This window comes from Mytilus californianus, unplaced genomic scaffold (assembly GCF_021869535.1).
Source record: "Mytilus californianus isolate M0D057914Y unplaced genomic scaffold, xbMytCali1.0.p SCAF_11, whole genome shotgun sequence".
Taxonomy (NCBI): domain Eukaryota; kingdom Metazoa; phylum Mollusca; class Bivalvia; order Mytilida; family Mytilidae; genus Mytilus; species Mytilus californianus.
The window spans coordinates 23,930,907-24,002,995 of NW_026262593.1; the positions used below are offsets into that span (position 1 = coordinate 23,930,907).

The 72,089-nt window shown below is 32.5% G+C and overlaps 1 protein-coding gene across 1 annotated transcript; it reads left to right on the plus strand.

The window, feature by feature from the left end:
* The first annotated feature begins 42,581 nt into the window (after nt 1-42,581).
* LOC127719755 (5-hydroxytryptamine receptor 6-like) lies at nt 42,582-50,143 on the plus strand. Its single transcript, XM_052226003.1, has 2 exons — nt 42,582-42,904; nt 48,862-50,143. The coding sequence occupies exon 2, from the start codon at nt 48,886-48,888 to the stop codon at nt 50,056-50,058; it is 1,173 nt and encodes a 390-aa protein (XP_052081963.1). The 5' UTR covers nt 42,582-42,904; nt 48,862-48,885; the 3' UTR covers nt 50,059-50,143.
* The last annotated feature ends 21,946 nt before the right edge of the window (nt 50,144-72,089 follow it).

Consider the following 72,089-nt stretch of genomic DNA (forward strand, 5'->3'; position numbering starts at 1 on the left):
TGTTGTCTGTCATGATATTTATTTTTCTAATTATTGTTTTGTCGTACATCTGACCGTTGGTTAACATTTTGTCATGTCAGTCTCTTAGAGCTGACTATATTGATCGTATGGGTTTTGCACATTGTTGAAGGCTGAAAGGTGACATATCTGGTGGATCGTTGTCTTATTGGTAATCATGCCAGATCTCCTTATTAATTTAAATATATATATATATATCTAAATGATAAAAAAAACTTACATTTTCATAAAAGAATATAAATAAAATATGAGAAGGCAAATTAATGCAATATTGTTTTTATGCTTGTCTGTAATAAGTACAGAAAATATCTAGTGTTATAATAATTAAGGACCCTTAATGATCGACATAACACTGATATTACAATATGATTGAAATAAAACGTTACACAATGCAACCATAAACACTTTATATATATATTAAATGGGTTACAATAACCGTTATAGCTGTATACTTATTGTCTAACATTTATACATGTACGTATATAATTACATTGAACCTAATATTTCAGTGCGGACAGACGTTTTCATTAGTTGATTGCCATATAAATTTTTCATCATTTGAGATGTATATTATATACAATGTGAAGTTGTAAAAGTAATTGATACATTGTGTACAAAAATAGAGTGTTTTTAGACTATTTCATATAAGATCGTGTCATTTTCCTATCAGTAATATACAAATAAAAATTATTAATCAAAGTACTGAAGTACTGAACATCGGATGACCTCAAGTTATGTTAGATTATGGATAAATGACAGGTGTTTATTTAATAAGCGCTCACTCTTTAAAATTGAGACAGACAGATATTTAAAAAAATATATAGAAAGATCTGAACGTCTTTGTTCAATTCATTTCTAACAATTGTTATAATTCTAAAAATTTAAATAAATCTTCTAAATTTTTATGGCTCTTGACCCAAGAAAATGTAACTCTTATGGAAAAACTGGGCTTTTATATTTGTGACTGTTTTGAATTAAGGAGATCAGGTATGAATATTTACACTAAGTCAAGAAAATGATTTGAGAATGAATGCATATAATGTAATTTTATTCTTTTATTCACAATATATATGTGGTTTTTGGCTCTGATTCTGACCAATGCTAATATACTAAATATATATTTACAAGTGACTATTATTGTTGTTGTTACCAATTATGTAAATCAATTGTATCTGATTTTATGCCCTTTATGGGCCCTGTAATTTGGGAAATAAAAATATTCTATTCTATTCTATTCTATAATACCTGACAGACAGATATGTTCACCTTACAATATAGTACACATACTATAATTTGCTATCATATCTGAGATATGGACTTGAACTAGGAAACTTAACTTTGTGAAATATCCATGAAATGTTGACGAGGTCAAATGAGACTGACTGTTAGACTGGCATTATGACCTTACTAGTTGCACACATACAAAAATCGTTATCTTATTACTTATAATAGAGAATCAACATAGCAAATAATTCTTCTAGTAGTCACTGAACTATGAAAATGAGGTCAAGACAATCATATTAAAAACAGATAAATTTTAATAGTGGGGCGAAATTTTTTGAAGAATGGACAACAATGAGATATTTATTATTCTAATATCAGAAAAAATCTCATAGTATCAAATCAGAATGCAGGTTATTTCTATTGCGATAAACAATTTAATCGCATTATTTACTCTAATAAAAACCTCATGATAATTTCTGAATTTACAGTCATGACTTAGCTTGTCAATCTCTGCGCTTAAAAATTGAAGTTTCCTAGGCCTATATGTCATGAATGTGGTTGAAATGCTGACAATTTTGCTAACTTTTACCAAAAATCTCTTTTTTTATGACGTACATTACAATTTCAGAAAAATAGCTGTATAAAGTTATAAATGTATCACATATCAGAATGCTAGTTTGTAGCATCATGATTATTGCAATAAGTTGTTATTCAATTAATTAAAAAACATCAATTATTTTTGAATTAATAGCCCAAAATATTAGTCTGGATGAGGAAAAAGAGGAATTGTAGCTTTTTAGCTTATGTACATGAGAATATAAGAAATATAATAATATAAATAAGGAAATAAGAGAGACAACATTTAAAGTGTTCCCTTACTAATCCTTAGAGGAGCTGCTGTATACTTAGAAAAAAGAATGTTGAGGACTTGGACACATCAAACAGCATTTTTAGACACATTATGGTCTATTGCAATCTGCCCTATTTGCTCCAACCTATAAGTATTAAAATAAATGCCTAGGGTGGGAATAAAACCCATGTATGTTCATATATACTCTTTTGTTTTCTTTGTACATACATGTATATGAAAAATATCAAATGCAAAAAAATGCTGTAATGTAAATGTGGTAATTTACCTCATTACAACCTCATTTTTTTAATAAGGACCTAGTAAAGGAAGTCCCTGAACCTAGTTAGACCTATTTCTTAGGCAAGGTGTATTATATATGCGGATCTGGGGGGGGGGGGGGGGGGGGGGGGCGCCCCCCTCCTTTTGTGGGAAAAATTTGGTTGATTATATAGGGGATCACTGAAGCATGACTTGGGCGGACCCCCCCCCCCCTTTTTTAGGTCAGTCAGCGCCCCCCCCCCCCCCCCCCTAAATGAAAAGTTCTGGATCCGCCACTAAACTCTTGAAAGTATTAAAATGCAATTGTAAAATTAATTCTATCTGCTGTGAAACGATAATAACACAAAAGTGGTTATTTTTAAGTATTTAGTAACAGCAACTTGCAATTTAGGTAAACAAACATCAATGATCGACCACGTGTTTGTCTGCTGTGCTTGAATTCAAAACGACCCATCAGGTTTATTTGCACGAATTTTTTTGCTAAAGCAGACAGATAAACATGTCTGTTAACCTTAAAAGTTTTATAAATGCATTTGCTGTTATGACTTGTGTATGCATGGAAATATAATGAAGACAACATTATTTTTTTACCGTAAAAATTGAATACACAAACATTCTTCAGCTATACACACAAAACACATCCCATTTTTGTAACGATGGATGGTAACGTATAACCACTCTGTAACAGTAAATCCCATTGGATAAGCTACCCTACACTGTACATAATATGCAAATTAATGATTGGATACGAATTTGTGTCAGCTCTCAAATTGAAGAAAACATGTAAACATTGGAATCCGCCATTTTGACGTAGGAAACAAACTAATTTTCAATCTTTGATTAAAGGACATTGCGCACATTGCCAGCGTATCATGTATAACCAGTCATGTGCAAATATATCTTTTAATTTGTTTTCTACAGTTACTATTCTGTTTTTTTGTTAATTTAATGTTTTAATTTCCTACAGAACGGAACATCATTCTCAAAGATGCCGTAGAAAAAAATTATAGGTAGGCGTAAACATTTTACATACGGGAACTTTTTGTGTCGACAGATTGACCTTTATCTGTCAGATTCAGGCGTTTGCCGTTCAACTGTTACCTTCCTGTGTATCATTTCCTGTATTGATCGCCTCTCCTGTTTCTTTCAAGCTCGCTCTTGGTGAATGCGCATTCGTGGTATTCATCCGCAACAACAAATTTTCGGTACGTCATAGATATTAAAGATTGTTTGACTTATTTATAAATATTTCTAACGACAAAACATTTTAATATTATTAATTTGTGTTTAAAAAAAATATTTCTTGGAGTATCCATTGAAAAAAATGAATTTAAAACAAGCGATAAGGAATTTTATTTTGCACTAGATAATGTCCGCCAGGGATGGAGTAATCGTAATCTGTAATCGTAATCAATTGTAATTGATTACATGTTTCCCAGTAATCGACAGTAATCTGTAATCGAAGACATTTTCGATTACATGTAATCGTAATTTAATCGATTACAGCAAAAATTAGGATGTAATCATCGATTACTTTTGATTACATTTCAATTACTTTTAGTGAAATAGTTTGATGAAATTAAACCTATTTTAAATGAAAATATATATGCATTCATCACTTTATAGTACAGATAAAATAGATAGTATTTAGACTTCAGAGCTTATCAAATGCCTTATTTGTATCTATTGTCTCAAGCTGCATTATGATCAACCAGAACTCCTACCAATTTTACTGTATATCCAGCTTTTTAAACAATTGACTTAACTGTCTTCAATGCTTGTCAATTATTTAAAGACCTTTTATTTTGAAATAAGTAAATAGATAAAAATAAGAAATGAGTCTTATGTTAAGTTCTGTACTACTTTGACATTGAAGTTATTTTTCAATAAGATTTGGAATTTTAGCTAAACTAGATACACAGTGGATTCGTAATAATATTATGATATAAAAATCAGAAAGTACACAACGTACCAATTGATTTGCATTGAAATTCTTGTTCAGAAATAGATACATGTATCCCATATTGACACTAAAATATATCTTGTTAAATATCATGATTTTGAATAGAGTATAGAAAAATCCCAACAAATTCCTGTGTTTGCTAATCAGATGATCAAGGACTTCTAATTAATAAGATGTTTTGATTTCAATTATGTCTAATTAAGAGGAGATTGACATTATATTTCCCCAGGTTATGAAATGTACTCCATTGGCAGTTTTATAACCTGTAATTAGGGAGATTATCCAAACAAAATAATTAATTCATGCATGTATTAGTTATAAATATAATAAATTTACATCTTTGAAATTAGCTGAACTAGTTAATTATTCTTCTTTTTACATTTTAATTGTATTATATACTATATCAGATATAGTTGAAAATTAATAAATACAAAATACCTAACTTAAGTCATTATGACAGCAAAAGTTGAAAAATATAGAGACATGTGGAAAATAAACTAGTTTATAAAGAAGTGACTGAAACCATGTGGTGTCATTGCAAGAACTTTATTACATTTCACTCATGTAGGTAACCAGATTTTATAGAATTTTTGAATATTTCAAATCATCAGTGAGAGCTTCTATCTAGAAACAAACTGTCAACTTAAACTTTGAAAACAATGCTTTCAATGAAGTTTTGATCAAGTTATAAATTTCCCCTATACATAACAAAATGTTTGTGTTTAACTTACTTTATTATTTTTTTGTAATTTTATAGCATGTAATTGACAGTAATCGAAAAGTAATCCAATTACTTTTGATAAAGTAATCGATTGCAATCGATTACATACAAAAATCAGAGTAATCGATTATTAATCGAATACACAAAAATCCCTCAAGTAATCGATTATTAATCGATTACATTTGTCAGTAATCGTGCCCATCCCTGATGTCCGCGGATCTATAATTTTTATAGATCGGTTGAAAACCCAAAACTAATTTGCATAATGGAAATTTAGGCGATAACAATACACCGGAATGACTAGAAAGCCACTCTTTAAATCTGAATTCCGCATATTATCTTCTAAATGCGAGACATACAATTGTTTTGTTTCACCAAAAGCAGCGCATAGAGGGAGTACTACGCCCCCTTTTTGATCGCCAAAACAAATCAAGTGTTATTTACGATTGATATGATTTGTAAGCATAAAATCGTCCAAAAACTTAACTATTATATTCAGTGTGATAAAATCGCGTCCCCTGATAGACAATCATGGATCCGCCTCTGAGAAATAGTATATATACATGTACATGCTGAATGATAATTATCAAGAGAGCAGATCATTAGCTTGATGCCTCGTTCACACGTACATTTAATTCGAGTAGAATTCGAATCGAATGCGAATCGAATTCGCTAATCGCGTTCACACACTCTTCTTTTTTAATTCGAATTGATTCGAATTGGCTAAATCGCATTATCCAATTCGGATTAGAAATGCGTTTTTGTTTATACGAATTAAAAGTTAACGTCGTTCGGACAGTAAAGCGAATTTGACGCGCATTGCAATTCGAATTAGAATTTACGTTTGGACGTAAAACGTTTCGAATGCGAATTAAACTAATTCGAATTAGTTAATGCGAATCGAATTCGAATTACGTGTGAACGCAGCATTAAGAAAAGTACGAAAATGTAACAAAGAAACAAAAGCACTTAGTAACACCTTGCATCGTTAGAGTGTTCTAGACCTCATTGATGATAAGATTCGTTGAAATTCATTTACCTTGAACTATTCCATGACGAGTATGATGTATTAACAAAAATAGAAAAATAGATTAAAAAGTATAAACAAATTTGTGAATGTAAATACATGTATATGCACTATCAAATTGAAACAGATTGCATATTCGATTATTATAATCTATTTTTAATGTCACGATAAGAATTATTCTAATTTAATCTTCTCGGAAAATGTTACATCTTCAATTCAAAATTAATTAAATGATTCTTGCTTTTGAAATAACTTTTTAAGTTATGGACACCCACTTCAGCTTTGAATGATATTAAGGTTACTGTTTTCCTCACTTCTTTATAAGGACATAGTTGAAATGAACGAATGCAATATGTTTCTGATTATATCAAGTGATGTTAAAATTACGAGTGAAATCGATCACACAAGTTAGAGTGAGAAATAAATACGTCACTGAACAGCTTGGATAATAAGCTTTCACACCTGGCCAGATTCTTGTAAATGTACATCAGTTGTAGTATAAGGGATTTGAACGCCTGGTGGTCTGCATAAGGTAGGGTAATATTTTTAACAAAAATCTAGCAATGATACAATGATATTAGTTATTATTTTTTTAAATGTTTTTTTTTTTTATTATTATTATTAGGTACTTATATGTAGGTGAATAGACAAACAAATAGTTTTGGTGGCAGGTATTGTGTCTCATTACAAAATGACTATACCAGTTTTGTTAACAAAGTTTGGAATAACTTCTCACGGGAGGATAGTCTTATAATTCTATTACACTGCTGTAGTAACACAATTTCATAATTCATTACGCAACTGTTTTGGCACTAAAATAACATGCATGTCATAGTTTATTTAAAATTTACTTGTTCATGAAGTTGAATAGATATTAATGTTAAAATTTACAAGGTCGTAATTGCAGTAATAAACACATGTAAATTTAGTCTCAACGTTGCTAAAATGGGTTTTTTTTTTCAAATATTTGGGAAGATTTCCTTCTGAACTCACCTAGTATGTTAATGGAATAAACATAGGCTTTCAAAGGGAAGTCTTTCAAATAGCTTATTTTGTTCCATTTGCGCTGGTTGAGTTATTATTATCATTCGTATCGTTTCATATAGCTTACCTTCTTACTAAGTGCGTTAAGGTAGCTTGGATGAAGAAAAATCATAAACAGCCATGTCAATGACTCTTTCTAACATAAATAATATTATTTTACGGTAGTTCATCTTTAATTGAAAAAAACATAACATATGTGGTATATGTGTAACATATGGTTTGCCATATGTAAGTTTGTACCATAGAACTATACGTTTGTTTTGAAACATAATGCACAATGTGTTTAGAAATCAAAATGTGCATGATACCCTTGTTTGTTTATAACACTTTAACACCACTTATTATACGTTGCACAATAGCATGCTAGTGTCAGTTTTATAAGTAGTAGAAATCACCATGTTCAGGTAAAAATCCCCGACTTTTAGCAAGTGTATATTTTACGTACAGGTAAATCAAATGCAACTCGCAATTTTTTTCTCTCCTAAAGACACGACAAAGACTTTAACCCTTATAGAAGCAGGTACTTACATATACATGGGCAATCTGTCGGATTTTTTATGGAATTACAGCATAATTATTGACTGACATTTTAAAATCGAAAAGTCTTAGATTTTTGATACTGTACGAGATAGAAAAATACAGAAAATAAAATATCCAACAACAGATGTACAAATATACCAAATGCACGTAACAATGTAATGATTGCCCAAAAGCCTGTCCAACATTTTTTTTTACAAAATGATAACTCATTGTCATTGAAATTATCACCCAATCGTTTAGATATAAGTATGATCGTTTTAACATGTGATAAACCGCCAATAAGGCCAACGAGAGTGTAATCTAATGAGGGCATCATGCAATATAATTTCTTGTTTTCTATGTTTTCAGGAACGACATAAATATTTGCATAATTTATACAACAATAACAAAGTCGGTAACCCACCAATTTCAAATCAATAAAAACATATCATTTATATAAAAATTTCGTATGACGGGTTAACTGTAATTGATTTATGTTGTATCTGTTGAAGCCTTCTGACTATTTTTACGTGCGATCATATAATACCTTAATACTCCGTCGTATGGCGTTTACATACTTAAGTTAATAGCGTATCGTGCATTTTCACACTTCTCGGACTTCGTTAACAACGGTGTGCTCCTTACTGGCTTACACACAAATTGCTCCGACAGAAATATGAGAATACCAACAGAGATCGACACTACATTAGCCCAACGGTCACCAGTACTAATTTGTTGCCCAATATGCGTTGCCTGTGTCTTAACTCACTACCGGCATGTTTTCGCGGTCTTATACATTTGAATACGAGTCAAATCATACGATCAGTACTTTTACCGATAGTGTCCTATCTCTAATTGTGATATTTTGACGGAATTTGTATTTATATGGCGAGTGATGCATGTATAGCACGAGACACTTATCCTAGCTCCTTTGACATTTTTGTTTTTCAATTTCGATTAAGAAAGTAGATTTGAACATCGGTAAACTACTGTTGCCTTAAGATATATAAAACTAAAAACATGTGGTATGATTGCCACAACAGACCAAATGACATATATGTATAACAAACGAACAACAAATTTGATATACAACAAACGCCTTCGAGAATAGAACATTTATGATATATCTTTTCTGTATTTAGATTTTTTTTTTATATATATGAATTTTGATACTTGTATAAGTGTTTGGAAATGGTCTAAAATTTGGTTAAAATAATAGTTGGACAGGGTTATGAGAAATGGCTAAATTTACATTTGAACCCGTGCATTCAGAATGATGGTACATGTACCTCTGTTGTCCAATATTTTATTTTGTAATATTTTACATCAATTATGAAGACACATACGTTCTAATTGCTGGCAAAATTTCATGAACATCCGTAAGTGCCCGTCCACGTTCCTTTTACTCCAATAACGTAGTGTTATAATGAGATGATTCGTTCAAGTAATGACCATTATAGTACAAAGGCTCCCCACCAGTAGACTGTATGTTCTGGTATAGAAACGTGTCTAAATGCTATGAGTCATGATTTAGTTTATCTTAATTTAATAATTTGGAATCTTAATTTTTAGATGTAACAAACAAAACTTGGGTTTTATTCTCGGTATTTAGTAATTGTCCGTTTTAGAGGCATCATTATGTAAAGGCCGAAACTAAAAGGATGATAATATAATGTATCGAAAACAATTTATCAGTAACGAAGTATGGTAAATAACACTATATTCGTGGTTTATAAACACAGCAGAGAGGGAACAAGAACAAATATTTGTGTAATGTTTGATATCAAATAAAAAAAGTCAAGTGTAACCTTCTGTGAAAAGAAGAAAAAATAAACAATAAAACCCATTGTGTGGACATGAGGATCCCCCATATTTATCATTTTTAATTTCCTACCTAACTTGAAAAACCAAAATGAGCAAAAAGTTTATAATCAAGTCTACAAGTGTAGCTAAGGCTTTTATTACGTATGTACTGTGTTGCATAAGTTTGCTTATTAACCAATTGCTTTTCGTGTATTCTCTTCGTATCAGATTGAAATGAATGAAAGTCATATTCGAGGGTCTGGATGGGGGTATTTTATTTATTTACTCTTTAATTTTTTAGACCGTTTTTCTCTATTCTTTATCTTGTTGGCCCAGTAGTCTTTTGTCTTTATATTTTGGCCTATTATTCTATATTCTTTAATTTTTTGCCCTTTATTCTGCACCTTTTTCCCATTATTCTCTATTCTGTCAACCCCATCAGGACCCCCAAATACAGCATTGTCATGTGTTAATGTACTTTAAAGAACTATCTGGCATTCTCATTAAAAACCTACATTTCAAAAGTTAGATTGTAATAAGTCACGTTCAACACTTAAATTGTGTGTTTAATCTAGTTGTTAATTGATCAGATCCCAATTACTCAGTGTTTTCAGAACACTTAATCTTGTATACCATTCAACCTAGAGAAAAATTGTATTTCACATATTTTACAGATGAAGGTAAACTCAGAAAAGCGGTTAGGACACACGAAATGTATAAAAAGTTATAATAGCACTGGGAAAATACCTCTACTGGTGAACAGTTAGTCCCAAAAGGTATCATCAGCTCAGTTATCAGTGCTTTGGTACTCCCATGTTTTATAACATACATTTCTAAATTCTCTGTTGATAAATAAAGAAAGTGTTTAGAAATTAACGTTCCAATTCCCTCAGGTAAAGTTTACCTTAGATGAATTTGGCTATTCCTTTTATTGCTTCTACTGCTTAATATAAGAGTAAGAAGATGTAGCATGATTATTGCAAATGACAAAATTCTCCACCAGAGACCAAATGACGTAGAAGTTAGCGACTAAAAGTTAATTTAAAGTAAAGCATTATCACATAATAGCATATAAGATATATTTGATTAAGTATAATAATTTTAAACACTGAGAAATTAACAGAACTAACACCCATCTAAGATTGTATTTATATTAATATTTAATTCAGGGAATATTCAGCTAAGTGTCTAAGACTTTCTCAATGACTAGAATTGTTAACGTCAGTTAGAAATGGTTTACCGTTAAATAGCTCTACCATAGAACTGGACCTAAAAGTTTTATCCTAGAACATATTTGAACAGTTCTACCTAAGAGTATATTCTGACGGTCTACCCAAGAATATTTCTAGAGTATGACTGTTCTATGCTTGTCAGTCATGGTTCAGAAGGTTGAGTACTGCTTATATGGAAATCTATATAGACCGCTACTAAACAAATTTAAAGGCATACATATATTGCGGTCAGTTTTTATTGGACGAGGAAGTCAGAATGCCCGTAGAGAACCACTAACCTTCGGCAGGAAATATGACAAACCTAGTCAGTTAAGATTGGTGTCAAACGCACCAGCCTCGTGCGGGGTTAAAACTCACTACCGCGGTGTTGACAGTCTAGTGATACAGTAGATGAACTACTTCAATAATTCGGCAACTGAGCCCGTTTATTCATACAAGTCCCGCTACTATTCATATCAATAGTTCTAGGTCATTCACCAATTGGTCATGTTTAATCTCTTATGTTTTTTTTTATCCTTTTAAATTCTACCGCACAAAGCAGCAGAAGAGAAACATGTGACGAGTAATGTAGAATTAAGATTATTTTTGTGTCACAAACTTGTCAGTTTGATCTGAGTATTACTACAGCTCAAGCAAGAAAATACATCTTAACTATTAGAAATATGCTTGATGCTGTCATTGTTACTTTCGGTACCATTTTTTTTTTTTCATTTCATATTTAATATTGTTTGGATAATACTCTACAATTAAAATAGTATTACAGTAAAACCTGTATAAACCGGTCGGCTATTGGACCATAAAAAGAGGCCGGTTTATTCAGGTTTCCAGATTTACAGGAAATTATTGCAACAGTTCTGTCTCATAAAAAACGCAAAAAATGTCTTAAAGAAAGGTCAAATCATGGGTTTGTACTAACATGAGCAACACTACATGTGCCACATGTGGAGCAGGATCTACTTACCCTTCAGGAGCACCTGAGTTCACCCCAAGTTTTGGTGGGGTTCGTGTTGCTCAGTCTTTGGTTTTCTATGTTGTTTTGTGTACTGTTGTTTGTCTATTTATCCTTTTCTTTTTTAGCCATGGCGTTGTCAGTTTATTTTCAACTTATGAGTTTGAATGTCCCTTTGGTATCCTTCGCCTCTCTTTTACGATTTAAAACTATTTTTGCATGAACATGTGTTCCCTGCTTTTATATAATTTGACTTCGAACGATAGTGTTTTCATAAAAGGTTTTTATTGGCAATTGAAATCTGAGAAATCGCTTGTTTCTCGAATTCGAAAAATTAATCATCAACTTTTTTTTACATAATCTTAAATGTGAAATTGATCCGTAGCATCAGTTTCCGGTTCGTCAGCTCTTGGTTAGCTTCATTTCCACTCAGAATACTCCCATTGTTTGAATTGTCCAATGAGAGTTTTTGTTTCGACTGTCCATCTTATGTTTCCTCCATTTGTATAGCCGATTCATTAGGAAACATTTCATCAAACTCTTACAATAGAATGTCATCATTCGGGTCCTCATCATTATAAGGGTCATCAGTTTCATCGAAGTTCATAACAGGGAACTCAGCATTCCGAAAACCTGATGTTATTGTCACACTCTACGATTTTAAAATCTTTGTTATAACGCAAGTTCTGTCCGAGATCTTTTTGGCAAAGGTATGTTCAAACAACTATCATAATTCTTTATTTGGCGTATACGTACATTATAGGTCTGTATTGTGTGTTTGAGCTAACGTATTATAATGACAAATTAATAGTGTTTATAAAATAGTTCACAACTTCAGATTCAGGGTTTAGCACCTTGCTAATTGACCATTCTAAAGGACCTTCTAGCGTAAACAACTGTGTTTTTATTGCACATCGACCAATATTGTTATCATGATTTACTGTTAAATTAATTGAACAAACAAGTTCGGACTGGTAATAATTAATATAATTAAAAGAATTGGGACTGTATAATGATACAGAATACGGTTTACAAAGAGTATTTTTGCAAAGGTTCTGAGGTGGAAAAATTAAACTTTAATTTTCAGCCGGAATGGACAGGAATACGGTTTATTCAGGATCCAGTTTACTCAGGTTTGACTGTAGTTCTGTATGATTTGCCCATTGGGACTAATTTGATTTTTTCTTTAAAAAGTTAAGGCAACAGAAGTTTACCGATGTTAAAATCTCATAAATCAATTAAGAAGACAAATCGAGACAACAGACGAAAACTGAAGGATTCACATGAAACCAAAAATAGCGAAATCAAATGCGTCGACAGGGTAAGCGTCTCCTGTTAGGTATGCATCACTCAGCATGCGAATCCACATTCAGTCAAAATCTCACAATCGAGAATAGGACATAATAGGTATATTTTATAGATCAGATGAACATACTAGTACATGTACATAGAAAGCACAAACAGCGAAAACACGTCGCTAGTGAGCTGATACACTGACACATCGTACCAGTCAAGTTAAACGTATATTGTGCCGATTTCAGTAGTTATATCTCATAATTCTGTTGGATCAGATTTTTTGGAAGAAACACACACCTGTTAATGAAGTCCGTGTAGTGTAAAAATGTTCGAGCCGAACGTATTAAATGAGATATGTTAACGCTATACGATGGAGCAGAGAGTATGTTACTGCTGAGAAATGGGAATAGACAATTGGTAAGTTGAAATCATCACGTTCGAAAAGTCAGGAAATCATTTTTTGATATATGACACACACAAGCATGAGCGACGAAGTGCTGCAACACAACCATAAAGAGTCAAGTCATTTCAAGCTTGTTTTACAGTTACCTCTTATGTTGTGTTGTTATACAAGCGTTCACACACTTCATATATATTCTAATACTAGAATGTTAGTTTTTAAAATTTACGTTCATAATTCTCCGGGCACAGAAAATGAATTGAGTAAAATGCTTAAACTTCTGGTTATTTCTCATCTTGACAAAATGTTTCTTTCCATCCTAACTTTTCAAAACAAGATGTTTCTTTAGAAATAAGAGAAAACAAAATAATACTAATCACATAAATAAACCGTGCCCATGCTGTTCCTTCAAATAGGATCGTATATTTTGTCTTTCTCAGTCCTTCTAGGAATTCTCGAATATTAAACTAAATTGTATTGTTTGCCTTTAGTCTTGAACAATGTATAGCTTGTACATTATGTTATTTTATGGAAATTATTTATCCCTTGTGAGATTAGAAAATAACAATATCAGTCTCAAATGGTATATATTACATTCATTTTTAGCACTTCAACGATAATTTGCTAAATTGTCTGTTAATTTCCTTTAGTATCACGAAATTAATATTATTACGATAAAATGAGAATACAGAGAGTTGAACTGTTGATACATTGCTATACAGGAAAGCTGAATCTTCTTTAGAAATGGAGAAAAAGTATATATTAAGGACACACAAAGATATGTTATATCTCAATTACTTTTCTAAACCTGTGGGGATTTGATAGATATATTATAAAGACACGTGTCTCGTATTAAGTACCGTATATTGAACTTGGTTTATTATTTTTTTTGTCTTTGAGTTGCTGTCTCAGTGATGCTGTAAACCCATAATGTCTTTTTATTCATTCACAAAGTTTATCTTACTCTGCTGCAGAAAAATCTGATAGACCAAATATGAAAATAAATAAGATTGTATAAATCTTTGATAGAAACGAAAAAAGAAAAGAAATCAAAACGCTTGTTTATTTGAAGGAAATAAAAAAAAAAACAACATTAAAAGATAATTTGATCGGAGAAAAATAAGAGGTCTTTCCGATAATTTTTCTAATATCGTAATCATATAAGTTTAGCTAATATACTAGTAGTTGGAATCAGTTCTAACCTATCTTTAGAACTGTCAGAATAATCTGTCATTGATTAAGGCGACAGTAATTTACAGATGTTAGAATCTCTTTAATCGATCAAGAAGACTAATCAAGGTAACGAAAATAAAGGGGGAATCGCATGAACTCCAAAAGAAGCGAGATCGGGTGTGTCGACATGGTTAGCGTTTCTTGCTATGCGTGCATCACCCACCATACGTACTAACGCTCAGTTAAAATGTCACAATCGATAAAATTACAAAGCATTACTGGTCTAAAACTACCGCGAAAACATGTCGATACTGAGTCGAGACAACGACACAACGTATCGGTCAACCAATTCATTAGGGTGACCATAAAACTTACTAGTACGTGAAGTCGATTTCAATCATTCTTCCACATAAGTCTTTTGGAGTTTTTGTGTAAGGAACACAAACCTGTTCAGGAAGTCCGCATATTGTGAACATGCACGAGCGTACCGCTATATATGAGATGTAACACTCATGGAAATGTGGGTTATTTTGAATGACAGGACATCATCAATATATCTAAAAGTGAAATTTAAAAACTATGCAAGATGCATTTTCTTTATGTCTTTGAGTTCTAAAGAGTTCTAACTTAGAACTGTTCTAGGGTAGGACTGCCAGAAGCATTTCTAGGATAGAATTCTCAGATGCAGTTCTAGGGTCACATACTACAGAATACTATAAAATAGGTCATTGTTATTCTGAATATCTATAACATGACAAATGCAGATATGTCGACCTCCTTGTCATCAATGCTAATTTAGAGTCTAAAGTTTAATAGAGTACATAAAATCAATACAAGGGCATATTATGAAGTTCCTTTTGCATAAATTAAAACATTGATTTTTTTTAAACTCCATCAGTGTGGATTCATGATTTTCATTTAGTGTTTCCAAGACTATTTATCTTGGTATCTCACACCATAAAAAAGTATTGAAGATACCAGGCTTATTATTTGATAAGCTAGACGTGCGTTTTGCCAATGAGACAACTCTCCATCCAAGTCAAAATTTATAAAAGTAAACCTTTATAGGTCAAAGTACGGTCTTCAACACGGAGCCTTGGCTCACACCGAACAGTAAGCTATAAAGGGTCCCAAAAATTACTAATGTAAAACCATTCAAACGGGAAAACCAACGGTCTAATCTATATAAAAACGAGAAACGAGAAACACTTATAAACCACATCAACAAACGACAACTACTGAACATCAGATTCCTGACTTAGGACAGGTGCAAACAAATGCAGCGGGTTTAAACGTTTTAATGGTACCAAACCTTCACCCTTTTTCTCATAAGACTCATCAATGGCGCTCTATCAAAATAGTTGTAAAGCCAAATTATAAACGAAGATTAAGAGCATGAAAAACGAAAATTCCGAAAAGTTGTGCTAGATACAGCTAAGGCAATAAATATTTGGGACGTGGAGGGGTAGAAAATCTTAGTGTTTCGGATATTTCAACATTGTATATACAGTAAGTTTACAGAAATTGAACATATCAATGATATTTCATGTCAATACAAATGTATCTACTGGGCAGGTGATACCCTTGGGGACGTAACGTCTACCAGCTGTTTCACCAACCCAGTGGTTGTAAAAACCCGCCAAAGATACAAGCTTTTGTGTGGTGATACCATAAGGCAGACCATCGGTCAAGGTGATGTGTCCTGTTTTAATATTGGATTAAGTTCATTTAAGGAAATTGCAAGGCGTAAGGATTTTTGTTTTTGTCAGTTGCTTACAATCATGTTCACATATCTTTGTTATTTTTATTTTTTTTGTTATTTTGTTTTTGTCTTACTCTTGTTTTACCAAGTAGATTTTCGATAATTTTTTTTTACGTATGATACATCATATTCCTTACTTGATTCTCTAATTCTTAATTCATATAGGAGTTTTCTTGGACCTCCCAAGTATTTGAATTCTTCATTAAAATGTTTTATCATGATTTGATCAGCAAATATTTCAATGTTTTCCGTTAGAACATTTGATATGTATTATGACTTTATCTAATGAAAATATTTTAAGGGATTAATAAACTGGTAAAATTATAATAATCCATCTCAGCGTAGCAACAAACAACGTGAACTTTCTACAGTTACGTATCGATAGTCCTGGCATAAACAGTTTAAACCTGTTTCATCAATTTAAAAAAAATATTATTATGAATGATACCTCTTCTTGTGAATTAAAGACATGGAATATTTGCTGCAAAAGGAAAATTTTTACAGGTTTGTTCATGATAATATTTTTGGAATGTAAGGCGGATCAAATATACGTTAACACTTTTAAACCGTCAATAAAACAGATACCAACCAAACAAAACCATCACGTTCCTCCCAAACTAATATCTAGAAATGTGGAGAAAATTAGAAATTGATACGATAAATGTAAATTGATTTTTCTCTCAATGGTATTTTCTTATATTAGTTTTAAGAGTCGACGACCCACCTCAAACGACCTTTATAATACCATCATTTTCAGATCAGTCAAGATAATGGCATTATTAGAACGCCGTATATCACTTTTCAGTAGAATAAGTCCTGGAATTGACAGTGGCTCGCAAAGGTTTAATTGACCATAATGCCGGAAAATAAACTGATATATACTTAAGTAGTCTTTGATTTTACGTAATGGTGTTTTTATTTTGGGTTCAGGATATGTCCTCATATATAAGTATTCATCATTGGTTTTGAAATCCGGAAGCAGACTTGTTTGTTGTTTTCTTGCACTAAGTAATCTTCTTTCTTAATTCTAGTGATATCGTATATAGTGGAAATGATCTCGCGAGAAATAGCCCTTTAAAAACAGAAAACATAATTTAATACCATTAAGATTTTTCTTACGTCAAGTAAGATCCTAAAAGGCAAAAAGCAAAAACTTGCCAGTCGTTTAAGTTCAATGTCTGACTTTTATTTAACTACTGATTTTTATGAATGAGATAATTACTTCCGTACATTGGAAACAAATCAAATGGAAACCCTATAGATTTTTTAGACTTTAGGTTGCTGTCTATATAAGCTTTTATTAATATCGATATAAACATCTTTCAACACTGGAGAATTTTGATAGAATATACATGTACATGTTTATAAAACGTTTATCTTAGAAATATCTTACTGAATATGGTGCTTGCAATATGAAGATGACCATACTGAATCTTATATTTTGATCAGATGCAAAACTTTAAGTATTATGTTCTATGTATTGGATAATAGCTAAGATAAGATGACATATTCCATTAATGTAAAATTCAAACAATCGGATTGTTACTAAATTAAAACAATACACAATAAACAATACAAACATGTAACATTGACAAAAACATTAAGTTGGGTTCTTTTTTAATTTTTTAAATGCGTGACAACTGATTCCTACAAATTGAGCATTTAAATATTATATTTAGATCAGAGATAACGAAGGAAATACTGCCTACCTCTATAATTATGCCTGGAGGTTGATTCACAAGAACTACTTTCGGCATTCAATTCAATCAAGTAACGCTGAGTGCATATTATGTGTCTTTTAAATAATAAAATTTGTTGGAGGACTTTTAAAACGGTGTGCCTTCATTTAACATTATTTTGTATTAAATTAATAAAAAAAACAAAAAGTGAACGTACATGAAATGTGTTACAATGACGGAGTCATTGCAGATATGAATGAATTTTGGTTATATTTCGGGGGAAAACAAAAAATGTGTTGGAAACAATGAAAGTAATATAAAAAAATATGATAAACCACTGTCAAAGCAAACTGATGAAAGAAATATCTTTTAGAATTTTAATCATGTCACCTTTTCTGTTCAGTCTATAATTCTCTTTGGGTAAAAAGATCACTGTGCCCAACTGTTTCAGATTAACCAAAATGCTAACTGTTGGCTTTTATTAACATCTCCTGATTTATACTGTTTATTACATCGTTCATCAAATATGAAATCTTGAGAATGGTAAAGGGATCTCAGTTATTTCCCCCTTTTTGCTTCTAAAATTTTTTCAAATGTACAGAAGATTTTGTATTTCCTAAATTTGACAGCCCTTTGAATTCCATACTCAAATTAGACCCATGTCATGTTCATTTCAAATTTTGAAACAGTTTGATGATTTATACCTTTTGAAAATTCAACAGAGTAAATCACCATTGCATATTTTTCAAATCTGCACAATATCACATAAAAAGAGAGCGTACATTTGTTAAGGGACTTTATTCGCGGTTACCGAACTAGATTCCTATTAACTGCAATCGTATTCCTTTTATAGTGTATGACATTGAGTTATATACGAAGCAAACAAAGGTAAATGTTCGGTGTGGTCCTCGATCAATTGTGTCCCTGAAATCAAATCTTTCTAGGATATAGCAAGACTTACTACTTAATTGAAATGTAAATTACGCGGAAGGAGAGGCCTTGTTGTAAGAGCCTTTACTGCGATATATCTGTTTTACTTATATCAGATGTTGTCTACATTACACTTGTCTAATCAAGTATAAATTTTCCAATGAAAAATTGATCAGTATGTCTTCAACGGTGAGTAATGTAATTTTTATTTATCTGAAATCCTGTTGTTCTTGTATAAAATATTATTATACTGATGGGAGTTTAATAAAGCGAAATTGTACAAGTTACGCAAACAGATTCACGGCAATACAATGTATTTTTGTTGTGACCTTTCTATACAAATGTATATATCATGTGCAATGTACAACTCTTTACAACAGAAAGTAAGATTTTTTATTTTTTCGTTTTTTTCTCTTTTCTTTAATGTATTAGTGAATAATATTTATGGAATGTTCGTTTTTGAGAGAATAAAGATTATTATTCATTAAATTCCTAGTAATAACTGTCATATTACCTTTTCACCAATCAAGAAGTCAAACATGTTTCATACTAAGAAAATTACTTCTGCTCTGAAAATCTAATTTGAAATATCACGAAATATCCCGTAGAGCCTTGTGTCCTTGTAATAATAATTGTTGTTACCCAGCAACGTTTACTTGTACTGTTAAACAAGGGTCACAAAACGGGCACTTTGTTCACATAAGAACGTTGCTATAAATTCATAAACACAACCCTTTCCAATAGCAAAATAAGTTTAATGTATAAGAGCTATTTTGTACAATAGAATGCCTAATAAATTAGACCAACACATTACGTGAAAATGAATTTTATTACACAGGTACCCTCACCAGTATATGAACGGAAGTAGTGTTTGCACTAGCGTTAACAGTCGTTTTTGTAAACGAGAGTCCTGTCAATTCCCTTATACGTAGATTAACCATGCTAATCATTTAGGATTCACGGGTTCGATGTCCATCATAAGAATGCTTGACCTGAAATCCCTTCCATTTCCCAAATGTTCGATAGGTTTTGGACTTTATTGTTGTTTGAATGTTAATTGGAAAATTTACTTAATTTCGTTACAAAATAAATATAAATGGAAATGCGCAATATTGACATTTTTTTTTTGCGATTACTAACTTAATTGGAAATTATGCCACTAAAAAATTAGAATTAGGATGCATTAAAGTTTGGATGAAGAGAGTCTTTTTTTTTACATTTTTAAAGTGCCTATTTTGTTTCTACACGTTCCAAACGTTGAAAAATATATTCGCGATGAAGGACCATATAAGTTTGCAACATCATTACTATGATATTATTACGTGAGTATTTCTGTATTGGCCTTGTTATTGGTCCGAGGCTTGCTGTATTGGCCTGAGGCGAAGCCGAAGGCCAATACAGCTGGCCGAGGACCAATAACAAGGCCAATACAGAAATACACGTAATAGTATCTTTATTAATTAACTACAGTGTTACAATATTTTTTTTATTTCATTTCACAAGAGATAAACATTTTTACCTTGAAGTGGAACTATCCAAATCTCAGTTTCTTTTTATAAGATGCTCTATCTAATGATCTGGTGTTGTTTCCAGGTGTCTTCAGCATTTTCTCATCTGATGAATTTTTCTACCCTTTCCAGTCACTATAAAGTGTTACAATTAAAATTTAGACACAACACATAAATAGTAATTGGAAAGGTACTGCCATTGCATGTGTTATGCAGAAACAAACTGTAGGAGTTGAAAATGATACAACTATCCATAAGCCAACTGACCAAAGAACGAAGATTTGCACAATTACAGGTCACCCTTCCAGAATGCATATGCCTGGTTCGGGTTTAAATATAAATGACAGTTTACAAAACATGAGAAGCGAAAGTAAACAGTTAATCGATTTGTACCATCGTGAAATTATGAGGTCGACAAGAAATGAACTTTGTGATAATCTATTCGTTTCCCAAACCTGAAATAATTCCATCGTCTGCTTTCAAAATGCTTTTTAAATGAATGTGACCGTCTTAAGCCTGAAATATATGCCTTACTGAACGTTTCAGCATGTTTATGGTGAGTAAATGAAAACTGCGTCTTCCAAACAACTGTTTACTTTCAGTTTGTGTTTATCGTGACTTTCGATCTAAAAACTTGAGACGTTCCGAAATCCTGTATTGGCCGGATCAGAACTCGGCCAATACAGAAAAAAAATCTATATTGGCCGAGTTATTCTGTATTGGCCGAGTTGACACCTTTATATTGCATAGGCAGTTTTCGTCATATTAAGTCCAATAACAGTGTAGTTAATTAATAACTGTTTCTAACGCAAGTCAATATTAATTTATGTTTTCGCAACTTCTTGACAAAATGTCACAACAAACAAGACACAATGACTGCTTTCACTTCATGTCAAGTCATACTTATTCAAGGTAACAATTAATATTACCTTGTAATTACATATTACTGGATTTAAAACAATGAAAACAGCAGGTCATTATTTTTATTAAAAATATTCTGTAAACATGTATTGCGTGACAGGTTTTATTTAATCTAACAAAGTTTGTTTCGTCGTTCACGTTTTTAGGAAAATGTGTTCTACTAGTTTGAGAAGTACTTTTCTGTTGTAAACATTGACTCGGTTTGCCGTTTACTCATTTTTGGAATATTGCTTGTACATAATCTGTCAATTTTGATCTGAAGCTTTTCTTTTCCTGTTTAAGCACTACGCTGTAGCTTGTCACTTACTCATACATCAGGGCTAAACAAATCATTTTTAAGTCAATAATACATTTAATGTTGGCAGAGATAAGTGCAAAGCCAATGCAAAATCCATCAAATAGCAATGGTAAGTCTAATGATCTTATTAAAAATGTAAGAAAAGTGCATGTAATTCAATAAATCATAAATGCATACAAATGCACGCTATTATTTTCTTTTGAATTGTATGATGAAAAATAAATTAAATGTAATCGTTTTAAAATGATACACGTGAATGCATGGTTCTGTTAAATATAATTGAGATATAATTGAAGCGAAAGCTTGAACAACTTATCAATCAAACAATACGTGTAACAGTTGGTGTTGTGAAATATTACATGTACATTTTACACGATACAAGAGTATGTTACATATAAAAGGGTGTTTAGTGCAAAATGTACAACTATTGAACTTGTATAGATACAACTACAACCTTGTAACAAGCAAAAATTGTCGTTAGAGAGTCATAGGTCAGAGGTCTTTTCCAAATTACTAATTAATTAAGATAAACAGAGATGTGGTGTAAATGCCAATGAGACAGCTATCCAACAACACTATACACACAATAGATATAGGAAGATGTGGTATGAGTGTCAATGAGACAACTCTCCATCCAAGTTACAATTTACAAAAGCAAACCATTATAGGTCAAGGTACGGCCTTCAACACGGAGCATTGGCTCACACTGAACAGCAAGCTATAGAGGGCCCCAAAAAATTATTAGTGTAAAACACATTTAATAGTCAATATTATAATGGTCTTCAATGTTAGAAAATAGCCTAATCATATATCTCAGTCTTTAACCACTCGAGTCTGACAAGTCGTTGACTGTTGACAGCACCAATGTCGAAGAGGTCAAAATTAAAGCAATTAAGTTAAGTTAAAGTTGTAGGATGGTATGATACATTTGATTTATTTAATCATGTGACGATAAAAGCATATACATATATTACTTTTGTTATATATGTAAAACGACACAGTTTTAGATCGTTTATACCGGTTTAAAATGACGGGAACATGAAAATAATAATCATATACATGTATATATTAACTATACGTTGAAAAATCTGTAATATTGCCTCTTTCACAAACATCACGATTGATCCTTATCTATAAGCACAAATTGTAAAAATACGCCAAAATTCACAGTAATGTTTTGGGGAAATTTTCATTTTATTCGAAATTTTTGGCATAATTAGATGCGAACAACAAACGCAACAGCCAAAACAATATCTTTGGAAAAAACATAACATATTAAAATTATGAAATGACAACATGATCCTGAGTTTACTTGTAAAGTATCAAAATAGTGTCAGTCACACTTTTCAGAAAAACCTAAGAAATCGAATACCACGCTTGCAATTGTTGGTGTTAAAAACATTTTGTGCTGTCATATACAATAAAGACATGAGATCTTAATGTAATTATGTCCACATAGAGTGAAAGGAGTTGGTTTAGCCTCATTTGACTATAATTACATGGGATGTTTCGTTTTATTCTACTTCGTGAGCTCCGATCTATATTTATTGTATCAGAAAGTCGTTAAAGCGCAACAGAAATGAAAGTACATGTGTACAAACCAAATCCTACGCTCTCAATCCATTGAAGACAAATCGAGATTCTTCTTATTGAGACTTTCGTCTCTTTGTATATGTATATCACAAATAATTCCGACTTTGTAAGGTTTCAGAGGAGTTGCAGCTCAATGAAATCAGTCTCTTCCTTCAGTAGTATAGATATCAAAGTGCAAAAAGTCTAGAAAAAGTTATCGTCGGTGGACTTGAGCAATGCATAAAAACCTGCTTCATATAAAAATCTGAAGATGTGGTATAATTGCCAATTAGACAACTTTCAATCAGAGAATGGCGTAGAAGAAAGCAACTATAGGTCACCGTACGGTCTTCAACAATGAGCAATATCCATACCGCATAGCAAGCTATAAAAGCCCCCGACATGACAAATGTAAAACAATTCACACAAGAAAACTAATTGTGTTTATTAAGTTTAGACTTAATGTAGAATTCGTTTGATGTATTGATTGTATCAATGGTTAAGTATATGTACGTTACATCGCCAAATGTTTAAAAATAAGGTCGTGTATTTAATAACAACAAATAAACTTATCTCATATAAAAATAGCTACAATCCGTATTTTATTTCTATTTTCTGCTTTTAATCCCGTGATTCAATATTAAAATAAAAACGATGTTTAGAGTTAGTAGCCACTTGAAAATTACTTCCATCAAAGAATGTTAAAGATAAACCGATTTTATTTTGTCAGACTTCGGTTTGTTAGTTTGAAATATTAAAATATAGTTACGGATTAGCCTGAAGGAACGGTATTAAAATACGGCAATTTTAAACATAAATCTGATATGTGCCTTATCTAAAAATATTTCCGATGTTATATAACAATTACTGACTCCTAATTATGTATTTGTGGCGCTGGTAAGATTAAAAATATATAAAGTTTATTAACTGATATTATCAATAAATTAATTAAGTCATTTTGAAATCTTTCATATTTCCGTTAATAAACGAATCTTATGATATTTAAGTGTTTCAGTTCCCAATTTTATTGGAGTTTTTTCTCAAATCATCGAGCGGGCTTAGATAAATAAACTAGCTTCTGATGGAACAAAATAGATCTTGCATATTAATTTGCAAAGATTTAGGTAAGTAATCATGTAACATATTTACAGAGGCATAACACTATATTATTGTTGTAATAGATATATAGGTAAAATCTGGTGACACATATGGTAAAGATAATTATAGATTTTATATTACCCTCCCGGAGCATCTGTGATCCCGCCCTGTTTTTGGTGGGGTTCGTGTTGTTCAGTCTTTCTAGTTTTCTATGTTGGGTTTTGTATACTGTTGTTTGGTCTTCTTCTTGTTTTGACAAATTATTTTCGACTTACGAGATTGAATGTCCCTTAGGTATCTTTTGCCTCTCTTTCATATTCTGATTTTATCTCCTTTGACCGCAACTTAATGTATTTCTATTTTAACAACTAAAATTTGCAAAGGTACAGAAAGTTTTTAAATCATCTCAGTACGAACAATTCCTAAATATAAACAGCGAAACAGGACGAATTATTTTGAAATTGGTTCTCAAATGTTGTCTTAATTCTGTATTGAGTTCAAACATTGGACAATGAAACTATTAAATCTGATAGGAAGTTCATACATTTTATGGGTTCGTTATTAAATCAAATACTCGGCAAAAGAAACTAAAAGCTGGTTATAACACAAAAACTTTGCTCAACACCACATACATATCTGCTCTTATCAGACTTTGAAAGTAATATTGACATAATTTGTGTATAATACGTTTCATTTTCTAACATGCATTCGTATTATTTCTATTCCGGTTAAATAGCATATATGTACTCTTATCAAGCCTATCAAGCCCGTTAATACCATTTAAGATACAATTAAGTGCGTCATTTAAAGATTCGTCGCAGTGGTTATAACTAAAGAATGCCCTACTGTGGTCAAGAACAGCAATAAAGGCACTGTTCATACAATGCACGTATTTGCTTACATAACAGGACATAATCGGAATTCCCACTCGGTTTCCCTTTTATCTGCATATCCTTACAGCGCACCCTCAGTGTTATTTTGAATTTAGTTTATTAGTCTTAGTTTTCTGTGTGTTTGTACATGTAGTCATTTATGGACCTTTGATTGTGGTTTTTGGTATTATCTTTTGGTCTTAGTGTTGGATGTCTTTCTTCAAGTTTTGGCTTTTGATTTCCCTGTTTGTATCGCTTTCCCTTTCTCCAATTCTCTTCATAAAACTATACAAAGAGAAGCATGCAGTAGTCTGCTATAACCAGGAGTCGGATTAGCACTTGTGTCCACGTGAATTTTAATTGTATCTGTTCAAAAACTGTCACCTGAAAATTACTAGGGCGGTAAAAATCTCTGAATTATTTCCAACTTATTTACTTCAAACAGGGTTGTGCTATAACGATGTAATAGTACACTTTAATATGATCTAATATGGCTGCAGGTTTTTAGTATATATACAATACAATACAAGAAGTTAAAACTGAGATAAAATTTTATGGTACACATAATAGATAAATTAGCATTACTGTTTCATAACAAAGTTATTTTTATGATTTTAATAGTAAGGCGTAATACAAATGTACATTCATTACTTGCACAGATGTTTAAGAACATATAAAAGAGAAAAAAGTCAACATTTAAATCAAAATAAAAACCCTATTAATTCGAAAAACGGAAACCCTTACCATCCTGACTCAGAGTGACTGGTATCCGGATTGTTTAGTCAACCAGAACAGAAGTTTTGTACTTATAGTTACCTCGAGATAGCTACTCGTATTACTGTGTACCTGACATAAAGCAAGATACATATGTCGTTAATTGACTGATACAACTATAACATTTTCCATTGGGAAAACTTGTTTAATTTTGCAGAATTCCAATCCTATAATATCGCGGTCATCAACCATGAACACAGCGCAACGACAAAAGATTCAATTCTAAAAAATAATATTGATAATTTCAAATGAACGTTGTCTCCATAAGGGTTGCCCACCTGTAGTGTGACTTTAATTGCGTTTTCTGATATTGTTGTCTTTGGGTATTGATCAAAAGGACAAGATTGGCGGTGTAGGAGGACATTTATAAAACATTAGGTAATTGAAGACAGTTGTTTACTAGTAATAACATAAGAAAAACATTTATATATCTTGGATTTCTTAAAATAGCGTACAAGTGTGAAATTTTCTGCTTGTTACTTTACGAAAATGATTTAATATGAATTCAGTTAGGAGTCAATTAACGGTAAGTAACTTTTATTCTTAGATTGATAATTAAATTAAGATCAGGATTGTTTTTATGTATTTGACACTTCAATACAATACTGCTCCGCAATAAATTGTTACGAGTGTTATTGAAGAAATTGGTATTCAACACGTCAAACAACGGCTGACCGTTGTATTAGATACTTTTTAATCGTATTACTTATCATATAACACAAAATATGGTCAACTATGGATTTTTGTAATGTTCCTACAACAAACGGACAACTGCGGTATTTTTGTGTTTTTCAATCTTTGATTTTAGATATTAAATGTTCATACTAAATACTTTGGAAACGCAAGCACTTTTTTTCTATTCTGTGCAAAACTTGTCTTCCCCTCTTTGATTTGAGCTTAATATTGCTAAACACAACTTGTTCTTGGGATACGAAATTGTGTATTTTATACTATAAGAATTTGTTTGTATACATAATCTTTTTTTTTCCCCCATTTCGATGATTTTGTTTTATTTGGGAAGAAAATTAGAAGACTGTCGTTCAGGGAAACCAGAAGTTTAGTTGTTGAAAATGAAAAAAAAAGATCAAAAGAAGGACTTGGCATTTAGTTTGGACGGTTGTCTATCATTCAAGATCATACATTGACCTATAGAAACCAATTTTAGATAGTATTGTTGGTTTCTTTCATCTTGACGTTTACTCCAAACTCCTTTTTCCTTCTAAAAATTAACAGTGAATAAGACATACTAATGGCGTAGCCAATGGAAAATCAATTGTAAGCAGAGGGTCTAGCGGGCGGCAGGCCCCTGAAGCTAACGATTATAGTTAAACTCTTGTTGAAAAAAAAAAGTTTTATAAAGTTATTTGTTAGCACATGTTTACAATGCTACACTGGTGCTACGCCACTACATACTAATTTATGTTGTAGCAGCTCTTGATACATTTATTTGAACCTGTTATTATTACGGTGAGCATTTTTAAAAACAACGATAAAGTGAACGACGACATTGCCAATAAATTCCCACAATTTGATTTGTCAATGTTGATCAACTTATTGAAACATAAAAGATATTTGTCCTATAACAGTAAACAAAGTTGTTTAGATAAATGAAATATAAAGTAACAATTGATTTTGAATTATTCTTCGTAAACTTAATTACAAATTGAAACTTTAGCTATTATTAATGACAGAAAATAGCAATTATGCCTTACCTGGATATGATATAAATAGCAATGATTGTTATGAGACTGTCACCTGAATTAACACATTAATTCAACTGAGATTCATACGAACTAAAACATTATGAGAAAAAACGCTGTTAGACTACTTTTATATGAATACTTTCTGCAATGATTTTATTCAAAATAATTGTAATTGAATATGGTTCTATTGTTTTTAAGATCATTTTGATCAGCGCCCGACACTTTGGGCTGTTCTGTTTCTGTCCGACGTTTTGGATTGCTCTGTTTAGACCCCACGGTTTAGACCCTGACGATTTAGACTGTTCTGTTTAGACCCAACGGTTTGCGGTTGATCTGTTTAGACCCTACGGTTTATGCTGTTCTGTTTAGACCCTGACAGTTTATGCTGTTCTGTTTAGACCCTGACAGTTTATGCTGTTCTGTTTATGCCCGACGGTTTAGACTGTTCTGTTTAGACCCAACGGTTTGCGGTTGATCTGTTTAGACCCTACGGTTTATGCTGTTCTGTTTAGACCCTGACAGTTTATGCTGTTCTGTTTAGACCCTGACAGTTTATGCTGTTCTGTTTATGCCCGACGGTTTAGACTGTTCTGTTTAGACCCAACGGTTTGCGGTTGATCTGTTTAGACCCTACGGTTTATGCTGTTCTGTTTAGACCCTGACAGTTTATGCTGTTCTGTTTAGACCCTGACAGTTTATGCTGTTCTGTTTATGCCCGACGGTTTAGACTGTTCTGTTTAGACCCAACGGTTTGCGGTTGATCTGTTTAGACCCTACGGTTTATGCTGTTCTGTTTAGACCCTGACAGTTTATGCTGTCCTGTTTATGCCCGACGGTTTAGACTGTTCTGTTAAGACACTACGATTTATGCTGTTCTGTTTAGGCTGTTCTGTCTAGGCCGGACGGTTTAAGCTGTTCTGTGAAGGCCCGACGGTTTGTGCTGTTCTGTTAGGGTCCGACGGTTTAGGGTGTTCTGTTTAGGCCCGACGTTTTATGCTGTTCGGTTTAGACCCGCCTGTTTAAGCTGTTCTGTTTGGCCCGACGGATAAGGTTGTTCTGTTCAGACCTGACGGTTTATGATGTTCTGTTTAGACCCAATAGTTTAAGTTATTCTGATAAGACCCGACTGTTAATGCTGTTCTGTTTAGACCCGCCTGTTTAGGCTGTTCTGTTAAGGCCCGACGGTTCATGCTGTTCTGTTTAGGCCCGATGGTTTTACGCTGCTCTGTTTAGACCCGCCTGCTTAGGCTGTTCTGTTGAGGCACGACGGTTCATCCTGTTCTGTTTAGGCCCGACTTTTTTATGCTGCTCTGTTTAGACCCGCCTGTTTAGGCTGTTCTGTTAAGGCCCGACGGTTCATGCTGTTCTGTTTAGGCCCGACAGTTTTACGCTGTTCTATTTAGACCCGCCTGTTTTTGGCTGTTCTGCTAAGGCCCGACGGTTTAGACTGTTATTTTTAAGCCCGACGGTTTTGGGCTGTTCTATTTAGTTCCGACGGTTTACGCATTTGATCACCTTTATGTGATTCAGATTTGGCACAAGTACTTCTTTTACTCGAGAATGAATGAGTATAGCAACCTATAAAGATTTTTTTCTAATTACTGCAGTTTTAAATATATACTCCATTCATTTATTTCCTATTCATGTCAAGTTATTGGCGTAATTCATGGCAGACTATTGTTATCACATGCATGTTCTGTGGTGTCAATGAACTGAAGTTGTCTAATATACAACGTTGATTGACAGTGGAAATGTTTTCAGAGCAGAAACCGGAAAGATTAATTTAGGTAATACTGGTCCGTAGCCTGACGATCTTTCAAACTGTCAATCACAGCCGAGTGCATAACAATGTATGCGTGACAACATTTCAATCGTTCATTGGAAAATTGTGCTAGTTTCTCCATGAGCTTGTTTTAAACTACTGTACGTTGAAGGCTACTCGTCCATTGAGAGAGGTTTAATAATTCTATCATATTATTTCTGTTGCAAGTGCTACTCGCCCATTTTGGGACGTTTTATATTTCTTCGTAAAATTTCTGTTGCAAATAGCAATTTGGTTTGCACATAATGTTTGAAAATGAATTTGATTTTGATATGGTGTATACACAACTTTGTACTTTGTGTTGTTACTTTCATACATTGAGATGTTATACGTTTATATGTATTATGAAAAGATGATTTGATGAAAGCATTATCAACACACACATTACGATATATTCTTATCATGTCGTTTGATTTATTGATTGTCATTGTTGGATTGATGTCCAGTGGCAAATAATTCATACATGTTCATGGCGAGAACAAATTAGCAATACATTCAATATTTAGGTGCCGTGGTGAAGGTCAAGAATGCTTATTGAAAATGAGGGTATGTTGAAAAGGGGTAGAATTTGGCCTTGTTATATGCCACTTTGGATCCCTCAAAGAGTTGTTGCAAGAATTCTTTAACATGCATTGAGCTTGATTCTCTACCTGCACGTGGGATCGGATTTGAAGTTCCCATTCTAAACGAACGTAACTACGTATTCAAACATCCTGCACAGCCAAGCGAACGCTCCTTTAGCATGGTTTTCACTTCCGGGTGAGAAAAACTCAGGAATGACCATATTTCTATATCCCAGTACCCCTTTAGGTGTTCTTGAGATATTAAGTGATATTGAATTCTTTAAAACTCGTTCAAATAAAAAAAATCAGTGGTACAATGTGGTGACTACGGGTTTTAAACATGATTTTAAATGTAGAAATTGACATGAGATATTTGATTTAATTAACATTCCCTAAATTCACTGGAGAATAAAAAAAAGTTTTAGCTCACAAGTGTGTGACGTTTCTGGTATGAAAAAAGTTAAAATGAAAAATACCCTAAAGGAGAGATTCAAATATAAAAATCCAAAAAAGGAGAAAATCAAATATAAAATGAAAAATTCCAAAAAGGAAAGATTCAAATATAAAAATTAGAACTTTCTTTAACTAATGGAACTGGATATGTCGCTTATATTGTGTATGGCTTGGCGTAAACAGCCTATATTGACCTATCAATTCATTCATAATCATTATGGCTTTGGAATTTCAAAGATTTCAGTAGAACTCCTGTTACTATAATGGATTGCAAACACTTGCGACATATCTTGAGATAAAACAGAGCCTATTTAATTCCATATGTAATTTTACCAATGTTTACGAATTTATACTTGACAACCAATCAATTGATCAAGTAACGTAAAAACGAAATTTAAAAGGCCAAATACAAATAATAGCTATGGAACTTAAGTTTCCTTATTTCACATTAATTTTGTTGTTTACTCTAGGCACACTTAAGATGTCCTCTTAAATTTAGCGAATCCTGCTGAAGGCTACCTTCATTCATCAACAACATTACTTAAATTAAAAATCCCACGATCAATCCCTGAACCCTGTTTTGATATCGTGACAAGTCCTTCAGACATAGACGATGTCCTTTATGTCACAATTGACGAATCCTTATAATTAAAAATATTCGAATGCTTCATACAATATAGGAGCGCCATTCCTCTTGGAACAGTGCACCTAAACTAGTCATTATCTGTCAGACTATATTTCAATGGTGAATTTCCTTTGCACATACTAATAACTAAGCATTAGCATGCATGTTGACAGTAATTTTTCATAATCCTATTTCACCTGAGATTTTCCGAATGTCATTTCCATTATAAAGCCGATTATCTTTTGAAAATAGCTTTTTGTAGTTTATTGATTGCGTCGTTTTCTCCTTGTGTGTATATGATACTGGTTCTCTTTACATCACAAATTGCAAAAATGAAAAAAAATACGATTCTTATTTTTCTCCCGTACATCACGTTATTCTTAAAAAAGAAAGTCGAATATTTAAGATGTTTGAAAGCCTAAAAGTAATGGTGCCTGAACAGAACAAAAATAAACCTGTATTGTTGCAACCTTTTAGTTTGATAACAATTATATATAATTTATGAACTGAATAGACATTGATAGACCAACTTTACCATTTTATTGATGCCAATACCAAATCATTGACTATTTGGCATCTATAGTACTATCAGGGACTCAGTCCATCAGCAGCGATACCGACCCAGTGAGTAAAAAAACGTACGCATGAAATTAATGAGCAAACCAAAGAAGTTTTTTGTGCCATAACTTGTCCCAAGTCAAAAACCTCTTGTCCCAAGTCAAGAATCTCGTCAGTGGTTCTTTTTCATTATTATTTTCTTATAGTTTTTGTTATTTAAAGAGTTTTCGCTGATGTCTGATTGCTTGTCATTCAATTGTTGAGGTCTGTATGTTGTCCACTAAGTGTCTTTTTTTATTTTTGTTGTTCGGTTGCTGTCTCATTTTCGTGAACCCTATATCTCTTTTTATTCTGTTTCATCAGGAAAGCTCGAGACCAAAATATTTAAAAAAAAAACAACATGAAATACAATGTATGTTATTTACATTAAAACCAAAGTGTCTCAGAACTGTCTAAAAAAACTGTTCAAGCAAACTTTACCTTGGAAGATAGGAAATGATTAATCAATTTGCACCCTTTCAGAGCACCTGAGATGACCCTTGGTGTGTTGGTGGGAATCTTGTCTTCCGCCTCACTTGTGTGTTCGTCATTATTTGTGTACGTCATTGTTTCACCACCGAATTAGAAAAAAAGTGTTTAAAATTATCTTTGTACGACTTCAATTAAACACCTGACTATGAAAGTGTGGGGTTAATATGTCCATGTCGTGTGTTTTTCATAATAACTCCCACTGTTTCGGATTATTTTGTATTTTGGCTGTAAAATATAACATTTAATCAATATAGTGGATTTATTTTTCATTTATATAAAAAGAAGGAGTTGAGGGTCCAAATGACGTAGATTTAAGCAACCATATGTCAATGCGCTGCCTTCAACAATGAGAAAAACCCATTCCGTAAAGTCAGCTTTAAAAGGTCTCGAAAAGACAAAATGTGAAATAATTCAAACAAAAAAATCAATGGCCTGATTTATGACATAACAATAAACAAAAACAAATATAACCGAGCGCAACCAACGATAACTGCTGTATAAGGGGGGCCTAACTTTGGACATGTACATATAAAATGTGGCGGGGTTAAAAAAAAGTCTGTGAGCGCCTAATCCGGGACAGTGGTGTAGTGTACGTTATACATAAGAAAATGCCTGTACCAAATCAGGAATATGACAGTTGTTGTTCATTCGTTTGATGTGTTTGTGGTTTTGATTTTGCCATTTGATTAGTGACTTTCCGTTTTGGATTTTCTTTTTTTATTTTTTATTGATCTTTTTGGTGTTCAAACTACAGTGCATACATACATTTTTACAAGACATAAGTGAATGACATGACATTTATGGCATTGTTATACTATTGATATTATGCGAATAAGACATAGTAAAAAAAATTTACAAGTTGATGATGTAAATACTCAGTATATGATACATCTTAAAAAAAAATACTTTGGAATACATTAAATATATAATCAGATTAAAAATAAATTTAATTTGATTTTCCTTGGAGTTCAGTATTTTTGTGATTTAACTTTTTTTTTGTAGTAGTACAATACAAGCAAAACTGTAAAAAAATATTTGGAAATGCCTCGACACATCAGATCGACAGGGAACATTATAAACTTCTAAAATGAGACAAAACACACACAGTACTGATCTAAGATCGAGACTCGTCTATTGAAACAAAATATTTGGCTGATATTGTGTTGTTATGTGTCGTTTTTTATTTTCTTTTGTTAGTATATCTATTTCTTTTATTAAGTTCTCTCTTGTTATTATTTTCTCTTCTATAAATCTGTTCTCCGTTTCAAAAGAGGATTGTTTACGATTTAAATTCCTTTCTTTTCTTTTTGCTATTTTGTGCGCATTCCGTATCAAGTACTTTTTATTTCGAATATTTTCAACAACGTATTGAAATAAAAAAACAAATAGTGCAACGGAATTGATATCTGCGACCCATTTCACCAAAACAAATTTATGAGAAAAAAATACTCGTAAGTCATGAACATTTCAGTATCATAACTTCCAATAATTTTTTTGTCGTAAGAAAAGATTCCAAGACCTGTTCGTTTATTGCCGATATTATTTTCCCACACTTTTTTTCATTATTTCATCTGTTTCTATGTAAATTGTATTTCTTTACAATGAAACAAAATTATAACATTTTGATAAATACTATCCCCTGATACATTTTTACGCTCTAAATAGAACTTGTATATTAGACTAATCAAGGTCTGATTAGGATAACAACCTCCATATATTTATAAAACCGCTGTGCTTGTATATATATAATACATTTCTCAGATCCTATAATGGATATTAGTATAAGTGAACGTGAAGCTACAATCTCATATAACACTAGTAAAAGACATGATTCAAAGGATCCACTCTGTTATTTCGTTTTGTTGAAATTTGGATAAATTATTATAGACTCTGATTGGTTCTTTATTTCAAACAGAAATTAATCATATCAGTCATGATAGTAAGATACATGACTAACATATAAATATTGGGTTGATTTTGGGTACTTAGGTATGGATGTTGCTAAAACTATACAAAGTACCAGAGCTAAACTGATGCGCCATATTCAAATTTCGAAAATATAATTGTATGTGCTCAAAACCATATATTGATAATCCGAAACCGAAACTAACTAAGGGATGGTTGTATAACATGAACAAAATGAAAAGTAGTTTATAGCCTTTTCTATGCGGTTTACTCTTACCGAATTTCGACCCTTGCAGCGAGAGATTTAAACAAAAGTTTTTTCCCCATATTTTATTGAACTGCTAAGTAAAATGAGAATTCTTGACTTACCGCTCACCTGAATAAGTTACATTTATAAACATGTTTCGTAATTAAGAAACACGAGTCTTTAACAAAAAAAGCCATTATTTTATATTTGTGTCGTTTCATTTTTACACTTAAGAATAGGTTCATGTTCTCTTATACTTCTGACAATATTTTCTTGTTATGCAATTTTCAATATGATATTTTCTTGGGTTCAATTTTTTGTCTACACTAGCATTCAAACTGGAAAATCGTCTATACAGGCCAAAAAACTAGTTCTTTTCTGTGGGTCTGTAGGTGGTCTGTCAATTGACAAAGTATTGCTGTGCTATCATGACTTAATTGTGTGGTTAGATTTGAGATATGACATTTCCTTGTGTCTTAGTTTTTTGGTACATGTACCTGATGTTTTCTGTCAGTTTTTAAAACAATTTACCAATGTTAAATTAAACTCATTTTGTTTTATTGTATCTATTGTATCATGTTCATAATATTACGTTGATGATTTTAAATTTGCATTTTTGTGTATGAAATGTTTTATTTGATGGAACTTTAATATGAAAATATCTTTATTGTCGTAAAGAATATGGCGCCATTACATAGTTTAGTGCATAAAATCATGCAATTGTTGAAGAACTAAGGATTGCGACTCTCTCGTGCAAAGACTGTTCTTCCTTTTAATTAATATGCGTTCTAGATTTAACTTCTCAAACTGTCGGTCTCGAATGTATTGGATGAAGGTCAATACAGACACATGTGTTGTCCCAACGGAAATCATAGCATACACGCTTTTTAACATACCTTTAATTATGTAGTGCCTGTACAAGTCAGAAATGTGTCACATATAAATCATGTTGTTCTGTCAATTAATATTTATAATGATTTCTGTTAAGCCGATGAGTTTGGATGATTTTACAAGTTTACTACATTTCATATTCTCATAAAAAAATGTTCATGGTTACTGAAAGCAAACTCAAAGTTCTTAACATGCTGATTAAAATCTACATGTATAATATAAAATATGTATCTCGGCATAGAGAGGGTTAATTTACAAATTACAATACGAAACGAGTGTTAACATTTGCTTCGAAACGTGTATAAAGATGTTTGTCTGGTTTGTGTTTAGGGTTGCTTTCTTATTTGCGTAAATATTGACGGAACTCTTTTGATTACGTTTTGCTATGATGATAAGAAACATGTTAGAGTAAACCGATATGCATTGTGTGTTTCCGAAAAAAAAATTCATACTCATAAATCCAATCAAAGCGCTCCTACTACACCAGAGGAGGAGGGAACACGAAAGAGCAAACTTGTTTGTGTCATGAATATCGAGAACTCCTTTTTCCTGATAATATAATCCTGGGATGTTATTATTAAGTTGTTTATTCTAAAAAAAAAAAACATCCCTTGTGAAGAATAAAGCGTCTAAAGCCAATTCATTGACAATCCAAAATAACTAATAGTTAAATAATTGAAGCCGTAGTTTTAAATGGGAATACTTTTTTATTAGGGAAATGACCCTAAGCTTATTTTTCATGCTTGTAAAGATGTTTTTTGCATAAAACAAGATTTTACTGTAAAAGAAAAACAAAGTTATCTATCTTAATACCCACTCTCACATTTAAAATGGTCGGATATAAGATGGTTGATTAGATATGGCAAATTGAAGTCTCCCTGGAATTTAATGGAAATCCTTACGTCCCTCTATTTCTAATAATAGTCAATGAAATCATTGTACAACCTTACGGGATTTGATTTGTTGTTGTAAACCTCTATCATTACTCTTCTGATGGAGTCTGACAGATACTTTATACTATTAATAAATAAAAAAAAATAACAGGAATCACCAAAAATATCGGTCAGCTTGACAGACCACATCATTGACGTAAAAACAAAGACAAACAACAACGAGCACAAACATTTGTTATGTTAAACCAGTTCAACATGCGCACAAATCTCAACTTTTGATAATCTTTTCAACGTTTATATATGATTTGGTTTTTTTTTTTAAATATTTTGGCTGCGAGCACCACTGAAGAGACATTTATTTTCGAAATGGGCCTCTGGTGCAGAAAAATTGGTACCGTAAATGTTGTTGTTGTCGATCTAGATCATTGGTCGTAAAAGTAAATCACAATAGATAATTATATTTGATTGTTTTATTATTCCAGTCATTGAAAATTTGGTGGAATCTCCTTTGTTTATCACAATTTTACATCAAGCTGCTTTCTTTTAAAAGCAATTTATAATTTTGACCGTTAACTTGACTGAGCACTGAACAAAGGTTTTAATACAAATCGTTATTAAAATCAATTTTGATGTACATGGATTTTGTAGGTGAAAAAGTCACTGTTTATTTCCTGAAATAACATCATACATTACATTGATGGCGCCTTCAATTCATATCTGTTACATGCATTAATTAGGTCTACGTACATGCAAGCTGTAGGTCTATATAATAGGACATATTTTAAATTTCTATTCTGATACACCGTGGTGACATATAAATAACTAGTTTAAAAAGTCAAATCTTAAGCATAGATTGATTGCTACTGAACAAATATAAGATGCATATTCAAGACGATAAAATGTACAGATATTTGATACAAAACATATAAAATTCTGATATTACCAGTATATGCCGGTAATACTTATAGACCAGATGATGATGATGATGATGATTGATGGCTGGTTAACGTCAAGCAACTTCTAGTGGCAATGCACATTCTGCAAGAGAACATGTTAATGCGATATAGATATGAACCCTGCTTTTTACTAAACAGACAAGCTGGGTCGTATTTTTAACGTGCTAGTTTACAAGGAATATTCGTAACAGTCAACAGAAAGAGATATCACCTTACATGGAAACATTATAAATATTCTGACTCCTAGTCGACCAATGGTTGCTATTACTCCTAAATCCAACGCGCTTAGCGGAGAAGCAGCAAACTTTTAAAGTTTTTGGTTTGACTCGACCGGGGATCGAACCCACGACCTTTTGCACTCGAGGCGAGCCCACTAACACGAAACAAAGAAGGCAGATTTAAAGAACAGACGAAAATACATGGAATAAGAGATAGGTTTTAAGGGCCCTAATCGCTGGTTAAAAATTATGGGGACGACTAGAGTCGATTGAATTAGTTTGAATTGCCATCTTCCTGTGTAGATAAGTTTATAAAGTTTCTTAGATAATTAATGTTACTTAATGTTTATCGGACGAGTCTCTTACGTGAAAGACGATATAAAAGGTCCTCATTTCTTTTATCTAGATTTATTGTCATCCTATTAATGAAAGTATTTCTTCTTGTTTGACATGTTATATACTCGTTTTGTGGAAAATCCGTGAAGTTGCTGAAATAGATTAATTGAAACACATCTAGCGTGGAAATAAATATAATGACACGGGTTTTTTAATGTAGTTCGTGTTGTTAAACTTTAAACAAGTTTTCTGTTTACTGTCTTGCGTACTGTTCTTTGACATTTCATCGTTTTTCGTTTGACAATAGCGTTCCTTTACTTGAAGTTTATGATTGTCCACTTGATATTTTTCTGTTACCAGGGATTTGATAGTAACATTTTTAATTGATACGGACTTATGATTTTCAGTTTATATGCATTGTGCAAGTATACTAACTAAAGATTGACGCCCTAGATCTCTTAGACAATTTAAATTGATAGTAATCTGTTTTAAACTTTTTTTTTTTTTTTTTTTGGTAAATATTATTTTTTTTATTTTATATATTTAGATTTAGAAAATATAAGACAATAGCGCAATCGATAATTGTTATTCAAGAGACACATGTGTCGTAACGGCATGCGGAAATTGAAAGCGTTTTCATAGCACCATTTACCACTCAATGTGCACCTTGTGGCTGAATTTTTTATACATCTTGGTCGTCTTCGATTTCTTGTCAATCTTTGAGGATTTTGCAAACATTTGTTTTATAGCGCGAGTTTATGAAACTTCTCTTTAGTAAATGCTTGTTTCCAGAGATTGAGATAAAATGGTAGGGCTATGTACATTGACCTCTAAATATCCATCGTCTGTCATTCGGTGACATATGACGTCATAAGCTTAATGGTGAAAATAGATAAAAAGTAAGCACCTGAGTCGGGGGAGGTTCATCAATCAACGTCATTTTAATATCATTAAAAATCAATCCAAAATACCAACAAGCCACCACGGCTGTTCAAAAAATAATCAATCATATCGTAAAGATTTACGCCATATTCATTATCCCTCATCAGTTTATTGCAGTCAGCAAAGTCATTGTCAATAGAATCACTGGACAAGAAAATATATGGTAAAAGAGAAGGGAGACATTGACCATTGCTCAATATATCATCTTCCTTAACTACTTTGATAGTCATATGCTAATGAAGGCCGTGTCTGTTTTTTAATTTGTTTTGTGTTAAGTCATATTTCTAAAGCCTACCAGCCAGCAAGGACGAAAGCTAATACAAAAACAAAAACACAACACATTAGAATTGTTTTCGCATTTTGTCATGATGGGGCCTTTATTGCTGACTATACGGTATGGGTTTTGCTCATTGTTGAAGGCCGTATGGTGACCTATAGTTGGCTACATCTACTTCAATTGAACTCTGGTGAAAAGTTGTCTAATTTGCAATATTACATCTCCTTTTTTTATATGCATAGTTTGACGTCAACTTTCAACATAAAGACTATTCTTGTGTAAATATTGTAATAAAAATACAATAATTCAGTTTACAAGGTTTGTTCAGATTCCTTCTAATGAATGTTGTCGTTTTTGGATGGTTTGTTAATTTATGCAGTCTCTGTTTTTGGGGTGGGGTGGAATCGGTCGTCTTAGATTTAAGTTAGACATATAACATAGCCGGATGTCATACTAACCCAATAACGACAGAATAGCTCTCTCCTCATTGTGTATATCAAATTAGAAAAAAAAACAAATTGCTGTGTTATACACTTTTCTATTAATCGTTGAATATTCTCTAAACTTTGACATTTACTGATGAGTCTATCATGCTATACTTATTTGTTTTTGAACGTGTAATTTAATATACAAAACAAATAATATAACAAAGAAATAAAACATTTATTCCTAATTTTCTCGTAACAATGTCTGTATAGTTAAAGTTTTCGCACAGTATGCGGCTGAGTATGGAAATAATATCATGTTACATGCCAAAAATCCACTAGTTCCATTTATAATCGCCAAATATTTCACAAATTAGCATTTATTTTCCAAAATATAGGTTCAAAACAGTAGTTAGTTAACACTGGAATTAAATTGCAATCGTTTGAAGTGTTATAAGTCAGAGTTTATTATAACACGCAAAAAATGCTACTTAAGGAATGAATAAACACACGGGATATTGCTATTCAAATTCGGATTTAAAAATTGGTTGTTAACATGAATTTGATGTCTAATTTTCACTAAAAACAGATTTATTTCAGTAATACTATTGGCGAATGCCTGCAAATGAGATTTCAATGTTTTTGTCATAAAATTAGACTTATGCCACACATTTTAACACAAGAAATTTGAACAGAAGCTTTGTAAATCATATTACGAATTCAAACGAGATTCAAACGAGTTTAAAATGTGATTATATTGCTTATTTTTTAGAATTCTATCCAAACTAATTGTAAATATACTAATACAGTTCTATGTAGGTTTATTTCTGGTTAACTTCATAAATATATATACATGGAGTTACTTCAAAGAGTTGTCAAACAGAACGAAAAGTTTAATAAACATATACACGTTTAAATATATACCGAGTAAAAGTGTTTAGCAACAGCAATAATTTTATTTTCTATTTCAAATCATTATCATAACACATTAAATAAGCCACAAGATACAATGTTTACTAAAATATAATTAATGTTAAAACTTTAATCTCGCAACTTTGAAAATTTTTTTATTCAGTGATTTTTTAATTAAGGTATATGTTGCCTAACTTTTTTTTACTTAAGAGTATCTGGATTTTTATTGATAGATTGAGTCATTAGTTATAATCAATACCATTGGACTGATTGAAAACATTAATTATTCTTATCGCTTATAAAATGAAAAGATATAGCGAGTATGAATACCTTAACGAGATGGATTACAAAAAGAAAGAACAAGATACACATGAAGCTCACTGCAATATTTAATGACTTGCGTAAAATCAAGGCATACGGACAGCACCAGTAGTTTATATGTTACTACTACACGTAGCTTGAATTAGTAATACACGTGAATTTTTAAATGAGTCATGGCGTCTTTCTATTGAGACTAAAGCACGAAATAAATGCAATCTTTATCACACTAATTCCTCTTGTTTTATTTAATGTCTATTATGTTTACATATGGTATGTCTGTCGTCAAGAATACTGCAGTAGAAATTTTGTTTGATAAACTCTTTTTGTGTGCATGTGCTCAACTTATCTATATAAGATCGTGAACTATGCATTATTCTGAAAAGTATAATGGTTTTCATACGGACAGCACAAGTAGTACACATGCATTCGTTATACACGTGAATTTTTAATTGAGTTCACATAAATTCGTTATACACGTGAATTTTTGATGAAGTTCACATGAATTCCTCATACACGTGAATCTTTAATGGAGCCTTGGCGGCTTTCTTTTGTGACCAAATAAAAAGAAAATTAACGCAATTTTATTGCATTAATTCCTCTTGTTTTATTTATTGCCTATTATGTTTTACATATGGTATGTTTTTTTTATAAATCCTTCATATGGTTTGATTAACTATATGTATGTGTCATCAAGCATACCACAGTAGAAATTTAGTTTGAAAAAACTCTTTTTGTGTGCATGTATTACTACTAAAGTGCATACCAGATGTTAGATAGTGAACTACATGTATTTATCATTCTCAAAAGAGTAATGTTTTCTTAATAGTTTTGTCTAACTATTACATTTTTTTTGTAAGATCCTGGAATACAAAATGTCGGACTATGACAGTTGTCCCTAATTTGTATCATTTAACATACCGACAACAATTTTTGCTCATTACTTCTTCAATCTGTTTATTACTTATGTACAGGAGGTAAAATGGTTAAGCTTTTTGTAAGGGCGTTATTGGCGTTATATTTTGACGTTTTAGTTAGTGCTTCATTTAAAAAGATTTTATTAGAAAAAATTCCTAGACGCACTTGATAAAAAAAAAAGCAAATGAGGTCGCTTTTATTGTTGTTCTTCATCTGAAGCCCAAACTTCACTGCAAATTCAAACACTCATCTATTCAATGCATTGAAGCATGCCGATGCTTGGTAATGTCAACAAATTATAGGTTATTAAGGGATATACTTTAACATTACATAAACTAATATTCTAAATTATTTTTTGTCGCAATTTGAATTCTTATTTTGTCAGTATATATATACAGAAATGTGCAAATTTGTGATCGAGTTTCTACTAACTTTGAAAATTGTCCATTTAATTCAAATTTAATCCCTGTGTACATAACATATAAGAATAAACGAAGACCTGAATAAGCTATTCGGTTCCCTCACCTAAATGTAAAAATAACAACCTCCACAACATGAAAACATGAAATTGTACAAGTATGATAATCAATTTTGTTTAACAACGCCTTTGTCATGTCCGTCTAGAGGAATAAGAAGTAAAAATCAAATCTAAGTAGTCGTGATTATGTTTGACAACAACAAATATAATTTATGTCCGCGTTGGAATTGTTATTTCTATCATGTTGGGTGGACCGAACATGAAACAGAGGTTGAGGAACTTATAAAGTTGCTGAATTATTATCGAAAATAGCATCTTCACATAAAACGCTTACTGATCGAAAATTTGCTACTAGAGTAAGACAGACATAGTTACGATATTATTTTCTATTTACGAATTAGTAATAACATTTGAACAAAATGCTTATGGAGTATACATTATATAATATTGTCTTTGATCGTGCAGTATTTTAGATTAGATCATTTGTATTCTCTGTTATGAAGATATGTACAATGTCTCTTCTCCTTTGCAGATGTAATACTACTATTGTATCTCTAACATACATTTTCCAAATATATGTAATACTCTTTTGCTTTGGAGGCGTTAGTTTATCGGACATTTAAAAGTTTGAGTATTGTCAGCTTTCTATTATTTTATTGTTCGTCTGGCTTATTCATTGATGGTATTTTTCAGGAATCTGACACTTTGATGATGACAAGAAATTGACGATAATGATATAACACCACGCTATACGGTAAAGAAAATTCCATTATCGAATTTTTATATACTTAGAAAATCTTATACCATCGACCTTTGTGATCTCAGTTAGGAACTAACATTGCGTCAAACTGGGAAATTAATTTTCAATAAGCTGCAATTATACTAGTCACAACAACCAATAAAATCGGTGAATAAAATAATGGAATAACTTCAACACTGTTAAGACTATTACGACACCTGCCAAAGATGGTGCCACTGGACGATTTATGGCAATCAGCATCAACGAAAACAAGCATCAGAGGTAAGAAATTAGATTATTTTACTTTTCTTTAAAATAACTAAACTATTTTTTATTCACTCGTTCATTTATTTATTCGTTTATCAATTTTAATTTGTTTTTGGACGTTAACGAACATTGTCGTTATACATACATTTTCCTGTTTGATGTGACCTTCCAATTGCTTTGACTCGAGACCCACTTATCAGTCTTATGTAGACAGAAGAGAACTGCTTCTGGTGCACCAAATTAGAAACCTAATATCTTAGGTTTGATTTTGAAGTGAACACGACAAATAGGAGTTCCTTCGTATTATAAGTTCCAAATAGAAAAAAAATACACCAGAATATTTTTTTCCATTGGAACAAATATTACAGGCAAGAATATTTTTCCAACATGACAAGATATAACAGCATTGTTTAAAACAAAGTTTTCCTGGGAGCTTCTGTTCCGGGGAAAAAAATATACGCTGACAAACTAGGTATGTTTAACAACAAAGTTTAATGTTCATCATACGACCTCCAAACGGGATTAAATAATTGATTGGTTGACGTTTTAACGTCCTCATACAAAGGACACAATCTTACACCACATGTGTAAGTGGTCCCGAAACACAAGACCTTAAAAATAAAACGGAGGGTGACTGAATGACATTTACAACCAACTGGTTTCCAACATGACCATTTGTAATTCAGTATTGGTTGATCGGTTGATTGTTGTTTACTTAATGTCCAGAGACAATTATTTCATACATATTCAGGACTATATTTAGTCAGTTATACATACAATTAGGGTTCAGCAAGGTAGATAGACTTGGATCAAGAGCGGGAATAAAGGGTATGATGTATTAAGGGGTAGAAATTTTACCTTACAACAGGGTTCCAACTGTCACATTAAAGAGTTGCTGCAGTGTGTTATAACCTTGAGAAAGCATGGCACTCTACCTAAAAAGATAATCATATTTTACGTCCCCATTCTGTTTGAACGTGGCTGCGTATTTATACATCCCACCCCTAACAAAGGTATTACTGCTAAATGAGAGAAGTTCAAATGACCATCTTTCTTTACTCTAGTTAAACAATGGGATTATCAGAGCTAGTTAAGTACCTTTTGTTTTTAATTATTCACAAATTAAGGCGGTAACAATATACTTGCCATTTAAGATTAATGCGGTATAAATATAATTGCCATATTAGAAAAAAATCGACACATTCATCTTCATACACTGTAAGTTTGTGATATTCTAAAATTAGCACATCAATATCAATGAAAAGTATTTCAAAAGTAAATGAACGTTATTATCTATCTTGATGTTAATATGGTATATGAATTGTGAAGGGAATTTAATCTGGAATTTCTGACACCATGAGTTACTTTTTCCACTTTGTTTTACGCGCTTAAGTATCGTTTTCAAATCCTGACTGGAGCACTGTTGAAAAAGGTTTTATTGATTTCAACATGTCATGACTACTTAAACTAACAAAATTTGAAATTGATCAGTTAGAAATGACACGGAAATTGACACAATTAAGTTCAATCTGAAATTGCATATAACTTATATTTTTTCATATGAGAAGAATTATATATATATATATTTATTCTAAAAGTTACCCAGTTATGTTTAAATATGTCCATACAGATTATTCAAAGACTGTTTCCTGTCCAAACAACATATAGTTGTTTATGGGTATCGTAAGTGCTCACATTTACCCTATCAAAATTAAAAAACTATCACATACGAAATGCCTCGTAATTAAACGTTTAAATGTTTTCTGGATTTGTGTTTTTTTTTTTGGTGGGGGAGGTAGGGGGTAGGGCCCTCTTCTGGAGATATATATATATGTCATACAAAGAATATGCATGAAATATATTTGCCACAAGGCGTTAGGCAAACACCAATCAATCAACCACATATCACCAGCTCATGAAAAACATGTATAATGTGGTGATGTTACACTATTGTTTCAGATTAGGGTGAAGGTTGGTGCCTGTTAAAACGTTTAACCCCTCCACATTCTATATGTGCCTATCCCAAGTCAGGAGCCTGTAATTGAATGGTTATTGTTTGTTACTCTTTATCATATTTGTTTTTTGTTTATTGTTTTGTATAGTGTGTTCTTGTTTTGTGCTGTAGCACCACTGTCTTAGGTTAGGGGGAGGGTTTGGCGCCATCCAACTAGTTTAAACCTGCTGCATTTGTTTGCAACTGTCCTAAGTCAATAACCTGTTGTTCAGTGGTTGTCGTTTATTGATGTGGTTCATAAGTGTTTGTTTTTGGTTTTTATATAGATTAGACCGTTGGTTTTCCTGTTTGAATGGTTTTACACTAGTCATTTTTGGAGCCCTTTATAGCTTGCTGTTCGGTGTGATCCAAGGCTCCGTGTTGAAGGCCGTACTTTGACCTATAATGGTTTACTTTTACAAATCTTGACTTGGATGGAGAGTTGTCTCATTGGCACACTTACCACATCTTCTTATATCTATAAATTCTAATCGGTACCATCGACATTTTTAGAATAGCATTAGAACCGACAAGACTCTTTTGGTCAAGACCGATTTCAAAAAAGATCTGAAACAAAGTCCGCCATGTTTTACGATTCGATCCATTATTAGATATTCATATGGTGGCATGTTCTGTATTATTCCGATACTTACCTTGTAGTTCAGTTTATTGTCAGCATATTCTGTAGCTGCTGTTTCCAATTTCAAACAATAAAAGCGAGGCGGAAGATGTCAAAAGGATATTCAAACTCATAGGTCGAAGACACACTGACAACGTCAATGCAAAAAACGAAAAAAGACGTAACAACAGTGTACAAGACTGAGCAGCAGAACCCCACTAAAATCCGGAGGTGATCTCAGGTACTCCGGAAGGGTGAGCAGAATGTGACAAATAAATATTGAAATGCCTGAACAGTTATTGAATATATCTATAGTTTAACTGCCAGCGAAATGTCTAAACAGTTTTGATTTTACTGCAAGGAATTAACTGATAAACAAATAGTGAATGAAGTTAACAGACAACCCAGATCTTCGAATTCAACCACGGCCGACCGGGTGGGTGTTGTTTCTGATATAAAATTTGACCATACAAAACCGATCATTTACGTGCATCCATGTATGTACTTCTGTGCATTTAGTAAGGAAAATTACAGGGTATATTATGACAGTGTGTTTACACTCAGGTTTAATGCAAATTACAGTTATGTATAAGTCTTTGATCTTCAATATCAGCTATATAATATCGATAATAGAAATTTTATTATTAATTATTCTATATTCAATTTCTACGAATAAGTGTGATTACCTCGTCTGTGTTTATATAAATAGTCTATAAGTTCTGTATTGGTTTTCTTTATAACAATTATATCATAAAATTACTTAGCAGTATATAACACGACTAAAAGAAGTATAATGATCTAGTAATAGAATGTAGGGAGACTTAGGTACTTAAACTGTAGTTTAGTAGACCTTTGCACTAATTAATCATCTACGATGTAATTGTATTTACTGCATTTTGTCTTTTAAATCGCTTAGCGGAGAAGTTACCTCGTATATAAATGGTACTTCGATTATACGGCCAAGAGGTGTAAGGTTTTTTAAAGTCAATACATGTATATGTTATAAAAATCTAAATTTTGTGAAAAAAGTATACGTTTTTGGGTGTAATTAGAAAAAATACAAAATAACCAAGTCTAGCCAAAATGTGTAATTCTGATATTGATTTGTCTGGTATCTTTAAAAATGTAAAGTCGCATTATTACTTTTTAGATTGCTCTTTTAGACAAACTTAACGACAATATATAGAACTTTAAGATCACTTATTAGATATGGAAATCTATTTTTAAGGGATATGATGTGATTTTAAGCTTTTAATCACACCAAATAGATGTAAGGGTTGCATACCGAGCCTTTCATTTAAATTTCAATATAATATGATAATTATATTCAGCAAAGTACAATTTGTAGATGTATTGAAAACATATTTAATAACTGCGTATTTAAGTTGGAAACAACTATTGCTCTTTTTCACTAATTAAGTCTTCAAGTTAATCAATAGTTCGAGCATTCAGACTTGAGGAAGTTGGATAACAACATATTAAATGTTTTGAAAATATAAATTAATTCAAGAAAAATGGGCAATTTCACTGATGTTTCAACACTTGAAATATTCCATTTAATATGTGTTCGTGTAAAATCGTCAAACTCCTCTTAAGAAAGTACAAAGACATTATTTACTGCGATGAATTACCAAAATCATTTAGCAAATGTACGCGCTAGTATAGGTCTGTTGTAAACGTTGAGGGTAATTACCGCTTATGCATATTAAAGATAATTCAATTTTATATTTATATTTGAATTATTTCGCGGTGTCAACGATTCGATAAGGATCAAAACAAATATGTAAGTTTGATTGTGGACTTTAAAGTTATCCATTACAGGTTAACAAACGGCCAACAACCGGATGGAATATATTATTATATTTCTATATCAAAACTTGTATATTTAAAAATGGTTGTAGCGAAACAATTTGTTTACCTTAAAGGGCATTTTATTTAGTCATTTATGATAAAAATAGGTGGATAAAAATAAGGAAATCCTGCCATGTTTCTTTCCGAAATCGTGATATACTAGTAAATAAAGAATAATGCATTTCTTCAATAATGAATCAATATTATGGATTTTTACTACTTAAGTAATACAAAACGCGGTTCCATTTGTTAAAGCTGAATTAAACGGAAAAGAGGAACTCTGATTTCCGCAAATAATTTCTTCTCACTAGCGAATGCTTAACGGATTACAGACTATTTTAAAATGTGGAAGTTAAGTTGACACATTCATCCGTCACGATGTTATATATATAGAAGTCTTACAAATAATATAATTTTTAAATTCTCTGAAATCAGTAAATGTCTATGAACTATTGAGCAAAATATTTAATTTTCACAAATACGTGACATAAAATCGAAAAAACTAGAAGCAAATAAAATGTATAAGACTAAAAATTTGAAATTATAGAAAAATAACGAAATGTGGATGCAGCTCATATATTTCAAACCCTGCTCCTCCACTAAAAGTTACGGAAACCACTTAATTTCGTATTGCTAATAAGACAATACAATAGGAGATGCGCAATGACATTTTGTAAGAAATAATATATGAATGTTTCAATGAAACTTAGTCAGTGCTTTGAGAGAAACTCCGCTTTTAAGACATGACAGAGTTCATGTTTCTATGAGAAACTCAGAATTCCTTTGGATAATAAATAAAACATCAGCTCAACAATGCCATTTGTTACTATTTCAATACGGTGGATTGAGCAGTTCAAATGGCTATATTTCAGCAGAGTAAAATAAGCAAGAAAAACTGTTTTAATGTAAAATACTTGTCTGTTTTTGTACATTTATGATAAGTATGGACATGGACTATCTTTAATCGTTTAAACAAAAGATTAACAGATCGACTAAATGAGGCTGTACAAAAACCGATCACAAGAATTTCAAAAGATATTTACCAGAGATATTCGGAACAACGTACCAGTCACTCAATAGAAATAACACTTTATAAATTAAATGCTTCCGACACGCTTTCTGGATTTACCTTCAACAAGAACCATCAAACTAAAAGATTTGAAAGCGAAGGATGCATAAATACATGAGTATGTAAGGAGTCATATGACAAAAAAATATCTAAAAATAAAGCAAATTCATCTAAGGTCACTAGTATTGAAATATTTAACACAAAATATTAACAAGTCTAAATTGAAAACAACGTTCAAACCTATGATTGCGTTGGATAAAAACCGCAATTTTTATACGTGTGCATGCAAAACAAATTTCTTAGTAGAGGGGTCTAAATACAGCACAAACAATATTTTCCAAAAGATCAAAAAAAGTGAAAAAGTATATTTTAACTATACAAAATATTAATATACATGCAGTTTACATTATACTAATTGAATGATTGTTTTATATTTTTAGATAAATGAAGTGTTTTAAAGTGGCATGGGAGAAACAAATATAAGTTTTCCACAAATTAAAGAAACTTTATTCAACACAACTACTGAAATACACAATGTAACGTGCAAAAATAACATGTGTGTTTTTGAGAACCGGAATTATGTGTCGAATGGTAACAGCCACGGATTGAATATAGGAACAGAGGCCGCCGTTAAAACTGTACTTCCGTCTGAAAATATCGGCACAGGATGTGTTTTATTTTTTATCATTACCATGACAATTGTTGGTAATGTAGTTGTTTTAGTAGCTGTGACAACGAACAAAAAACTACGAACAGTCTCTAATATGTTTATCCTTTCATTAAGTTTGGCCGATTTATTTGTCGGCACCATCGTCATGATCCCGGCGGCAATAAACGAAATTTTTGGTGAATGGATTTTACATCATTCATTTTGTTCCATTTGGGTCTCGTTTGATGTGATGTTGACTAGCGCTTCGGTTTTAAATGTGTGTTTAATTAGTATCGACCGATATATTTCCATTATGACTCCACTCCGGTATAAAACTATTATTACACATCGTCGAGCGCTATACATGCTTCTAGCTGCTTGGGGAATTGCAATTTTCTCTTCGTTTGTTCCAATAATAAGTGGACTTCATAATCCGTCTTTACCTACACTGAAGAATTTGACATTAATCAGTAATAAACCACAATGTCTGTTCATAGTGAGTGTACCGTATGCGTTTACTGCGTCAACGGTTACAATTCTAATTCCAATAATAATAGCTCTTGTGTTGTATTACCGAGTGTCAAAAGAAGCTAAAAGACAAGCATTATTTGTAGGAACTTTAATGGTTACAAGCAACGTATTATTAGGAAAGAACATGACTTCCAAACATGTACGAGAACCTTTTACTCATAAGGCAACTGTAACATTAGGAATTATAGTTGTAGCATACGTTGTAACGTGGGCGCCATTTTTTATTACAAACATTACCGAATCAGTATGTGAATGTGTTCCGGTTAAAGTTTTTGTAGCATTTGTATGGCTAGGTTATTGTAACAGTTTAATTAATCCTATAATATATCCTTTATTCATGCGAGACTTCAGGAAGGTGTACGTTAAAGCAATTCACCGGTGTTGTCCATACTTTAAATCTTTAAAACACTTTCAAGAAAGTCCAAGAATGTGTAAACAGTTTCCATTACAAACATAGTTTGCTAATTTATAATTTGTTACAACGTTTAATATTTATTGAATATGTTATTTTTACAACTGTTTTATCTGTGATAGCCGATTAAAATATGACAAAATATATTTTCTTGAGTGCTGAGATTGAGAACTAGTAGTAAGGTTATAAATGTAATTATTTTTCATCTGTAATTCAAGTTCAGTTATGTAAACAAGTTTACAACCGCAAATTTGACCTTCCAGACCAGTCTTTAAGTTCTAACTTATGCCATTTACGCCATGAATTAGAAAAAATTGGTTTGATTTAAAACTGTGTGAAAAGCAATAAGACAGAAGACCCCAAAAAGATAATCAAACATCATAAATAGATAAAATGATAATATCAAGGGAAAAAACGAAAAACGACTTAACTACAAACAACAGTCAACAAAACACTACATAAAAAACTAAAAATACCAGGGGCAAAAAACTAAAAATACCAGGGGCAAAAAACTAAAATACCAGGGGCAAAAAACTTGAAAAACCAGGGGCAAAAAACTTGAAATACCAGGGGCAAATAACTAAAAATACCAGGGGCAAAAAACTAAAAATACCAGGGGCAAAAAACAAAACAACGACTAAAGTACAAACAATAGCCAACAAAACACTACATAAAAACTAGACTGAGCAACACGAACCCAATCCAAAATAGCGTTGTGATCTGAGGTTTTCCAGAATGGGAAGCAGATCCTGCTTCACATTTGGCACCGTCATGTTGCTCATTGTAAGGACTAATTCGTTGACAAGTCTTAATCACGTGATGTCATATTTGAGGAATAGAGGACTGGTTTATGGTTGCGACGATTGGAACATATCCATGGTCAGATGTGAAACATGTTCCATAAAATAAACCCTCTTCATAAATACTGAAGGAACAGACATATAACATTTCTATAATGCTGTGATAATTCCATTCTAATGGATCGTCCGTTCAGCGACTTGCCTTCAGTATTAGATTGAGATTTTTTACTGCAAATTTTAAGTTTACATATATTTTATAAAAGTACTTAATCTAAGAGGCAAAGTTTGTGGTTTCTATTGTCCGGTTAAGATATGAATAAAATTAGATGTGGCATATATGTCAATGAGGAAACAATGATAAATACAAAAACCTTCAGAATTATTTAGTTCAAAATAAGAACAACACTTTGTTAATTTGGTGTGGTCAAAGTGTTTAATTATCTCTAAATTATTCCTACCTTTAAATTTACAAATGGTTTCGGTAAATCCACGTGATTCAAAATACAGATGTCCGTAGGTATAACAAAGACATACAGTCTTGCAACAAAAGACAGACCTTCGGCTCTTTTCAATACGCTATGCAAAACTTTAAATATCCCATAGTCTATTAAAACAGTTACGAAAAAAAACTAACAGAGACAATCAAACATCTGCCATTAACACTAAGTTCTAATGCAAGACCAAAAATATATTCATTTTTTTTAAATCGGTTTTATATTTAACCAGCATAGTTACTCAAGAAATGCACATCGTGCGCGCTGTAATCAAATTTCAAATTTACTATCAATTAATTACCTCAAATAAATCTCAAGGCGGTTTTATTTATGTTTGAATTTAGATTACTAGGACTTTTAGATGACTTAAGTTTTCAACATGCACAACCATTTCGACAATCAATTTGACTAAAAATATAGATGGCCGTAGGTATAGTAAGAGTAACGGAAGTCAAAGACATATAATCAATTACTTTTGTTGCTTTGAATAAATATGTCTGAAAATGATTGAAAGAACTGTATGCATTGTCAAGCATTCATCAATTAAAATACATCGTAAGTTTCCCACACGATAATTCCAGTTCTGACATAACTTCTCCGAGATTGAGCAATTCATTCGTCAAAAGATTTAATTCTGTAAGAAATTGTTTCTCTCTAATAGGCAATGCTGAGTAGATTGTCATAACATATTAGAGTAAAATGTATTCTGCCAACATTTGACGGTTTACAATTTTGATACCCTTCAAACCATTATGTTTCACAATGAAAGCATGATGAATTTTCTTTTTGAGGTGATTGAATGCCAGACGCTTTTGATTAAAATAAAGTATTTCAATTAATTAGGGTTACGTAACATTGAAATGAGTGAATATCAATTTCTATATATAAGCTAAATTTGTTCGCTTAAAATCTATCTTCGCATTGTAAAATACCATACTCCATGTTGGAGCTTTTCTCACACACAAAAATTGCAATAGAAATTAGTTATAAATTGTCTCGTGAAAGAACAATAGAAAAATTAATGTGCGATAAAAATAAGTAATCTGACATCTCTTCAGGGCGATAATTGTTCAATGGGTTTATATTTAAAAAAAATAGTAAAATGTATTGTATATAAATAAAAAGATGTATATATTAACAAGTTCTGAAATAATAATTGCTTAATAACTGCCAAACTTGGTGGGTAACACATTACACAATGTATCATATGTGAAAAACAACTAGTTATATTGCGACGGTGCACAGAAATCAAACATCCATAACTGACAAATTCGATAGCTATTGAACTTTTGACTTAAGTGACTTCCAAAATGAATGGACATGTGAGTTCGAGGGGAAGTAGTTAGAGTAAATCATCTGGTCCAACGGATTCGTACATATTGTAGAATTTTGGGTTAGGTGATAAAAGGACGAACCTTTGCACTATTGTAGACATATATTAGCCTGTATTGCCTTGTGCCAAGTCAGGAATATGACAGTTGTTTTCTATTCATTTGATGTGTTTGAGCTTTTGATTTTGCCATTTGATAAGAGATTTTCCGTTTTGAATTTTCCTTGAAGTTCTGTATTTTTGTTATTTTACTGTTTGGTAGTCAATTTAAGCTATCGACCTACTCGAAGAAAAACGTTTTATTATACTTTTCACTTTTTTAAAAAATGGTGGAAAATATCAAAATGGCCACCAAAAGTGAAAATAAACAAAACGGAGACTAAATGTAGGCTTTGCTGATATTTATTTCCTCTATCGAGTTCCATTTTGCCGTTGATACGATATTGGACTTGTATTTCCAATTCAAGACAATTTAATGAAGGGTCACAAAAATTATCCATCTATTCAAATGTTTTTGGACGCCATCAGGAATTGATTGACCGTTAAGTACCATTTGAGTAAAAATTACCACAGATATGCTCCCCTTCTCCTTGCCACAATCCTTTTTTTCCTCGATTGTTACATCAAGATGATCAACAAATACGATTAACCACCGAATTTCTACTTGCAATGGGTAAAAGCACGAATGCTGCTAGTTGACCAGGCACTACTCAACCACCGGATCACAAGTGTTGACCCTTAGTTTTGATTGACTCAAGTTGTTTATCACAGCACCGTACATGACAACATTGCCCTCGCGCATTTGACTCTACCGCGACATCCGTTTTCTATCTTTTAACCACAATTTATGAGCTCATTACAAAATGCTGATAACTTAATATCCTATAAGGTAAATGCTATCTACATTCACTCGAAGAGCCACACCGGGTCGAAACATCCCCCACCTAAAATTTCACATACTTTGAGAATGTTATTTGTTTGATTTCTGTAACCGTTCTTGATGTCGAACATCATGTGGATTATCTGATCTTTGATTATTTCATATGAGGATTGAAAATTGTTAATTACTATGGCTGAAGAAGACATCCTGCAATACTGACGGTCAATCCGATTGCCCCCATCTTCTGCTTTTACAAGGGTATAATTCTTCTCATAGGCTTGATCTACATTAACCATTTTCAAATAACGTTTCCAACACTTGAACTGTATAGTTTAATGTCCTAATATCGCGTACGAGTACCTGAAACCATAATTTTGATAGAAAAATGCAAAGAATTCATTTTTTTGCAGTTCAAATCTTAAATGTTACAGACCAGCTGTGGTTATTGATGAGCAGATTCTCAATTTCCATCTTATTACTCTATTCTTTGAATCTTGCCTAGTTTTGATAAACGTCTTGTTCCTTAAAATTTTATCAGGATCTGTGTATAAGAGTGAGAAGTACACCTCCTGTAACCTCATGGTAATGTCTTGTTCATGATGCATGAGAGACTCAAAAATAGCATTCTGAAGTACTATTTTCCCTTGACATAACACACTTGTCCAACCACTGTTTTCTAACCAAAAAACATAATGCTGACATTTCTATATGAGGACCTAAAATCAAAACTACTCTTTGTTCTGCTAGACATATCTTTGCCTAGTTTCACTCTTCTGATTTTGCAAAAACATAAAAAGATTGATCACAAGTGATCATTAATATATGCCTCGGGGAAAAATTAAGACATTGCTGGATTATATTGATACATGTAGAATGTCGAATCGTTGTCACAAATTTGATCTTTTTCTGAAACATTGGTCAATGTGGACTAAAAAACAAAGGCGGATGACATTTTGTCTTGGCTCTACATGCGTGGAATGCTGTCCGGAAATACTATAATATATGTTTTAATTATCATCCGTCTCAAACCATCTGTGTAATCATGTTTTGAACTTATTTTTACCATTTAAGTATAGACCCGGTTTGCATACATGTATTTCTGGTTTTACAGTTAATTGAGTACATGACCATTACACGGTTATTATTGATGATTTAGTATTTACGGTAAGTATGAAACATATGGTTATGAATCAATGAAGCATTTTATTAGTATTTCAAAAGGATATATGCATATCTTAATTTTCTATAGCAAGAATATATAATTGCTTTATGAACAGTTCTGCTAGCGCATAATATGTTGGCTAAAGTACTAGAGAATAAAAGGTCAAGTGCATTTATTTCAAAGCATACAGTTATGACGAACGTGCAAAGTTAGACAATATTGTCCACTGCTGCCATTGTAAAACCATTAGGAAGTTTCGCGAAACAAACCGCATATTTAATGTTGAATGTTTCAGGAGTGTGTTCTTTAAGCAGAAACTGCTCCAACAGAGTTATGAGGAGGACAGATTAAAAATGACACTCCGTAAATTTTATGGACACCATCACGAATTGGTTGATCTATACGATGTGTCTGTGTCTAAACTAACTAATGACATTTTCACCACGTCTTAGATTGTAGTTTAACATCTATGTCGTCCGTCTGCTAAGTACCGAACGTGACCTATTCCCGAATATGACTTTTATACCGAGTGAGAATTTGCATTGCTATACGACGTGTCTCGGGTGTCGGTTGGATAATGTTTCTATATTCTACATTGGCTAGAGGTATAGGGGGAGGGTTGAGATCTCACAAAACATGTTTAACCCCGCCGCAATTTTGCGCCTGTCCCAAGTCAGGAGCCTCTGGCCTTTGTTAGCCTTGTATGTTTTTTTAAATTTTAGTTCATTTATATGTTTTGGAGTTTAGTGTGACGTCCATTTTCACTGAACTAGTACACAATTTTATTTAGGGGCCAGCAGAGGACCACCTCCGGGTGCGAGATTTTCTCGCTGAGTTGAAGACTCATTGGTGGACTTCGGCTGTTGTCTGCTCTTTGGTCGGGTTGTTGTCTCTTTGACATATTCCCCATTTCCATTCTCAATTTTAATGTGTTATGTCTTATCATTTGTAGTCCAAATAGTTATAAAACAGCCTTTCAATACCATCATTGTCATGAAAATTGTTTGGACTGATATTGTGAAAATAATTGTATAAAGTTCCAGATTGCATGTTCGTTACATAAATGCGTTACTGTTTGTGATGTTCAGTGGTGTCTGTCGTTGATGGAAGATGTTCGTTGTTGTTCTGCAGTTTGTATGTTGTGTCTACTATTATATTATTTGTTTGTGCGTTTCTCTGTGAAGAGTGTTCTTGCGTGTGTATGTGCTGTATTCCTGTCACGTAGTGTTGTCATTTTAGCGATGGTTTTTAACATTGTCATATAAGCGGGAGGTTTGGATAGCCATAAAAACAGGTTCCACCCACCATTTTTTCTTAAAATGTCCTGTTCCAAGTCAGGAATATGGCAGTTGTTATCAAATAGTTCGTTTCTATGCATGTTGGCGTTTGTTTTTGTAGCACTTCAGTGTTCCTGTTGTTCTTTTGTTTTCCTCTTATAGTTGATGTGTTTCCCTCGGTTTTAGTTTGTAAACGGATTTGTTTTCTCTCAATCGAGTTATGACTTTTGAACATCGGTATACTACTGTTGCCTTTATTCCTAGATTGAATCTTCTAGTATACAAATAAACGGTTAATTGGATCATACATAAACAACATACTTAAACCGTTCATTTTGTCACTTATTACCTCCTTTCATGGAGAAGGCCTATATACAGTAAGAGATGGTTCTAGTTCAGTTGAATGTAATATTAAAGAAGAATAGAGAAATAAAACAGAAGTTACTTCGAAATTGTTAGCGTCGTATTTGCCTCAATGAAATAAACCGACTGTATCTGAATATTTGGCTAACCGATGATCTACTAATGTTTTCAATGACTGTGGTTCAATGACTTTTGTCTACATCCCGTCTTTAAGGTTCATTTGAATGCATACCTAGTTTGCATCATGTCTTTTGTGCAGATTTTGAAAGTATCGATGCCTCTCTGTCATGCATGCAGATTATTGCGGCTGTTGGTTTACTTGCAAGACCAAAATAATCATTAAACAGAAGAAGCAAGCACCTGTCTTTTTAATGGCCCTTTAAGCCAGGGAGTACTGCAAGAATGTAAATTGTTAGATCATTACAATGTCCTCTTTAGTTGATCATAAAATATTGTTTGAGTCGAGAAGTAGACATTCTAAGTGACGTCTATCTTAAATATTGGAACAACACCAGTGTCTTTACGTGATCCCTTGTTGTAGATGAGAGGCGAAAAATACCAAAGGGACATTCAAACTCATTAGCAGAAAAAAAGTGACAACGCCATGGCAATAAAAAAAAAGAAAAAAAGACTTCTGTTCTGCAAGAACTGTACGATTATCTATGCTTTCCTACTAATCTTTTGATGTTTGGCATTAGTATATAAACGTGGCATACACTTAGTATGGTAGGTCACTTAGTTTTACGTCAAAACGAAACAGTTCGTAACCTCATATAACTGATATTTGTTAATTTTTATATTTTTTGACGGCTATCTTTGAAAAAGCCACCGTCTTCAATTTTCAAGGTGGGTCCATAGCTAATGTTGTTTGAAACACCCATACTTTGTAACATCCCAAAGCTGGTGCTTTTATCATCATTTTTGTTCCCGATCTGCAGAACTCTTCTTGAATAACTTTGAAGACAATGTATTCTAGAACAAATAGTGGGTAACATTTTACGGCGAAACAAATTGGACTTAGATTTAGTTGACACGAACACTTTTGAATCCTTCTGACTGTTTGTTGATGATAGATATATATATATATATACTCTAAAAGAGAAGTGGCGAAATACCAAAGGGATATTTAAACTCAAAAGTCAATGAAGATTTGACATCGTCATACCAAAAAATAAAAAATTACCAAATGTCGAAAACTTAACAGTATATAAAACACAACATAGAAAACTAAAGACTGAGCAGCACGAAACCCACTTACACCTGGGGATGATCTAAGGTGCTCCAGAAGGAATAAAAGATCCTACTCCACATGTAAATCACGTCAGAATATCAGTACAATCAAATAATGCAGCCACATAACATCATTTTAAGTTTCGCTTTCGTGATAAAATGCGCCGACTAGTCTGTGGATGAAAACTTTGTTTTTGAAGAAAAACTTTATAGAAATCAAAACGCATATGTTTCAAATACATTAGCTTATGCATCTTAAGCGAGGATCGATTGACAAGCTCTTTGTCGATTCCTTTACCGTATTTCTTGTTTTTTTGTTGTTGCTTTAAGTAAAATTCAAGAAATATTATCCTCTAGTTAATGTCAGTTTAATCATCCAAAAACACATCAAAAGCATTCACTAGCGAAAAACTAAATAAAGAGGTAAAAAGATTTGTTAACTTTTCTCATGAATTAAATATTTTTTACATCTTACTTTCACTTTTTGTGTTTTTCCTTGCCAAGATTATTAAAACAGGTATGTATTCTGCATTATCCGCACAATTACATTCAAGAGGCTAAATGAAAAAAAAGAAAGACGGAACATAACTAAAATATACATTAAATTTCTTGTTGTTAGTTGTAAATCATCGCTCAAAATAAATTTCCAAATTACTCTTCATTAATTAACTTTATAGCAATTGTTAAAAATAATTTTGTTTAAATAGATAATGTGTAACAAACGTTTACTCGGATGCAACTGAATCATAGGTTCTCAATAGTAAAATTAAAGTCATCTCTTTGAATGTTTAACTGACGCCTGTCATTGCATATCAGTGTCGCATAGGAACATGGATATGTTCCCCTTGCCGTAGCCACAATTTCTCTATCCTTCCCTGGTTTATGGATGAGACTTAATACCGTACTTCGACAAGCCATGAGCAACACGATGGGTACCTCTTGTAGAACTGAAACTGATTACTCTGCGATACATCAGGCCACTACTACATGGATAGGCAACGTCGAAAATGTAATTCCAATGAAAGAGATTGATTGTTATCCGTCAAGGAAACAACCAGATAACAAACCAGAAAAAAACGGTAACCTGACAAACCAACCGTTTATAAATTGCATGCGTCCGAAGCGCTTTTCTGGATTTACCTTCATCAGGAATGCTCAAAGCCGAATATTTGAAAGCCAAAGATATATTAAATCCGAAACAGACAAAGAGCTATATGATTAAAAAAGATTTAAAGATAACAGCCAAAGCCATTTAAGGTCAACTTTGCCTGCAGAGGTTGACAGTCTTTGATAACAAACAGGTGCTTATACTATGTGCCAAGCTTTCAATCCCGATCCGTTGAATCTAGAGAACTGGTAACACGTTAATATTTATATTGAATACTTCAGTGCGTTTCAGTCTCAATGTTTCTTTCTTAGATCGTATTTAATACTTCTTTAGTTATCAGTTTATATATCAAGTAATCGATGTTCACTTTATCCAAGCTGTGATTCATGATATAAAACATTTCAATACCTTGTTTACAATAACAGTATAAAACTTTGCTTGATGACTGGAACATTATACATGTGTTCAGAAGATAGTGCAATCATCAATATTTAAATTGATTACTGTAAACCAACTAATTTTTAGCGAGCGTTTTATTTTCGCGTTTTTCGCGAGTAGAAAAATAACGCGAATATAAATCGTCGCGAATATGTAAAACTTGGATTTTTTCATTAGCTATCTGCATGAAGAAATTTGAGAATCGCGAAATGAACAAGAAAGGGATAAACACGAAATAAAGTATCCGCGAAAATATGTTTGTTTGCAGTATTTGAAAAGACAAGTCATAACAGAGGTTTATTATTTATTGGTTGCTCTCAACAATCAGAAATAAAAAGGGAAATTTTTTATTCCAAAAATCAAATCCATATATTTTTAGTTAACATATTGCTGAATTGAATATCGAATCTATGCACATACATAGAATATTAGCATTTTTTATTATAAGATTGCCTTTAAATTATCATGATGGCATGACAGGACACATAAAACTCAGTAAAATGGTTGAATTATCGTTTTACTCAAACAAGCAGAGAAAAAAATAGAGCATATCCCTCGCCCAAAAATATATATACACACGAAATGTATTTAATGGTAAATATCAATTATACAGTCGTATTTTATCAAATAGTTCTTCTATTTACTTTTACAAATTGTGACTTTGATGGAGAGTTGTCTCATTGGCACTCATACCACATCTTCTTATATCTATATTCTGACATCAAGTTAAAATGTGCCATCAAGTCTGAGCTAACATTTACGCGTTTAAAAACCTTTATATAGAAATTTTAAAATCGGAGACATGATATTTACTTTATTTTGAATTAATTAGTAAGGCAACATATGACTAAAATCTACCATCCTATTATAGGTTTAAATCGCATAACAAATTTCCACAATTTTTCATTTTTATTACGTAAATGCTATACATATTGCATGGTATGTCATCATTTATATTGATTGATTTTATTTATTCTAATTAATCTAGTCGATGCAACGAAATTTATGTCATAACATTGAGTTACATAATTGTGATTAATAATATCAAAAATACAAAATACATTGCATCAGATTTCCTTCGTTGTATTGAATTTCAAGTAGGCTCATTGCTTAAGTTTGGAAAATTTACGTGAATGTGTGGAGTAAAAATAAACATGATGTTCAAAAGATCTTTATTAATATATTGTTGCTAAATAAATATAAAAAAATCATAAAATTTAGATAACTGCTAAAATTTCTAGGATTGATAATCTGTTAAAAAGCGTAAAATGGGAAGATTACCGAAGTATAATAAAGAGATTCGTCGTCCTTACTTGCTAATGTACGAAAATATTTAGAGTAAAAAACACTAACATAATGATATAATGTGTCCGCTAGATGTCTTACGTTATACTTTTGTTTTGGGGTTGCAGAATCATTGACGAATGCTCAACATACAACTCCGAATGAAACTACATTTCAGTTTTGGTCAGGAATTATTGTTTTTTTGCTATATTGCTATAATAATGATGTAAGTTATATTTACAGTACAATTTAGTAGAGGTAAGTGATTTACAATGCAGGAGCCTGGAAATATTCTTGTCGCCCATACGTTTTCTTGTTTCAGAAAATGAACAGATGTACACGGGCTACCAAATAATGTTTGTTTCATTTAGTGCTTGATGGGTATTCTGTTATAAGTTTAAACACTAACAGTTTGAAAAGCGAAAAAGGTCTTTAAAGTTAATAAATAATAAAAAAATACACACAGAATGTTTATTTAGCAAAGACCTTCAGTATACAATATATTTTATTAGGAATACCTATTCAGGTTCAGGAGACATAACATCCTGGAACGACACGTAACATTAAATGTGTCTCTATTAGTTTTATTTATGAATATGTTGTAATGCAATATTTAAATAAAAGTAAAATTGACACGAAACAAGACCAATTTCTAAGAGTATAAGTAAAACGAGATGTGGATGAATTAACTCAACTTATCAACACAAAACAATTTAAAAAGACATTTGCATTATAGAGTACCTGGTTAACAAACGCTCGTCATGGGAAGATAAATGAGTATACGTTTTTTGTACACAGGTCAAGCTGAAAGTCGTCAAAAGTCGACACAGTTAGTTATAGCGAAGTAAATTAAACCTTTCCCCAGAATCAGTTAGTACAGTGATATTTATCAATACTTGGTTGGGTTTTCAAAAAGAAAGTTAACGTTTTCATGTAATGAAATCCACAGAAAATAATAGATATTGTTCTATTTATTCAATGGCACTGTTCACTTTGCCAAGAAATGAAATGCGGTGAAAACAGACTGATTTTGATGAAAATTTTTATTTCTTTTGCAATAACAGAGACGATAAAACAATCCGACGTCAACTCCATACCCTGAAAAGGACAACAAATCAAATCAAATGCTTTGGTAACCTGACATAATAAATATCATTTGTGTGTACTTTGACTGAGAACTGCACACTTATGAAATTGAGCAGGAGACGTCATAGAACATAGAACCTACTAGCGACATGTCTTTCTTGTCTTATGGCTTTATTTCCCATTATAGTCGTCTTATTCGTAATAATTCCTGTTGTGACATTTTGACTCAGTGTGAATTCGAATGACAGGTGATGAATGCATAGCAGAATATGCATACCCTGTCGACTGACCCGGTCTCGCTCCTTTTGGAGTTCTTGCGACTTCCGCAAGTTTATTTTTGTTACCTTGTTACGTCTCTTTTTAATCAATTTACGAGATTTGAACATCGTTAAACTTCTGTCGCCTTCATTGAGCATAAGTGTTTTTCAGAAACTAGACATGTAACCATTATTTACGTTGTCATTTTTCAATTAACCATTCCTGTCCTACAACATACTTTACTTAATTACAACACAGAAACCAAGACGTTTCAAGAGTGTTAAAAGTTTATAATAAAAGTTTCAGTACTGAAAAAGAAGCTTTTGCTTTATTGGCTTTTATTGCTTGTTTTGTCGACGTTTGATGTTTTTAAATGAAAACTATGTCACACTTTAACTATGCAATTTTTAGTTTAATAATCACTCTAGTAATGGTGGTCTCTGCAGAAGAATTAAATCTGGTTTGTAAATCATGAAATGTGTTTATGCTATTTCTCGTTTCTAACTCTTTGAACTTATATTACTGTTTCGAATTTCATGGCAAAATATTTATATGCACGTTAGTTTTCAATTAAATATATGATGTTTTTATCATTCCATTGGCACTTTTACTGTACAAACATGAAGGGAAAAATAATCTGTAACGTATTGTTTACAATTATTGTCACCGTGTATCATGCTTCAATATGAACGAAAAGTGAAATGCAGATCACTGTTTAGATAACAGATATCGTTGATGTCCTCTTCGTGATTCAATTTTTAAATCAAATGTCAACTTCTAGAAAAATTTAGGACTTGGCTGAAATTATAAAGCTAAACATTAAATCATATATAAGCGTGAATTTTCAATTGGAAAATAGCAGAAATAAACATACAATATCTGGAACTATAAGATTTCTTGGCACCCGCAACGAAACGGGATAATATTACTGCGAACATTGTTATTTTGGGGTTTTTAAGGCTCGTCAACGTAAATTTTGGCATGGCTCGGTACATGTACATCCCGCCATTGTGTTATTGTGCTATGTTCATCTGTTGTATTCTTCTCTTTCATTTTTGTTTATGTGTTTTGTCTTTATGTCATATTGTTTTTCTATGTTGACATATTTGTTTGTTTTTATAGAGATTAAGATCATAACACAATGTTGACTGCTGTACCCCTTTTTTTGACATTTTTACCTATTATGACTGTTTGTTTTGTTCACACATTGTTGTCAATACAATGGAATTTTTTGCGACTGTCATACAAGAGAGATGTTTGGTTACAAATGTACCTATAAAACCAGGTTTAATCCACCATTTTCTACGGAAATGTCTGTATCAAGTCAAGAATATGACAGATGTTTTCCTTTCGTTTGATGTGTTTGAGCTTTTAATTTTGCCATTTGATAAGGGACTATCCGTTTTCAATTTTCCTTGGATATCGGTTTTTTTGTTATTTAACTTTTTATATGTTGTCCGACGACATTGTATAGTCTTATTATGATAAATGTGTAACACTCAGTATTATTAATGTATTGTACACAGTCCAAGCCAATGACTGTACAAACATGTTGTCTCATTGGCACTCATACCACATCTTCTTATATCTATGTGTTACTTTAACTGGTTTTATAAATTACTATCTGTAATAATATGTGTCCACAGAATTAATTTATGACATCAGAAAAAATCTATAGGTTTTCTTATTTATATGGTCGTCAAGTTCAAATCCAAATTTACAATTTACAACCAAAATGTTATCTTTCTCACACTTTACAACACTCTAGTTAAAATAAAAATAACCGTTCATTGTTAGGGGTATACGTTTAGTAGTTCTCACAATTCAAATCAATGCATGCTTATTCCATACCTACAGAAAGTTGTCTGTAAACAAATTAAGACAAAATAATCGACTGTGCAGGAGCTAACAATACTGCATAATCAGGACGATAACATGCAAGTGACGCGGGAAAATATCTTGCTTTGTACTAGACACAAGCTGAATCGGAGATTGATGAGGCTACTTCAAAGGGTAACCGAATGAAGGAAGGTATGGTACTCTACCTGGAGCATCATTTTTCTGAAACCAAACGTTTGCTCTTACTTCTAAGTGTTGCAGGCTAATTGACTTTTCTCATTTGAATTGTTTCACATTTTTCATGTCGGGACCTTTTACAGACGACTATACGTCATAGAGTTTTCTCATTGTTGAAGGCCGTACGGTTGTCTATAATTACTTACAGCCTCTTCATTTGATCTCTTGGGGATAGTTGTCTCATTGGAAAGCATACCACATCTCCTTATCGTTATATTGGAGGAGAAGAATATACCAATATTAAAGCCTTTGGTTCTATATGGTCGGGAAATTAACCCACGACCTCCGCATTCAAACAACTCACTACCAAAGACCACTGAAGCATTAGTCATATAATAATAAACTCTTAATCTCGCACTTAAAACCAAATAGTTAATATTGTTCAACAAGTGCATCTTGTCGTAACCATTGGGTGACGCAAACATTTTCAATTTAGAATTTTGTTCAGGCAATTCAAAGACATTCAATCCACTCTTGCCGTGTTTCAATTCAATTAGTGACATGATCGTGATTTATGTGAATATAAATCTTTGGCTATCTTTTCAATTACTTTTTACTATTATCAATATAATAATTGTAGTTACATTCTGTGCGTGTCAAAACTGAGATGTTCACGTAAAATTGGTTTTGATCTCATTGTATGTGGTATGATCTACCGTCCGCTCCTTTGATTAAAATTATATTATCTAAATATATTTGCAGTATCGGTTATATGAATGGTGTGCATTTTTTATGTAACTATAGACGTTTTGAGGAATTCGTGAAATTGTTGGGGGGATTCATGAAAGAATCGAAGTACAGAACGTAGGTGTCTGACAGCCCTTGCAAGCGCTCAAATGTTCCAACTCATTACTGGCAAGTGCCTGATCAAACATGGTGTCATTCCGGGCCGTAGTCGAAGAAAATACTGTAAATTTAGAAATTATTGCGTGCATTTATTAATGCGATTTTTGAAAAATTGACAAAAAAGCGAGATAAACTATTTCAGTTCCAGAAAAATCTGCATGCATATAAATGTATCAGAAATCAGAATGCGAGTTTGTTATTATTGCAATACTCACCCAGTCGCATTATTCGCAAAGTTCAGTCAACATTTGAAAAAAATCAGGGTAGAGGCAAGCAAGAAGTAATTGTCTGGCAGATCCTAAAATTGCTCACACGGTACAACATTTTACAGTCAAGCTGCTGGTCAAATATGAAGTAATTTTGTGCCGAAGTACCAGAAAGAAATTGTTGATAGAAAATATTTGTTGGAGGAAGGATGAACAAGGTGAATGAAATCATGATAGCTCCAGTCCGCGAGTTTGGGTATAATACTGTACTGTCAGTTGGAATGTATGATAGAATGTAATTAACGTAACACAGCCGATCACAGAAAGGGAAGAACAAATTTGTTTTTTTTTTCTTAATTGCGAAAATCGAAAATCAGCATTTACACCGTTCATATGTCTATTTCATACAAACCTTCATTATAATTTTGTTTTTAATTCACCAAAATATGTCTAAGTTGATTTTGATTTGTTAATCAAGTCAATGTAAAGTTCACACATACACATGGCCGAGTATGCCTCTCGTTTTAGATAAGACAGCTCTGCAACACGAAAAGTAAAAAGTTATATTACTGTGAATTCAGAAATTATTGCGTGCATTTATTATTGCGATTTTGCCATTTTAGACTAAAATACGATTTTAATTTTTGCGATATTGAGAAAAATCCTGTTTAATTTATATAAAATATTTCGAAATGCGAGTTGAAATTTTTGCGATTATAACCCTGTCGCATTGTTCGCAATAATAAAAACATCGCAATAATTTCTGAATTTACAGTATTATTCTCAATGATCTGGAATGTCCTATCATTGTCTGAACGCAGTCATATTCGCTCGAAAGAGAGTCCTGTCGATCGGGAATGGTACGAATAGATCGGCAAAGCATTCAAGAAAGTTAGGTGAGTCTCGGTAAAATCGGCACATTTTGTCTAGTTGGATAACAATCCTGACAATGTCGTGACAGATTTTACTGTATCGGATCAAAATCGTAACAATGTCCTGCGTCGGTTTCGTTGTTCGCATGCAACAGAATCGGGACGCTGTCGAGACAGCTTCGGTCGATTTATTACCATGCGAAAAATATAAATCGGATTACAATCGGATTAAGAACGGGATGATCGGGACGCTCCCTGGACAATATCTGATTGTTGTCGTGATTAAAGAAATGTATACAAATTTCAAACAATGAATCACAGGATCTTGATCTTACGTTTGATAATTTTTAATCGGAAATGGTCCTGTCAAGGACGATAGTTAACATCATGTGTCACAGAGGCTGAGGAGACAGCATAATTTAATGAATATAACACAATTAAGCATTTCAACCTTCATGCATCAAAATGAGATTACTTTATCGCCAGGAATGCACATTCATGGATTTGCACAACAATTTTTGAGTTTCAAGCACCATTGGTACGTGTATGTTTATTGATCAAGCTTGAGCATACTCCTTTTTAAGCTATTTTCGAACAAAAAAAGAAGAAGGAAAACAACAAACCAGCAAACAAAACAATAATAAATACAAACAAACAAAAAACACTTTAACGTAAAGCAAGCTTAAGGGTTTGTTGCTCGTGCTGTGTGGACGCAGTAGAATGTGTCCCCGTGCTTGTGGTGTATGCCCTTTATATATTTTTCAATTATGGGTTGTTTGCCTGTGAGAGAGCTTTCACATGTTTATTATATCTTTGTTCTTAATTGTTAATTATATATTATGGTTTTTGGATGTATAAATACTCATCCACGCCTGCTATTTTTATTATTGCCCCCTGATATGGTTTTACTAAGATTTCTTACAATCTCTGTTTTTGTGTTTGTTATATGTCAGTATTGTAATACTTAAGTCTTTACGTCGGGCCTTTTGTAAAAGTTTTGGTAAGAGTTATTTTACTGCTTTGCCTTTTGACTTAGATAGAGAGTTGTCTCATTGACACTCATACCACAACTTCTTATATCTATTAAATGTGTCTTCTAATGCATCAATGGAAATGACCAACTCATTCTGATATTTCACAGGGACTTCATTTACAGAAGCCTGTAAACAACAATATAAAAATCGTCATAGACATCTCATATTTTTTATGTTAAATTGGTAGTTACGGGTCTTATCTTTTTCTGGTGCATATAAGACGTCGTGGAAGCAAGCAACTAGAAAGGGGAAGAAACTATTCTGTATCTGCTTATGTTACTTTAAGTCAAAAGTCATAATGATTAAAAGTTAGTTTCCTGTCGAAAAAAAAACAACACGCAAACACGAGTCTTTCATTTAAATATATCAATTACGAAGTGAAAAATCACAAATTAAAATTATTCGAAAACGAGAAAAGCGTTCTTACTAGATAGTACACGGTCGACCTAAATTGCGTCATGGCATTTCCGTAATTTAGATTATTTGTATGTGAATGGTACAACTATTAAGTTGTTTTTCGTGTTATTTTCCGTGTTAATTTCTCCTCGATTTAATCATACAAAATCTGCATAATCAAGACAATTAAAATTGCAAGAAATAGCTCTCAGTTATGCACCTTAGCGTAGATACTACATATTATACATACCAAATTAATTATCATGCTTTTTATTGCGAAAATGAAATTGTTGTGGTTGTTCAGTGATAGGAGAACTTTATGTCGAATTTATCATGTTGATATATTTATATAATCTGAATCATAGGATTCGTGGGGTGTACGTGAATGAGACAGCTTGATATAAAACAAAAATATAAGAAACAATATCAAAGAAGTCAGCATCTTTTATAACTTTATAACAAAATGAATGACGTATGATGTGATAGTTTGTTCTATAAATGTTTGGAAATAAATCTGATGCAAATTGCAGACAACAGATTTTGTTTTATTTTGGTTTTCTCGTGTTCCTTATTCATTACATTTTTGTTTGTTTCACAGCTGTCCGCAATATATTTAGTTTTATAGCTATAAAACGTATAATAACAGTAATTGTTCTAATATTTGGTTTCTATTAACAAAGGCGTTTCCTATAATTTTGAGGATAAAATAGACAATAACATAAATCCATCAAGTATTCTCTATCCTTGATGCAGATTGATAATTAAAGAAAGATTGTGGTATATATGAATTTAAAAATGTAGTCAGAGGTCAGGTTTATGAATTTTTGTCTGATGTTCGGACTCCTTGGGTTTTTCCCTACGATACAGGGTAAAATATTTTGACCCATATCACCCACTTTTCTTTTCATAGAAGACTTCAATAGCTCATAAAAAGATCATTACCAAAATTTAAGCAGATTCTAGATTTTTTTCTGTCGATTTGAGACCCAAATAATGCCAATGCTAAATATAAGGTAAAAGTCCGAGTCAGCCTTTTCCCGCTATTTTTTTAAATATCAAATATCTCAAAAAAGAGTTCCATAACCTATCAATATTTTTTGTTTATTTTGTTCCTTAATTAATTGTCTTCTGACTTATATTAATATATATAATTTTAAATTCTAGATATTTCTAATTTCACCTAACTACATCCTTAAAGTTGTATAATTGTACATAATGTTCAAGCATACTTTTTATATTTATAGTACGAGTAGAGTGCGTTGACTGAGGAACCAAAGAAGTATAAAATAAGGAGATGTGGTATGATCGCCAATGAGACAACTATCTTATGGTGTCTAAATGAAGAGGGTATAAGCAACTTTAGGTCGCCATCGGCCTTCAACGATGAGTCAAACCCATACCGTATAGTCAGCTATAAAAGGCCCCGACTTGACAAAATGTGAAACAATTGAAAAGAAAAAAAACAACGGCCTTATTTATGACAAAATAATAAACAAAAAAATAATATGACAGACAGCAACAAACGACAACTATTGAATTACAGGCTCCTAATTTGAGACAAGGACATACAGAATGTGGCATAGTTAAACATGTTTGTAAGCATCCTTTCCCATTACATTGGACAGTTGAAGAACAGCAGAACATAAGAACAAACTGTATCAGTGGGAAATTGCTTGACACGGTGCACAAATAAGCAATTAACATAATGGTAAAAGACACAGAGTACTCACAGTTACTGAAAGCTATTTCAATGACAATAACACCTAATAATAAATCACGTTCTTTCTGACTACAGTGTCAATTAGTATACATTCAACGGATTTAGTCTAAAGACGTCATAAACGGTATGAATCAAGCATGACCTTGTGCAATGCCAAAACATAAGTATATAGTATCGACAGGATGTACGACCATAAATTTTTAGATAAGGCGCAAATGTTTTTAAATGAGCGTAGGCCTGGACTACTGTGTATCTTGAAAACTTACATCTGCAATTAAAACGTAAAAAGTGTATACAAAGCTTATATCAGATTTCCTGTTCATGTGGTTTATTAAATTATATATTATTATTTTATCGAGACATACAAAATAAGAAAAGGGAAAAAACGCATTTCAGCAGTATATGCATCATGTACATACATGTAGCAGACAAATTTACCTTAAATACATGGAAAGATCATTACGAAGACGTCTTTAAACAATATACATCATGTATATTTAAGCCAAAGAATATTTAACAAGTAAAGACAGTATTGACCATAATTGCATCATATCTGATCACTTACTGGTATTATAAGCTTAATGCATCGCCCGTCTGGATAGAAGTTGCGCTGTCATATTGAATATAGATCAGCTCGTAACATTTGTGGTAAAGAAGGTCTCACTCATTCCCAAAGTTCCAATCATTTCGATTCACTAGGCCTGATTGGCTATTCCGACTGTTTTTATTTGTCTGTTCTATATAATATATGGATTTATGATGGTTTAGCTAACTCTTTCTATTTGAGGTCTTTTTAACCTTTCCGTACAGTTAACATCAAATCCCAGTCAAATATTTCGTCGTTCTTTATTTAGCTACCGTTAGTGTCACATCGTATTTTGAAGCTACCGTAAGCGTCAAACAGAGAAGAGAATGTTAATCTTATAATAAACATTATTTGACAAAAACGTTACCGCTATACCTAATCCAGGGAACCTTATATTTGGCAACTTTGTTAATAACGATATATAAAACACTTACTACTCAGAATTAAAAGTGCCTACTGCCAATGAAAAAGCAGAGTTTCTTTACGTTGGTTTAAAGAATAAGTCGCATAACACCTGAGATTGGTTTTGATAATTATCAAAAACCAATGCAAAACGTAAAACATTTAAATGCACAGTTATTGGAACCACGTAATTGAAGGTCAATCAAAATGGAAAAGCTGACTAGACTCCGATGGTGTTATCGTCAAACATTCACTGCTTTGGTGTCCTATATACACCAAGTGCGTGTGAGTCATGCCAAAATAGTCATTGTCAGTGTATGAAAAATACAAGTCACTTTGTAAGTAATTTATTGTGTCAACAATTTTTAACTAACTGTTCATAATAATTGTTTCTTCACTTTTGAATGGCAATACAAGTTTTTCAAATAAGGAACTTAGTCGGGATTAAATAGTATAACCCCCCCCCCCCTCCTTTCCACCCTATCATAAAGTACGTGGCTGTTATTCTATTTGGTTATTTGATCATTTGATGGAGTAAACTGACACGAATAGAGCACGAAAGCGTACATATAACACGAAAAACGAATATCCATAGGATAGTATGATTTCCAATACAGTGTGAATCGATAAGATTTTCAAAATCCTACACACGAATGTGTTAAATCTGGCTTGTTTAAAAGTGTTATGAAAAGATTTGCATAATCAAATTCATCTCAAATAATGTCTTTTTATTGTAGCGATAAATTAAGAAAACTTTCACAAATTTTGTTTCGAAAGTTGAAATGTGTGTCCACGACGATTATTTATATTTCAGTCTATTAAACGGAGGACAGGATTGTTTCTGCCTTAATGCGGCGTTCACACAGTGCCTATCATGGCTCCCGTTTGAGATCAGACAGCACTAAGACACGAAAAGTGAAAAAGTCGGATTACTATCCTGAATGATCTGGATGTCCTATCATTGTCTGAACGCAGTCGTATACGTTCGTAACAGATTCCTACGAATCGGGAATGGTCCGGAGAGGTCGACCAAGCACCCCCGACAGTTAGGTGCGTCCCGTAACATTCGGGGAAACTCAGCCGATTTTGTCTAGTCGGATTACAATCGTGACTATGTCGTGACAGATTCTGTTTTATCGGATCAAAATCGTAACAATGTTCTGTGTTTTCTGGACGGTGTCCTGGGGAACGGGCATAATCTGGAGAAATTTTTCATTGCTGTTTTTTTTTTGCCGATTGAGTCCAGATAGTATCTAGATCTTGCCGAATGCGAACCACCTTTGTTCTGGAACAGTCCCGTTATTAATACGAAATTCGGCAATAATACTCACGTCGGAGTCCCGAAAATTACAGAACACGATACGACGGAGTACCGACAAAGCCGTTTGCAATGCGGTACAGCAGACTGTGCTAGGATTGTGTTTCTGTATTACCTGATCATCCCGAATATGACGATTTTTTTTATAGGACGGGACTATCACATGAAACGGTTTTCTAACGGATATTTTCCGTCAGCATCGGTTTACTGTCTGATCTCTGTCGGATCGCATTCGGCAGAATCGGGACGCTGTCGGGACATATTCGGTCGTTTTTTTCATGCGAGAGATACAAATCGAATGACAATCGGATTGAGAACGGGATAATCGGGACAAATTCGGCTGGAAACGGCTGAATTTGGACGCTTCCTGAACAATATCTGATTTTTGTCGTGATTAAATAAATGTTTTTACAAATTTGAATTAAAGTTTTAATTTCCAGCCGCGATTCACCGGATCTTGATCAGACTTTTGACAAATTTTAATCGGGAATGGTCCTTTCAAGGACGGCAGTCAAAATCGTAAATGTGTGACCCCGGCTTAACCATAACACACGATAACTATCAAACGAATTAAATGTTTAAGTAAATTAAAGTGTGCATTTTTATCAGGAAAATAACGACCTTACACAGGTGATTATTTCATGCCTTGAAGCAAATTTCATTGAAACTTGGTATCGTCCGGGTTGACGTTCAAAAGTAAGACCTGTCGTTCTGAAAGAAAATAACTCCATATAGGTATGTAACATACATTTGTACGTAGAACTTTATCATGATCTGTGATCGTCCATTTGTTCCGTTGGTTGACTAACTTTAGATTTTGTCAGGTTTTATGGACCTCCTTTTTTTTGGATTTGCCTTGGGGTTCGGGATCTTTTTTAAATACTTGTTTATACATAAAACTTAATTGACA

Bases quoted from the DNA above. Each gene is read 5' to 3' on its own strand.
- LOC127719755 (XM_052226003.1), top strand. From the start codon at position 48,886: ATGGGAGAAACAAATATAAGTTTTCCACAAATTAAAGAAACTTTATTC.